Consider the following 72089-nt stretch of genomic DNA (forward strand, 5'->3'; position numbering starts at 1 on the left):
CCGCACCCACCACACATGCTATCAATATTGGGCTTGCGTGATGACCCAGCTTGGGAGTGTGCTACATAAAAGACAATGTAATAATACTCAATATTAAGTTATGAACATTCAAAGAGATGAATGTTCCACAGAATATTACCAATTCCATCAACAGGAGATCCAAAGATGCCTTCCAGTGGATCTTTCTCTACAATTACATGGAGAAAAGAAACAAAATGGTCAAGAAATGAATCTACAATCAGCTTCACATCATAAGGTATAAAAACATCGATTACCTGTACCAACATGCTCATCCATGTTTCCCTCTCCAAGTGCCAGTAGCTTCGAAGCATCTTTTAAAGGTTCCTCACATCCATGAAATAGACACTAGCCGGCAGACTTACAGGCAGTTACAAAACAAAGTAGGTGATACGGATATTGACACCGGAGCATGTAGACACGGATAACAATAGTCTGCATGATAGACATCCCACAAGAAACACAATCACCTAACTGCACACAGCTATTGTCCGATCCTAAATGAACAGGCGGCCTGACAGGAAGGATAGGCATTCTTGACTTGAACAAATTAATAATCGTTTCCACAAATCGAAGATGCCCTGTTGCCACTTCTACTTCCCATAACAAAGTGTCATGCTGACCCTGTAAAAAAATAGCACTGCGTACTTTATAAAACAGTATAAGTGTTTGTGCATTACTTTCAAGAGTCTTCATCACTTTATGTGGTACCACTTAAGAGTGTTATATAAACACATTTAAGTGGTCTTTTACCATATAAAATGGTCTCTAACCATTTTTTTCTAATTAGAGTTTAACCACTTTTAAGTAATATCAACTACTACTAGGTGAATCAATCAAGCTTACATACCTGTAATTGTGCTGCCTCTTCACCTAGGTTATCGAGATTGTGCACTTCAAGATCAAGTCCCATGTCTTTGAGAGCCTCCTTTCTGATTTGAATCAAGATCTCAAGCTTTGCCATTGCTTCCTCGTTTGGTACAAGCCCAGCCTTATGAAACTTGAGTTCCTCTATATCCTTGTTCAGTCTCTCTACGATCTTGGCGACGCCTCACATCAAACCAACCTGCTCATCTCTCTTTGTCTTTGATTGATCTAAAGCAATTTTTATTGCTTCGAGACATTGCTGCTTCTCTTTTAACTTTTCAGCGGCATTAGCCTTCATGTTAGAAATAGCTGCTACATCAGCTGTTGACGCAGAAAATGTAGTCGAGGAAACATTTGACATTCCAAATGTTCCCATCGAGCCAAAGGCCCACTTCTTTAGAAATTCCTCCTTAGCCGGCCTTAAAATTGATGTCCACCTGAGTATGTCTGCCAGTCTAAGCCTGTGTCAGTACTGTCAGTGTAATTAGGCATATTTTCTGCATTAAATTTCCACTCGCTTCCAAGACATGGACCGTTTGTGGACCTCCATTTCTCCAATTTCCTATTTAAAGTTTTCTATTGGCGTAACATTTTGATAACACCTTCAGCATACACAGCCCATGAAACTAAACCTTCAGAGTCTTCAGCGGCCTTGCACTTCTACCAAGTAAATCCATGTGCAAAATGCACGTCTACCTCGTTGTTTGGGGGAGCTCCCTGATATACTTTGTGGTATAGCAGGAGACATTCTTCATACATTTCAGGACTCAGCCCCTTTAAATGCATCTTCTCCTTTTGGTGGCGCTTGTAAAGCCATACACTAAGCCACTCCTCATCTGAGAAATCATCATCACATAGGAGCTTCGAATCCTAGCCAACCAAGCATAGCCCATATTCGGTATGAAAATCTTCCTTGGTGAAGCAAAATTTTGTTTGAGTGGGTAAGGCCACTCATGGTATTGTCCACCTCCCTATAAAAACATATAAGAATGCATGTTAATATGTAATGAGCCATAATTAAACTTGTTTTATCAACAAGAAGAAGTGGTTGAAATGATTTCTGCACCATTCTCAGTGGTACTGCAAAATTTTTAAAGTGGTGGTGTACCACTAAATGGTTCTCAACCACTTAAAACTAGTTAGGTAACACTAAAAAGTCCTGCTACACCACTATTTTCTGGTGATACATCACCTTTTGGTGTTTCTTCACCACTTTAAAGTGGTGCTCCAGCACATAAAAGTGGGCTAAGAACCACTGTTCAGTTGTGCTACACCGATGTGAATTGTTGTACACAACTTAAAACTGGTGCTACACTCCTAAAAAGTGGTGCTACACCAATAGAATGTGGTATCTCCTTGTAAAGCTTCATCACTTAAAAGCACTTAACCACCACTTTTAGCAAAGATGCAGAACTAACGATTATTGCACTTTTGTAAAGCATCACAAAAAAATGGTTCTACAGCACTGAAAGTGGTTGACCATCACGCACCACCACTTAAATGTGATTTGAACCACAAAAAGTGGTGACCACCACTTTATTGGTGTTTACCACTTTATACCAAATAACGTTCAGGTTAAGAAGCACCACTTTTCAGTGGTCCTACACACTTTTAAGGTACCGAATAACGTTCTAATTAAGAAGCACCACTTTATAGTGATTTTCACCACTTTATAGTGGTCTTCACCACTATAAACACCACTTAATGTGATTTGAACCACAAAAAGTGGTGAGCACCACTTTATTGGTGTTTACCACTTTAAACTAAATAACGTTCAGGTTAAAAAGCACCACTTTTCAGTGGTTTTACACACTTTTAAGGTACCGAATAACATTCTAGTTAAGAAGCACCACTTTATAGTTGTGTTCACTACTTTATACTGATGTTGACCACGTTCTAGTGGTGAAGACCACTAGAAAGTGGTGCTTCTCAACTAGAACGTTATTCTGTACCTTAAAAGTGTGTAGAACCACTGAAAAGTGGTGCACCATCATGATGCTTCGCTTAAAAGTGATGCTTCACCACAAAATAGTTAGGGTTTTCCACTAGAAAGTGATGCACCCATTGTATCGCCAGTTTTTACTAGAACCTTACCTCTTTTTAGTGATGCCCAGCACTTTAAAGTGGTCCAGTATCACTTTTATGAGATGGTGTACCATATCAGCATAACTATGTAGTGAAGCAACCATGGTTTCTGCCCAACTTTAAAGGGTGCTGCAGGTGCACCACTTCAACACAGCCTATCAGTGGTGTTGTACCCATAAAAAGTGGGGTTCACTCACTTGATATTTACTAGTGGTGTGCACACTACTTTTTCCTAATAAAGCAACACTTTAATTGAATCCATGGGGGAAATACTTGCATCTAACCTGTTGAACATTTTGCTTCTTAGGTGTACCCTTGGGGGACTCGGAAGTTCTTCTTATGCATGTGCAAAAAATTCAGAAATTTTACAAGACATAAAACCAATTTTAGAAATGCATGCATGATGCATCTAACCTGTTTTGATAGGCGAATTTTGCGTAGAGCTCTTTCCCTTCTTAGGTGTACCCTTGTCAGAGTCTGAAGGTCCTTTTGTAGCCTGGTTATTCATCCTGAAAAATCACAAATGCCACATAGATACAAGAGCAATAGTTAAATGCATTCATGCTTGAACCTGCATGATGCATTCGTATAAGCATGCACACACAGTTGATAAAATTTTCATTCATGCTTCGAGCTGCATGATGCATTTTTATAAAGCATTCACAAGGGTGATCAATTAGATGTGCACAATGCATATACATTCCAGAAATGAATTCTAAACTTACACATGCATCATTAATAGTTACAATCCATGATTATCTTGCTACACATTTAATTTTTTTTTCTTGCAATACGCTCCCCAAAAGAGGGCATACCATATCGCCAGGGGTTGAACCTAGGTCCTTATGCACCCACCCATTCACTTTAACCACTAGGCCAAGCCCCCTTTGGTTATCTTGCCACACATTCAGAGACAAGCATACAACGCTTCTACATCTGCATGAAGCATGTTAAAACATGGATCAATGCTACCTAGAAATGCTATCTAGGAAAACCAGCCACATTCAAATTCAACCAACATTCGAGATAGAATGCTTCAAGCTACATGATGACACATACTTGTTGCTGTTGTGCAGGGGATTTTTACTGAAGTTGATGGCCAGCCCAGCAAAAAGTACTCCTCCTAAATTTGCTTGCTGTTGTTGTGATGTTGCTGCTTGTTGCTTCGGCTAGCAGAGAAACACAAAGGAGGGAGGAAAGAGGGAATCAAAAACCTGAATGGCGCTGGCGAGACAGAGAGAGTGGGGAGGAACGAGCGAGACAGAGTGGGAGGGACGAGACTCGAGAGAATATTTGCATTAAGTGCTTGAACGTACCTTGAGGTGATCATTAACGAGTAAGCGCTTTCACTTAGTACACGTCAAATTTTAACCCCTTTTTTCCATAAATTTTGAATTTAATCCCACTGTTTCAAACGCCTAAACCACCCATTTTCTCAACCCCAAAAACTATATACTATATAGTGGAAAAAGTTGTCCACCTATACATGCTTTCACCCTTCAACAATTCTATGTCAACCAAATCTCGGGGGGGGGGGGGGGGGGGGGGGGGGCAGCTATTTTGTGACATTCATAGATGACTCTACTCGAAAGGTGTGGGCATATCCTTTGAAACATAAGGATCAAATTCTTCCTGTGTTCCAAAACTTTTTAGCACTCGTTGAGAATCAGTCTGGCAAGAAACTCAAGAGGTTGCGGATTGACAACAGTGGAGAGTATGTCTGCAAGGAGTTTGACAATTTATGTGCTAAAAGGGGGATTAAAAGGCAGCTTACTACATCATACACACCAGGTCAGAATGGAGTTGCTAAGTGCATGAATCGTACGGTTTAGGATTTTGGGTAGAAGCCGTCTTGACCACAATGCACATTATGAATCGTTTGCCTAGTACGTCATTGAATTATGAGATTCCAGAAGAGTTATGGTCTAAACGTAAGCCCCACTATGACCATCTACGTGTTTTGTTTTTTGAAGCTTATGCTCATGTGCCTAAAAAACTTTGACAAAAGTTAGAGCCAAAGTCACACAAATGCATTTTCATTGGATATGGTGCAGATGGAGGGATGGGATATCGTCTCTAGCACCCGAAATCTTGTCGAGGTATCCATAGTTCAGATGTGATCTTCAATGACGCGAAGATGCATAAACAACCTATCAAGGAAATAGAAATTTGGAGAGTCACTTTTGAGGATGTTGCCTCAAGACAGTGAAATCAACTCAGCGGGCTAGTGATGCACCTTCCACTAGCAATGCTCCAGAGGGAGCGGATAGCAATGGTCAAGGAGTGAGACGGTCTACTAGAGTCTCTCGTCCACCTGCACATTTCGAGCCAGGTCTTGATTACATCATGTTGACCGATTGTGGTAAGCCAAGCTGCTACAAGGAAGCCATGATGACAGATGATGTGGTGAAGTGGGAGCAGGCTATGGAATTTGAGTATAACTCGACTCTGGCTAATGACACTTGGGACTTGGTAGAACTGCCAAATGATTCAAAAGCTTTACCTTGCAAATGGGTTTACAAGACGAAATTTACCTCAGGTGATCCAAATACAAAGTACAAGGCTACACTTGTAGCCAAAGGGTTCAAACAGCAAAAGGGAGTCGATTTTGATGAAATCTTCTCGCCTTTGGTCAAGATGACAACGCTTAGAAACATACTTGGTCTTGTAGAGATTGAAAACATGGAACTTGTCCAAATGGATGTGAAGACAACATTTCTTCATGGGGATCTTGATGAGGATGTTTACATGCAGCAGCCTGAAGGGTTTGTTCAGGAGAACGCATCTCGTGAGAAGCTAGTATGTAAGCTCAAAAAGGCACTTTATGGCTTAAAGTAGGGTTCAAGGTAGTGGTATCATAAATTTGATGCATGTATGAGGTCTCAAGGATATAAAAGGAGTGAAGAGGATCACTGCTTGTACACAAGAAAGCTAGATGATGGCTCGATGATCATTCTAGTTTTGTATGTTGATGGCATGCTTATAGTTGAGAAATCCATTGCGGAAATTTCTAGCTTGAAGAAAACACTTAGCAATAATTTTGCAATGAAAGATTTGGGGGATGCTACACACTTGCTTGGCATGCAAATCAGAAGAGATTGCAAACATCATATTCTTGAGTTATCTCATGAAACATACATTGATAAAGTTTTGTAGCGTTTCAATATGCAAGGGGGCGAAACCATTGAGTACCCCAATGCAGGCATTCTTGAAACTCAACAAGGAAGATGCCCCCAAATCTGATGTTGAGCAAGCTGAAATGGCTAAGGTACCATATTCTTTGGCAGTGGGGGCAGTCTCATGTATGCTATGGTGGCCACAAGACCAGACATTGCTTTTGCAGTGGGAGTGGTGAGCCGATATATGGCAAATCCTGGCAGCAAGCATTCGGAAGCAGTGAAGCACATTTTTAGGTACCTCAAAGGTACGGTCGGTAGGTGTTTACACTTCGGGAAAAGTAATGCATCCATCATGTTTATGCGGATGCAGACTATGCCGGTTGTGTCAACAATAGGAGATCGACATCTGACTATGTATTCATATTTGTTGAAGCAGCAGTATCTTGGAGATTATGTCTTCAAGATTGTACGTCGTCTTCCACCGGAAGTAGAGTATGTTGCATTGTCGGATGCAAGTAAAGAGGCTGTATGGTTATCTCGCTTGGTCAAAAATCTTGGCATTGATGCGACTCCAGTGATATATGTGATAGTCAGAGTGTTCTTGCATTGGTAAGGAATCTCGTGTTTCACTCCAAATTGAAACACATTGAAGTCAGGTATCATCTCGTGAGAGATTTCTTGGCCAAAATGCTGATTGATTTGGTCAAGGTACACACTGATGACAACCCAACAGATGCTTTGACAAAAGGCTTAGCTTTGGAGCCGTTTATACATTGCAGTGAGTTGATGGGTATAGGATGAAGCCACTAGATTGCTTCACGGTTGTACATACCAAGTCACTTGGGCTATGTTGGCCTTCAAGTGGGAGTTTGTTGGGATTCAATCCAATTGGCCGGAAATCCCACTTACTACAAACCCATCTACTAACTTAACCCATATATACACTTATTCTTTAATAAAATAGAATAAGGAGTTGCAACAGGATAAGTTGTTGTGCACTCCACCCAAAGTAGATACCTCTCTCTCTCTGCTCTCGCACTTGCACTCGCACACGCTTCGCGTGGCACCTTCATGGACAAGTGGTGAACCTTTGTCCCAAACTATCCATGGTATTAAACATAGTACCTACACTCCATTCACAAATTGACCTTTAAACAATAGAGATAGATTCTTTCAATAGATCTAGCTTCTTGACAGGTGGTGGACCTTCAAACCACCTTGGGCTAAAACCTCGATAACACAATGGATAGTGGGTTGGACAAGTGTTGGACCTCTACCCCAAACCATCCATGCTATCAATTAGAGATATGACTATTCAATAGAGATAGATTGGATAGGTGGTGGACCTTCAAACCACCTTAGGCTAAAACCTCCATAACACAATGGTTAATAGGTTGGACATATGTCCCAAACCATCCAACGGTAGTAAACATAGTAGTTGCACTCCATGCACACATTGATCTTCAAACAATAGAGATAGCTTCTTCAAAAAGAGCTAGCTTGGATAGTTGATGGACGTTCAAACAACCTTGGGATAAAACCTGCATAACACAATGGTTAGTAGGTTGGACAAGTGTTGGACCTCTAATCGAAGCCATCCCTGGTAGTAAACATAGTAGCTACACTCCATTCACACATTGACCTTTAAACAATAGAGATAGCTTCTTTCAATAGAGATAGCTTGAACAGTTGGTGGATCTTTAAATCACCTTGGGCTAAAACCTTTATAACACAAGGGATAGTAGGTTGGAGAAGTTGTGGACCTCTACCCCAGACCATCCATGGTAGTAAACATAGTAGTTACACTCCATTGACACATTGACCTTCAAACAATAGAGATAGGACTATAGAATAGAGCTAGCTTGGACATGTGGTGGACATTCAAACCACCTTGGGCTAAAACCTCCATAACACAATGGATTGTAGATTGGACAAGTATTGGACCTCTACCCAAAACCATCCATGCTATCACAGTAGAGATATGACTATTCATTAGAGCCAGGTTGGATAGGTGGTGGAACTTCAAACCACCTTGGGCTAAAACCTCCATAACACAATTGTTAGTAGGTTGTACAAGTGGTGGAAATCTACCCCAAACCATATATGATAGTATAGTAGCTACACTCCATTCACACATTGACCTTCAAACAATAGAGATAGCTTCTTTCAATAAATCTAGCTTGGTCAAATGGTGGACCTTCAAACAAACTTGGGTTAAAACCTCCGTAACACAGTGGGTAGTAGGTTGGACAAGTGGTGAACCTCTGCCCCAAACCATCCATGGTATTTAGCATAGTAGGTACACTCCAATTACAAATTGACCTTTACACAATTGAGATAGATTCTTTTAATAGATCTAGGTTTGACAGGTGGTGGACCTTCAAACCACCTAGGCCAAAACCTCGATAAGACAATTGATAGTGGGTTGAACAAGTACTGGACCTCTACCCCAAACCATCCATGCTATCAGTTAGAGATAGGACTATTTAATAGAGATAGCTTGGATAGGTGGTAGACCTTCAGCCCACCGTGGGCTAAAACCTCCATAAGGCAATGGTTAGTAGGTTGGATAATTGATGGACCTATGCCGCAAACCATCCATGGTAGTAAACATTGTAGTTACACGCGATGCACACATTGATTTTCCAATAATAGAGATAACTTCTTTAAAAAGATCTTGCTTGGAAAAGTGGTGGAATTTTCAACAACCTTGTGCTAAAAACCACATAACACAATGGTTAGTAGGTTGGACAAGTGGTGGACCTCTGTCCCAAATCATCCCTGGTTGTAAACATAGTAGCTACACTCCATTCACACATTGACCTTCAAACAATAGAGATAGCTTCTTTCAATAGAGCTAGCTTGGACATGTGGTGGACCTTCAAACCACCTTGGGATAAAACCTTTATAACACAAGGGATAGTAGGTTGGAGAATTTGTGGACCTCTCTCCCATACCATCCATGGTAGTAAACATAGTAGCTACACTCCATTCACACATTGACCTTCAAACAATAGAGATGGGACTATTGAATAGAGCTAGCTTGGACATGTGGTGGACCTTCAAACTACCTTCGGTATAACCTATATAATACAATGGATAGTAGATTGGACAAGTATTGGACCTCTACTCAAAACCATCCATGCAATCACAGTAGAGATATCACTTCAAAAAAGTATCTGAGAAGTGCAAGACGTATAGGATCCATCTTAATCCAAAAAAGTGTATTTTTATGGTCAGACAAGGACGAATCAAGGATGAACCTTTGATAAGACTGACCAAGACCATAAACCATGAATGTTTTGGCAAGCTAAGAACTTTCAGTTGATTGGTGGATGTTTATATCACCTATGCTTTGATTGTATCCTACGAGTGTGCATAAGTCCGGAGGAATACGATGCCTACTTGTTTGAAGCACAAAATTGGGACTTATCATTGACAAAACCAAAGGAGGTTCCAAAGATCAAAACACAGAGACGAGAACCTCCGAACAAGGAACCTAACACGAAGTGGATTTGGAAGAAAAAGGAGCACTTATCTTCTCAACCGCAAAAACCAATCAAGCAATGGAGAGTTAAGTCTTAGAAGACTCTACCACACCATTATGCACCAAGCAAACCAAGCTACCAATGGTAAGAAAAATCTCAACAACAACTATTAAAATGCCCTTATAATTCATTAACAAGGGAAAATCAACTAGTAATATCTTCTCAATGAGTGTATATACTATCAGAAAATCATCCAAAAATAGCCCTTTTTGGTTATTCATTATTTTTCTTGATATTGAGACTTAAAAATAGAGAAATCCAATAAAAAACACTCAACTCGCTCCCAACCAAATAAATGCATCAACCAAATCAACTCGCTCCCAACCAAATCAATGCACAATGGCATCAACAATCATTGGCATATTCTTTGATCAAAGTAGAGCTGTTACGAGTAAAAGAAAGACTATATAAAGATATGCAGGAAGAAGGCGTAGAGGATGTCCACCCCAAGTGGAGAAAGAGCTAGTTGAATAAGAATCCCAGATATTTGATTATGTTCACAAGAGCACCTGCAGCCCTTTAGAAAGACCCAACCTTTTGTCATGTACCACGGGTAAGGACATGGCAAGCACATGAAGCACTGACTAAGAAGACGCCTACATGGCTGAACTATCCAAGATTGCCAGCTCCAGAGCAGGGAACAGTGACAGAGGAATACATGGTGAAAACCCTAACGGGCACCATGACATTCTTCAAAAGCCTCCATGATCTCTCATGTGCCATGCTCTACAAAATTTTCCGAATGTGCTCACATGCATTGAAGCTTTTCACGAGCCAGAGCAAGCAAGAGTACCATGGATGTCATTTCTTGAAGGCAATAAGAGTCTTTGCTACGACCTACGTGGCCGGCTTTCTGAAGAAGTTCTTTATGGCTTCTACATCAATGCATGTTTTTTCCTAAAAGCAATATGTTGGCGTTTGAGAAAGCATTTTATACAGGGTTCTTCGCTTGTCAAACGAAGATATTTGGGCCAGTGATAAGCAACCTAACATCCAGATTTGTTGGCTATTCAGCCATTGAGCTTAAAAACAGGGTCACCATGCAGTTCTTGCAGGTTCCAGACAAAGAAAGAAAGATTAGATATGAGAAAGCCTTACATGCACTTCAAGACCACCTCGCTAGTCGTCAATCCAAAGACTAATTCAACCCATGAAGCTGTGTCAAGGGACGACACAGGCGAGGAGGGGAAGAATGTTAGCAGCAAGCTAACTCGAATATATCATTTTTTGGAGCTTTCCTTGTAAAAACAATTATTATTTTGATGAATCGGAAATATTGTAAGTCCTACTTTCTAGATGAACATTGTAATTGATGAGCCGGGGCTACAAGCTTCTAGATTGTATCAACCTGTCTTTAGTTAGAACTCCCAGATTATTAGTTTTGACCGCAAAAAACTTGGCTAAGGTATAAAAGTCAATTTTTGTAAGTTTTGTATCAGTTTTTGGATAATGAAACATAGCGTGAGCTAACGGCGCTCACTTCTCTCCTTCTTGTGCTTCCTACTCCCTCCTCGGTTACCACATTCTAGTCGCGTCTATTGAGTTGCAACCGCAAGTAAGAGCTCTATGCATTGACGTAAGCATTTCACGATATTTTGTAGCTTTTGGCATCGTTGACCCGCGGCCTAATTTCATCATAAGTAGGAATTTAAGCTTCAAAATCAAAAACTAAGTATATGTGGGTATTGGGGCATCATTGCTAAGCATTCAGATGCATTCTGGGTCGAAAATGACTAGGTCAAAAACTCACTGCTATTAATAATTGTGATTTTTGGACTTGACCTAAAGTGATATTTGAGACCATAAGCATGTGTGCTTAGGTCTTATAAACATGTCCTAGAAGTTTTGTAATGTTTGGATGTTATTTGATGCTGTAATGGATGTGATTTGTTTGCTGAGATAAGCAATTAGCTTTTGGTGATTTTAGTCATTTGAGTGTAGCTTGAGTTAGATGCAAGTTGTTTGTTGTTTTCCAAGAGATTGACAATATATTTAGCCTCTATGCACTAATCGAATCTGCTTTGTCCCATGGATTGACAACTATATTTGTGGTTCTCGCTATGTCTGCAATAAGATAAGAGTGAGGTTAGACACCCGTCCCACAGACGTGTGCCTCTTATCCCGGTCGGACATGCCAAAGATGTCTGATTGTCCATTACTTTTACACACCTTATTCTTTACTAGCTAAAAGAATAAGTGGCTCTCTCATAGATTGTGCTGGGTTGCTCCACCCACATCCTGTGTTCTCTCTCTCTCTATTCCCTTCTCACTCTCTGCACATACACCACATTTGCGTGCTTAGAATTGGTATCAGAGCTATGGCTTGGTGATGGAAACAAGCACAACAACTTTGAGAGATTTGAGGTGATAGATCGCTTGCTCTCTATGGTGGAGAGATCAAGAAATCTTGAAAGCTTTGTTAGAATGCAATGAGAGCTTGTGAGATCAGTTGAGAATGATGTTTGCTCTTGTGGAACCTCAGAAAAGTGTGTGGAAGATAGTTTGTAGGTGAAGGTGCTGCCCTAAAAATTGTGTCTCTAGCAGCATTTTTTTCAAATTTATTTTTTTGCTTGTAGACTACATATCTAAATATTTTGCTTGAGACACTCCTCCGTTTTGACATGGTCTACAACATTGCAGAAGAAACTTTATGTAAGTTCCTCACCGTTTTGTTGATACTCAGCTTAGACTGACTGTATACAAAAATTTAACGTTTTGTGTTTTCGTAGTGTATGAGTTTGATGCATTTTTTGGAAACACAGCAAGTGCTAAAATTTGGGTGCGTGAATTCTGACGTGAAGGTGAAATTTTAGCTTGTGCAGAGCTTGTGGTTTGAGGGGTTTTTGGTAGATTTGGGCAACTAAGCATGAAAGCATTTACACACCATTAAAGAGGTCTCTTGAGAGATGCAGTTTTTTTAGCACACAGGTGGAGCTTCTTTCACAGATTTTCACAGAATACTTTGGCAGTGATTTTGTGCCTCGGTTTATGATCTTTGCAAACTAATTTTCATACAATTGTGGTGCATGGTTGATGACCATTATACATCATTTTGGTGAGCACTTTTGAGTGTTGATGAGGTCTCTTGCAAGCATTGTTTTCACACTTCTTCACACTCATGCCATTTGTAGCATCTCTAAGGAGAACGTGCTCTTGTACTTCCTTTTCTACCATCTTTTCTTTTTTTTAATGTGCATGATCTTACTTCTAGTCAGACCCCTTTTCTCCCTGAATTTGTTGCACTATGATATTTGGAGCACATTACCGCTCAGATAGACGCACAAAAACAAAGGAAAAGCTCAAGTCAAAAAATCTCGGAGGCGGTAATCCTAGAGTCAATGCTCGCGGTAATGGTCCTTCAGCAATGCACGTGGTAATCGGCCCGGCTATATTTCCACGCTTATTTCCGCGGGCCTTACAGCAAGTATTACCGCAACCATTACCGCGCATGCGAGTATTTTTTTAAAAAAGCAGATGACCATTTGGATGGTCCTTGGTAGAACCCATCCAAATGGTCATTTGCCTTTTTTTCCTATACATTTAATAAATAAAAAAACAACAATTTCATTGCACAAAAACTTTGGGCCAAAATCAAATGTTTAATTATATTGGAGAAACTGTTCATTACAAAATTGCCCAAATAGGCGATGCATGGCGGCTATACAACTGTGGCCAAAAGAAGACTTTGTGCCAAAATCAAGTGTTTAATTATATTGGATATGACAAAATTGCCCAAATAGGTGATACATGGGGGCTATACAACTATGGCCAAAAGAAGACGGGCCCAAAAACACTTGGAGGATTGAGCTACTCGGATCATGGGACCTCTCGAGGGACTCCCTCACTCTGGAAAATAAAAAAACAACAAAACCTTTAATTAATACAAATGGATACATGATTCTGCATGCACTCATTTTTTTTAAAAAGCTCACACTTACAGGCTGTAGTGTACAACATGCATTTTTAAATTCTTCGCGATTGATTTTGTTGTTTTCATACAGCCAGCACCATGTCTGATATTTGGAGTGGCTCTCTCTGTATCTCTGGATCTCTCGTCTTGGGCGGGTCATAGTAATATTTTGTTGTATATCAATTAAAAAAGATCACAAACCTAACCTTATTACCACAAATTAAATCAATTCAAATGAAAATACGCGCACTCACAAATTTATCTTTCCATGCTGCTTTTTCGCCCAAGCCGTAATGCGTGGGCGTTTTCTGCGCCCTCGCCTCCACATGCCAAGTGTACACCCTAGCACCTGCCTCTCTCTCGTCCTCCAGCTCTCACCCTGGGCTTTCTCCCACTCCTCGTCATGAACATTTCCAGGGCGATAGCATTAGGAAAAATATGAACCCTCTAGGGGCCCTTTGGGATTAAGGTTAATTAGAGGCCAGCCAATAGGAAGAGGGTGGTGGACACACTCTATACCTTCAAAAAAGTAGAGGGACAAGGTAGCCTTACACCTCTTAATGGCCTCTTACCTAGTGACAAGGTAAGGGAGGTGGCTAGGGGAAAGGGAGGGGGCGGGGGGGGGGGGGGGGGGACCACTTTGACCTTTTTTCCCCCACTTTTTGGCCCGGATTTAAAAATACACTAAAAATTTCAAATTTTCAAAAAAATTCAAATTTCAAGTTTTCCCTCCTTAAAAGGTCCCCTAACCTATTTCATGGTCAAAAAAGTATTTTTGACCTCCAAAAGTCAAAAACGTGCACTAAAAAATTCTAAAAAATTAATTTTTTTCAAAAAATTTCAAAACATCGTTTTCCACCCTCCAAAGTCTTTCCAAACCTATTCTATAGCTAAAAGTGATTTTCTGTCTCTACAAACCCTTTTCCAAGCTCTCCATGGCTGCAACAACCACATGCACCCCCTATAGTCCAACATTATCTCTCTACTAGCTTTCTCCCATCTCCATTGTAGCACCAAGCAAGCTTCTTCCCCATCTCTTCCCCTTGCCCACCACATAGTTCCACACCAAGCTAGCTCCTCTCCCTTCTCTCACCTCCATTACAGCATGAAACAAGATTCTCTTCCTTCTACTTTCATTCACTCGCACTACATGGAAACCTCTACTCCCGAAGGTGGAAAAATCATCAACTCACATGACTTACATACCACAAGAACAGGAGGTGTGAATGGTGCATGGGCATTGCAAGGATTCATCTCCAACATAAAGATAGAATGGTGAGAAAACTACCCTTGTAGCTTACATTCAGAGCTTAAGATCATCTCCATCTTTACGTTTATCATGCTGGAGGGAATTAACCTCTTTATGGCTTTCAATGTTTAGGCTTCACACCTCATAACAGTGGGTGGTGCTATTTTGTTGATGGCTTTGGTGCGCCATCTATAGTTTTGTAGCATGTGATTGAGTCTCACAATGTAAGTAAGTTGTGTTATCTATGGAGAGTCATCAAAGATTTTTCTTATAATTTATTCTTTGTATAGTTGTCATTAGATTATTAGAATGATATCATTTTGTACTTTATTAACTTTGTGCTCACATAATCTGTTGTTTACTTACAGAGTCAACTTGTTTTGAGAGGACATGAGCAAGCAACCATGTGCAGAGATGGAAATCACCCTATTTTTGTTCCGTGAGGAACCTTTCACTACCGTGTTAAAAGATTTTGATAAGAATAGTAGGATTTTTGTAGAATCTTGAACCAATAGGTACTCTCTAGGAGCTCTTAGAAAAGCCATCCCTATAGTACTACTATCTTCCCTAGTGTCATAGACACACAAATACTCGTGTATATGAATCTCTAGATGAGAAAGACAAATACTTGTAAGAGAAGCCTAACAGCAACAACATTGTCTCCATTTGTAATTATTTTTATGAGGCTGGATTCCTCTATAAATGCAATATAAATATTTCTTTTTGTTAAATGGTGTCGCACTGAGTGAGAGTATTTTATTTAGATTACTGGAGTTTCATACAGATTTGAGAAATATTGTTGATTTTTTTGGATATTCTGATTTGTCTGTAAGATGTTTGAAGTTTCAAGTCTTAATCATTCCACCATGAAGAAATTCATGCAATATTTTGATTTCAGTTTAATCACTAATGGTTATTCTTATTAAGTGGATCATAACCTTTGTCAAGATGTCCTCATTTGGGGATGTTGAATATATATCAATAGCAACATTTCAAAAGTTGAGAAAGCTAAATTCTTGCTTTCCAAAATGTTATTGTTTCCATACTATTCCTATGCCAAGCTTGACTTAGAGAAATGACAACTTGAGATGGAGGTGTAGATATATAGGGGTGAATTATTATTGATTCTTGTTTCATCATATATATTATAAAGCGTTTGAGTTTCCACCTTTTTGAGTAGTGTTGACAAGTTTTTGGTATCAAACCTTCTTAAATATCCCTATTCATTCGCTATTGGTAGCTATTTATTTGGTATTGTTAAAGATCATACCAATATCTATCACCTTGTGAACTTAATTGTTGAATAGCGGATTTGATTTTTACTATGTAGCTCATTTGGATAGAGAAAGTGTAAACATAAATTATAGATACATGCATTGTTAACATAGAAGATATGTATCACTCGAACCTATATAACTGCTAATCAAGAAACCTTTGGTCGGATACTATAACAATAGGGGTCACACGTGGTTTTAAATACCAAAGAAATGGCTTAACCAAAACATTTCCAAGAACACGAGGTGAACACAAGGAAGTAAAAATTGGCTCCTTGTTTGGTTGATTTCTAGTGCTAAATGTTCTTAGTGCACAAAATTTGTGAGGCCTTTGACCTTGCGAGTTCACTAAAGTATATGTAACATAGCACATGTGTTCAACAAAAGGGAATTTATATTCTTGTAAAGTTACAGAAACATGTGTAGGTAAGGCCTATAAGGGCTACTTTCAATCCATTGTGGTGAACGGACATGATATAGGAAAATTTGACATAGTGAATACTCCGGACATCAAACACTACAACTCTATCTCATGGCCATACATTAAAACAAAGCTCCTATTTGTCATTTTGAAGCCCCAGAGACCCTCAACAAGAGGGACCACAACGGCGCGTAGAATGCCCATCCAGGCACAAATAGGGACCAAGATATTTCCAAGAACAGGGGATAGACACAAGGAAGTAAAAAATGGTTGATAAGCATGATACAAGGTTTAGGTATCTGCCATTTGGGGGGGGGAGGGGTTGCTATGAACACATTAAACTTCCCAGTTCTATCTCATGGACATGCATTAAAAAAAGCTTGTACTTGTCATTTTAGGGGCCCAGGGACCCTCAACAAGAGGGGCCACAAGGGCGCGCAAGCTGGCCATCCAAAAAATTTTGGATGGCCAGCTTGCGCGCCCTTGTGGCCCCTCTTGTTGAGGGTCCCTGGGCCCCTAAAATGACAAGTACAAGCATTTTGGATGGCCAGTTTGCGCGCCCTTGTGGCCCCTCTGGTTGAGGGTCCTTGGGCCCCTAAAATGACAAGTACAAGCTTTTTTTAATGCATGGCATGATACAATGTTTAGCTATTTGCCATTGTGGGGGGGGGGCGGGGGAGTTTTCTATGAATACATCAATTTTCCCAACTCTATCTCATGGCTATGCATCAAAATTTTTGGATGGCTGATTTGCGCGCCCTTGTGGCCAAATTTTGGATGGCTGATTTGTGCGCCCTTGTGGCCCCTCATGTTGAAGGTCCCTGGGGCCCTAAAATGACAAGTACAAGATTTATTTTTATGCATGGCATGATACAATGTTTAGCTATTTGCCATTTGGGGGGGGGGGTTTGCTATGAATACATCAATTTGCCCAATTCTATCTCATGGCTATGCATCAAAAAACATTTGGATGGCTGATTTGCGCGCCCTTGTGGCCCCTCATGTTGAGGGTCCCTGGAGTCCTAAAATGACAAGTACAGGATTTATTTTTATGCATGGTCATAATTCAAGTGGTAAGTTTTAGGCTGTTTTCAAGAGCTTCTAGTGTTCAATTGGCTCTGAATCTGTCTGGGCTTGTCTCACATAAATTTGTTCATCCCGTCGCGCTCTTCGACTATCGTGTGATGCAAAAAAATCATATCCTACTCGGATTTTCCAAAAATCAACGTGCAAGTTGGCAATTTCTTAAAAAATGATGTAAAACAGACATTTCTTACTTTTTCCTTAATCTACGGGCTCGAACGGGCATTAAAACCATGGAATCTGAAAATACTCAGAGAACCAATGTTTTTTATTGTGTTAAGGACTGCATTTCCTACATACAAAACTTTCTCAAAATCTCACCCTAACACCTTCAAAAATGGCTTCCAAGGAGTGCCCTCGATCAAAAATTGAAACTGAAGGAAAACAATCAGAATGAACTCCTAGACTGTGTACAAACTATAAAATAACCAAAATTTCCTTTTAAAAAAAGTTATTGCTAAAAATTTGAAAATAGACCACCCTTAGACTTCCCACAATGATAGAAATCAAAAGGTTCAAGGAGAGGTCTGGTGTCACAAGTGCATGGTAGGAATCTAATCGAGGCTTATTCCGTCAAGATCTCTTATACTTTATTATGTCTTCTCATGTACAATCTTACCAAACAAAAACAAACTTACACTTTAAATGACTACAAATTTTATTTAACTTATCAAACAATCTAAAATATGGTAGACCTAGAGTGCTCTTACACATCAACAAACAAAAAAGTCCAAATTTCTTCTCATTAACTTTGATAAACATACATCTGTGAACACTTTACAAGGAGTAGTGTGGTCATAGTTCTTACATCCATTCCATGACATGGTATGCTCCTGGGGTGACCTATCACATAAAAATATCTTTGGTAGGAGTGCCCTCATGTTAGGAAAGAGTGTGTTGCTGCTGATGAAAAGTTTTTGCATTGTCCTACTAGGGATCTCTTCATGTCAGCATAATGATTTTTGGTGTAGTGGGAGCCACATTGCCGCTGAGGAGAGCTTTGTGCCACCGTGAAAGCTTCATGTTATGCCAGTTCCTTGAGCCGTTCTTGCAAACAACGCCACTCAACTAGCATAGCAAGAGGTCACCTTGTAACAAAAACATGTATGAATTCAACATTTGCAAGCTATATAATGAAGACACTTGTTAAGTATATGTTGTACAAATTTGCAAGTATTTCTATCTAGCTGGGAATAAACAATATAAAAATATACATTAGGATGAGACTACCACCCCTAATAAGCATGGATTTGAAGCACCTACCTGCAAGATGTAACAAAGAAGACTGTTTTAGAGGAAAAGTGGTGACACTTGGCCTCTCTAACCTGCAACCTTTCACTATTTGTGCATAAAAGCAACCTTTGTGCCAAGCACTACAAAACAAGTAGAGGCAACACCTTAGACTTCAAAGTTTATGATAAGAAGAACACAATCAAAAGTGAGAAGTATATTGTTACCTTGCATAAAGGGGTGTTTTATTCAAATATGTGATGGTATTGGCAAGATATTAAAGAATCGTCAACATTCATCTCACCGATGCTACGACGTTCCTGGGATGACCTCTGCTCACCCTCACGTGCGGCCTTCGATGCAAACGTTGCGAACAAGCAAATATGTATGCATACGATTTGTGATGCCCTTGAGCATCATGGTAGTTGTTGCATGAGGAAGCAAACGATGAAAAGAGAGAGGGGGGAGGGAGAGAGAGGAACATGGGAGAAGACAAGGGGGTAGTGGGGGGGAGAGAGAGAGAGAGAGAGAGAGAGAGAGAGAGAGAGAGAAGGAGGAGAGAAGGGGGCAGGGAGGGAGAGGGAGGAACATGGGAGGAGAGAAGGGGACAGTGGGAGAGAGGGAGAGAGGGGAGGAGGAGGAGAGAAGGGGCAGGGAGGGAGAGGAGAGGGAGAAAGGAGGGAGGAGGAAGAGAGAAGAAAGGTTTTTTTTTGGGGGGGAGTTTTTTTTTTGAAAAATTGGACTTTTAGTGCTTGTAAGTTTAAAAAAATGTCAAAAAATACTTTTTTGATATGGATATATGTTGGGGGGAAGTTTTAAGTCAAAAATAAGTAAAAATAACTTTTTTTTTTAAAAGTCAAATTTTGGCTCTTAGTGATCCACGTTTTTGATGATGTGGCCACACCTCTTTACTCCCTTCACTTTCAAAAAGCTAGAGAGAGAAGGTGACCTCTTAGGTCCACATCCTACATGTGTCTTAAAAAAAGGATAGAAAAGCCTACTCAAAACTAGCTTCTTGAATGCCCTTGTCCCCTTAACCCTACACACCATTAGCCTTAATCGCTAAAAATTAGGATTCCTTACAAGGCCCATGCAAGGTTCATATTTCTCCTAATGGTTGTGACCCTCAGATTCAAATGTTCGCTTTGGCGCCCTCCGCACACTAGACTTCTTATTTTTCAAGAAATTCTTTACGTACTCCTCCAGCCACTGCGTAGAGAACTCTTCCACTTTCGGATTAGGGAACCGAATGAGCAATGTTGTGTGAATGTACGTCAAGTTGGCTGGGTCCTGATCTTTGAAAGATTTAAAGAAATCTTGGTATGTCTAGTGGATCAGCTGGTTGAGGTGCCCTCGAAATGTCCTCCCCAAAGAGGAACCTAGATCCACCTCCCCCCCTTGATGTATAAAATAGTAGTAGCCACGAGCGTCCAGGGCGGGCGCATCGCGGTCCTCATCCTCATGTGGAGCTCCAACGAGTGAGCGAGGAGGTCGGGGTGTAAGAGGAGGTGAATCTGTAGCACTGTCCCCTCCACCACCAAAGCAGCACGAGCCACTACCTCGATGAGAGCGTGAGCCACCACTACGGGAAGAGCGTTGTCTACCCGAAGAGCGTTGAACTGTTGGGTGGTGTAGGCGATGGATAACTCGACGGTGCGGGCGTGGATCACTGCGAATGCAAGGTGGAGGGAGCTGCGGGTGACGGGAAAGTCGAGGGTAAGGTGGAGGGAGGCGTTGTGGGAGGCACACTCTGCACTATCGGAGTGCTGGCCCCGGTGTCGCAAGCGGTGAGAGCCCATAGGCAGCCAACTCTGCTGGTGTGTACCGTCCTAGAAGACTATGCTGTGAGGATAGCCACTCTGCGTGGGTGCGGTATGCCCTCTCGAGGTCGGGGTCATGTACTGCATCTCGGAACCATTGAAAGCTGAAGGTGGATTTTGACTGGTGGGAGGAATACTGCAAGTAGTAAGCATCACAAGCGTCCTCGTAAGAGAGACCCTCGGCAAGAAAGTCCTCTATGGATCGATAGCCGGGCGTGAAAGAGGATGCCATATCCTACAATTTCACAAAAAAAAGGGACCCTAATTAACATTGGATTCTAGTCAAAGTGAGATTCTTTATTGCATAGGATTCCTTTTATCTTCTATTTAAGAAATGGTTTGTGTGCTTATTTTTTTTGCATCCATTTATAGTGTGTGTGTGTGTGTGTGTGCTTCTAATTAATCTATTGTGTGTGTGCGTTAGTGTGTGGCAAAGAAATTAATATAGTGTGTGTGTGTTGGACCTTAATCTACCGTTGGGCTTCTCGGTGACCATTGGGGTCTCAATCAACATCATCCCACACCCACATGGAGGTATCTTTTGGTATGCTTGTAACGCATGCACACTATTGCTTGCATTAGTGTGTGCTTGGGCAAGCATTAGTGTGAAAACACACTAAAGCATGCCCAAGCACACACTAATGCAAGCGTTAGTGTGTGCTTGTAATGCATGCACACACTAATGCTTGCATTAGTGTGTGCTTATGCACAAATTAGTGTGTGAAAACACAACTATGCATGCACACACACACACTAATGCAAGCATTAGTGTGTGCTTGTAGCGCATTCACACACTAATGCTCGCATTAGTGTGTGTGTGCATGCATTAGTGTGTTTTCACACACTAATTAATGCACAAGCACACACTAATGCTTGCATTAGTGTGTGCAATTTTTTCACACACCAATGTTCACAATAGTGTGTGCTTGTGCATGCATTAGTGTGTAGACACACTAATTTGTGCACAATCACACACTAATGCAAGCATTAGTGTGTGTATAATGCATGCACACACACATTAATGCTTGCATTAGTGTGTGCTTGGCAACAAATTAGTGTGTAGAAACACACTAATGCATGCACACACTAATGCTTGCATTAGTGTGTGATTGTGCACAAATTACAATCACACACTAATGCAAGCATTAGTGTGTGTGTGTATAATGCATGCGTTACAAGCACATCCTAATGCAAGCATTTGTGTGTGCTTGTGCATGCATTAGTGTGTTTACACACTAATTCATGCACAAGCACATCCTAATGCAAGCATTAGTGTGTGCTTGTAACGCATGCACGCACTAATGCAAGCATTAGTGTGTGTATAATGCTTGCACACACTAATGCTTCCATTAGGGTGTGCTTGTGCATGCATTAGTGTGTTTACACACTAGTAAACACACTAATGCATGCACAAGTACACCCTAATGCAAGCATTAGTCTGTGCTTGTAACGCATGCACGTGTGTATAATGCTTGCACATACTAATACTTCCATTAGGGTGTGCTTGTGCATGCATTAGTATGTTTACACACTAATGCATGCACAAGTACACCCTAATGCAAGCATTAGTTTGTGCTTGTAACGTATGCACGCACTAATGTGGGCATTAGTGTGTGATTGTGCACAAAATAGTGTGTGAAAACACACTAATTTGTGCACAATCACACACTAATGCAAGCATTAGTGTGTGTATAATGCATGCACACACTAATGCTTGCATTAGTGTGCGATTGTGCACAAAATCGTGTGTGTGTGTGTGTGTGTGTGTGTGTACAATGTGTGTGTGCATGTGTGTGTATGCATTGTGTGTGTGTGTGTGTGTGTGTGTATGTGTTTGTGTGTGTGTGTGTATAGAAGAAAGAGAAGAAAGAGAGAGAGAGTTCGAGCACTTACAGTCGTGACCTCGATTGCTTGGATATGGTGGGGATGGAGATGAAGAGAGTAATAGAGGTTGGAGATGTAGAGGGAGAAGGAGAGAAAGCTTGGAGATGGAGAGGGAAACAGGTCCGCGCAGAGAAGGAGCTCGTTTTTTAATTTTTGGCATTCAATTCTGCGGGGGCACGCAGGTGCCCCCTTTATAGAAAAAACTTTGCTGAAAAGCATTTCTACCATTGTCATGCTTATTTGGCATCCCAATGGTCACCCCAGTTACTCAGTGATAAGAAGTCTTGGATCAATTTTATACTCAAGCCTTCCCAAGGTGATCCTCTTTATACTAGTCTCTCACAATATCTTTTTTCCAAAAACACTACAAAAAAAAGAGGACAACCACCTAGTGTGGGAGGACAAGATGTTGTTGTAACCGTCTCATTGGTAATATAAGGAGGTGTCCATCTCTTAGGAAGCCACACTTAAATTGATCAAATTTTTAGGTATATCAAAATACTCTCTCTCTCTCTCTCTCTCTCTCTCTCTCTCTCTCTCTCAATAGAACAAATAAACTCAATACATAAGTACATAGTGGAGACTCTAGCAAGGAGAAGAAAATGAGCAGAGGTTTGTGGTCAAGAAACCCTAGAAAAGGTGGCATGGTGAGTGAGGTGGCACACTAGTGAGTAGGTGGGAGGTGAGTTCAAGTTCTAGTAGGAGGCATTACAAGCGATGTTGGGTGGCTTCCCTAGGGTTTTCAAGTGTCTCTACTAGCAGAGGTCATAGGAGATCTTGCGAAGTGACCTGGCTACCAGCAAGACCTATTGTAGGCAAGCTCGGTTCCAGTATCAATAAGCCTGAGGACCGCGGGCTCGCACTTACACGATATATATTAATTGTTTTTTTCTTAGTGCTTTTCTTTTAGCGATAATGTTAGTAGCAAGCTAGCTCAAATGACATTTTTCGGAGCTTTTATTGTAAAAACACATTATTTTGATGAATCGGGAATGTTGCAAGTCCTCCTTTGATGAATCGGGAATGTTGCAAGTCCTCCTTTCAAGATAAACAGTGTAATTGATAAAGCGGGGCTACAAGCTTCCAAATTGTATCAACCTATCTTTAGCTAGATCTCCCAGATTATTAGTTTTGATGACAAAAACCTTGGCTAAGGTATAAAAGCCAATTTTTGTAAGTATTATATAAGTTTTTGGATAATAGAAACACATTGTGAGCTAACAGTGCTCACTTCTCTCCTTCTTGCGCTTCTTACTCTCTTCTCGATTATCACATTGCAGTGCCGTCTGTTGCGTTACAACCAGAGGTAAAATCTCTACGCCATTGACGTAAGCATTTCATGGTAATCCATAGCTTTTGGTGTCACCGATCTGCGGCCTAATTTCATCATAAGAAGTATAAATTTAAGCTTCAAAATTATAAAATAAGTATAGGCGGTGTATTGGGACATCATTGCTAAGAATTTGGATGCATTCTGGGTCGAAAACGACTAGGTCAAAAACTCACTGCTGTTAATAATCATGATTTTTGCACTTGACCTAAAGTAAGATTTGAGACCATAAACATGTGGGTTTAGGTCTTATAAACATGTCCTAGAAGTTTCGTAACATTTGGATGTCGTTTGATGTTGTAACGGTTATGATTTGTTTGCCGATTATTGACTAGCTTTTGATGATTTCTGTCATTTGAGTGTACCTTGAGTTAGATGCGAGTTGTTTGTTATTTTCCAAGAGATTGACAACCTCTTGTAGCCTCTATGCACTAGTGGAGTCAGCTTCATCCCATGGATTGACAATTATATTCGTCGTTCTCGCTATGTCTGCAATAAGATAAGAGTGAGGTTAGACACCCGTTCCACATTTGGCGCCGCTGTCAGGGATCGAAGAGACCTAAACTAGGAAAAAACACGGGCGTCTTGTGTAGTTGTTCTTTAACTTCCTCTAGGATCACCTAGAGTCAAAACTTTCTTTTTAAAACCGCATAGCTTAAGATTGTCGTCTTTGGTTGTGTAAGGTAGCTTGAAAGTAGGTTGTACTTGCTAAGTACATTTTAGGATTGTTGGATTGTAGGATTAGATTAGGGTTTTGAGAATGATTGATGGACGCGACAAGTCTTAAGATCAAGGTTCAAAAAACCTTAAAAAACAAGAAAACGAGTGTTTGTGGACACTTTCCACAACCCCATTGCAATAGAATCTAGGAGTAGGGTAAGTAGAATCCGAGGCGAGATCTCAGAACATTGCTCACTCCAAAAGAATCAATTGTGGGTTGTTTATGTGAAGTTGCAAAATTTCAGGTCTACGGCTAGAAATAGCACCAAAAGGCTGTCAACCATTGAATGCAGCTGGAGATTATGCTTTAAAAGCTGTATGAACCAATGCGTAAGCGTAAGGACATATTTGAGGTAAAATTTTAAGAGTTTGCAAAAACTCAAATTATTTACTTTTTCTTGACATTTTAGGCCAAATTAAGTTTTGACTTAACTCAGAGGCTTAAAATAGCTCATAAAAAGATTGTCCACTGAAAAAGTTAAAAAAAGTGTTCATTTTAGGCCGAAAGTAAATGATTGTGATTATTTACTTTCAGCTCAAAAGTGACCAAGGTTGATACCAGAGACTTTATACATGTGCACAAACATCTTTTGTAAAGGCCCTTAGAATTTGGATCACCAAACTGACCAAAACCTTGGTAAAAATTGAAATTTGTACTGATTGTCGAGAACTTGAGTGTGAATTGGAAAAAATTTATTCAAACTCAGTGAAACTTGACTCAGAGGCTTATATTGAAGTGTTAAACAAGTGTACATGCTCATTTGACCAAAACAATGCAAAATTTTGTCAGAAGTAAATATTCGTGATTATTTACTTTTGTCCCATTTTTCAACTTTTTTTACCAACCCAGCATACCACTAGTTTTAGCATGTTATATTAAGCCCGCAAATCAAATTTGGTAAGATATGGATCATTGAAGTGAAAATTGTGGCCAAATTTGATAAGTCAGTCTACATATGCAAAATTGTTGACCATTTGAATAGGGATTATTCAAACTTGATAAAATTTGGCTAAGGAGCTTAAGTTGAGCTGCTTAACCATTTTGTGTCAACATTGTGGCAAAAAAATGCACAAAAATACCATGAGTAAATAATCGTGATTATTTACATCTCCTACAAAATTGAACATTTTTTCACAGTTGAGTATACCACAAGGTCAAGCATGTCAAGTAGACCACACAAAACAAATTTGGTGAAATTTGGATCACAAAAGTGAGACTTAAGCCAAATTCTTGAAAACTGAGTCTGCGGATACGAAACAGCCAAATTTTTTTCAAACTTAGTGAAACTTGTCCAGAGACCTTAACAAGTTGAATGCTTGACAAATCAAGCCAGAAAGTGTAAAAATTGAGAAAAGTAAATAATCATGATTATTTACTTCTGATACACAGAAACAGCACTTTGGACTTTTGAGCTTGTATAGTGTTAGAACAACAAAATACAAGGCCACCGGTAAATTTTGGGTTCAATCGGATCCACATTAGTACATGTTCACTCAGTTTCCAGCTTGAAGATTAGTCCTTTGGATTTTTGCAAATGTTGAATCTAAAAGCATCAATTGCTGACTCACTTAGCTCAAATTGAAGTGATATACATAGACCAGTCACAATAGTTAGTAAACATTGTACAGTCCTTGTGAAAGAATAGATAACTTGATTACAACTGATACAGGAACCAAGTTACAGACAAGGAATTGAAAGCTTGAATGGAGTTGCAATCACGTCAAGTGGAAGAAGCTGATAACAAGTCAATCCGATGGTAAGTACTCTATCTAGGGCTTCACAAGTCTATATGAATCTTAAATCTGGTCGTATACTAGCAAACCAAGGTATATTTGGAGAGACGACTAATAGAGTATCCGTCGAAGAGAGTGTGAATCAAGGCGATGACTTGGACACTATCTTTGAAGAAGTCTCACACACTTTTTCAAAATCAACATTTGAAATGTCTTCCTATGCAACTCATTCAGGGACCGGAATGACATTGTGATATAAGCACATACTCACCTTTTATAAGACTAATGGCCATGGAGCTCAGGTTTACCTGGATATTAATGAAGAGTATTCTATTCGCATTGATGACCATGACATAGAGTTTGAAGAGGAAATCAGGGCAAACAAACAAGGAAAAATGTATATGGATAAAAGTGGAACTCAATATTTACAAGTTGAAAACCCTTATGTGATAGACAAATGGGGGCTAGAAGTAAATACCATAATCCCGGATATAGCAACAAAAGAAGGACCACCGACTCAAAATTCGTTGGATATGATCAAGTTGATTTGAAGCCTTTGAAATGGCTTAGCACGGATAATCCTAGGATCGGAGTCTATTGTTGGGAGGATAGAAATGTCAAAGATCTTCTATGGACTTCTCATGCCAAATCAATGCAATTAATGTCCATGAAGATCATCTATATCTTCAAAATCAAAGACAAGGGTTCAGCAGATCTACCAACCTACCTATTTAGGAATTATTATAACAATAATTTTGTTATGATGAGTCCTGAGGAGGTAGAACAAACCAAATACCAAGGGTACTCTATAAGAGATTGGATATTGGGCGAAGGACCAAAATCTATTCCAAGAGAGGAACTCCGCAAGAGATCTTTTGCGAGCAATGTTAAAAAACCCAAAACTACCTCATCACGAAGAAAACCGGGTGGCACTAAAGCCAGTCCAAGGCTACATGAGTCACTATTTCCAACAGACTGGTTTGAAGGACTCGAAACAAGACCAATTGCCAGGAGACCGAGAGTTGAACCAAATAGACGTGTCAAACCAGCTAATTTTCAATAATGGGTCAAAAAATTTGGGGACCCATATGACCACTTAGCCAGCTTTAAGCAAGTGCTTAGAGCAAACGCATGTTTGATTCCCATACTTGATTTGAGGGATTTGGAATGACATTAGAAGAAAAAGCACTGACATGGTTCCAAAACATTCTACCGAGGTCAATCATGGACTTGAATACATTAGCTCAAGGATTTGTAGCTGGATGTTCCAAAACAGGGATCAAACATAATACGGTAGCTCAAATCTATAACTTCAAACAAAAACAAGGTGATTCTGTTAGGGATTGTGCAACTAGAATGAAACGATACATTGCAAGATGCCCGAAACTAGATATACCTACAGAAGAAAGATTAGTATCATTGTCTCTAGAGGGACTGCTAAACAAATAACGTCATGCTATATTGTATAGCAAGAAACATATAACCCTAGAAAAGTGTGTGTCAGATGCTATTGACTTAGCAGACTATTGTGATATTTTCAATGAAGAAGATGTCCATAAGGATAATCAAAGCAAGAAAACAGTATCCACCAAACCAGCACAAGTGGAAACCACTGTTGCAGCACCGCTTACAGCCAAAGAAGACATACTCAAAAGGATGAATGAAATGATGAATAACATGCAAAAAGCACCTATGAGGGGACCAGGGCAAGGGATACCTCAACAAGGGCAACCAATTAGGCCGTAAAAAAGGTATGCAATCAAGGGTAAATAGACCAACCATGAGACCAATGAGTGCTATTACTTCTAAAGTATGATGGGAATGTTCAATATGTGCCTATGAGGCACAAGGACAACCCATGTATAGATATCAACCTAATATGTCCCCAGCTCAAAGGCCACCGATGGGTATGGAAAGACCTCAACGTTTGTTGGGTCAACAACCTCCATATCCTAGACATAATGTAGTGCCTGTAAAGTACATGCATTCAGAGGGAGTCATAGATGAACAAGCACTAGTACCCGTTACACCCTATGTTGAGCCTAGTCCATCTTCAGTGATGGTAGAAGGAGATTGGTATAATTCACATCCAGCACCAATGAAAGAACCTATGACCTATACTACACCAGAGCTCACGCCGATGTACTATGTAGCTAATCAAGGTGTTAGACCTCTAATGGTAAGACCCATGATTAAGCCAAGGACTGGAAACTGTCATAACTGTGTTGTACATGATTACTAGCAAAATGAATGCACAGATCTTGACGAGAACATTAAGCCAGTTGAAGCTTTTTGTATACAATGTTGCAAAAAGGGAGGACACTTCCCTAAAGATTCCCCAAAAAATCCTTTAAACAAGGGTGAAGCAGTAGTGAACATAGTCCAAGTGATACCTAGTAGCTCATCTGAGAGTGAACCTATTGTTCCAATCAAGGTAATTAGCAAAGCCTAGGCTAAGAAAAGAAACATAACTCCTTTAATGATTCGGAGAATACTAAAATTTTCTCTCAAAAGACCAAGAGAAGCTGAAGCAAAAGGTATGAGATGAGAAAGCAAAAACAAAGGGCTGACATCAAGGAGAAAGCTAAGAAACTATTCCAAGAAAAAGTGAAAGAAACTGGAAGTGAAACCAATGAACCACTGTAAAATCTGGAGGATCAATTTTGGTAGACAAAATTTTTAAGCCAATCAATGCAGCCTTGGAAGCTTACAAAGCGGGACTTAAAGCAGGCCAAAACATGGAAAACAAATGGAAAAACTATCCTTCTCCAGATATGGAAGCAGCTAAGCTTGAATCTTATTAAAATTTGGTATGAATTACTCAAGAGATTGCTGTAAAAACAAAAACGCAAGCTCAAAAGTAGAGCAAAACCTGAGGAGCTTGTGGTAGGAACCAGTAAAAGAGAAATCCAAAATGTGGTAAAATCCCACCTTGAAACTACAGAGCCAAAACTCATAGTGCCTGACAGTGAAGATGCCTTAGATGGAATTCCGTTCATAGAAGAAGACTAGCCAGGACACTTGTGGAAAAAAGTTAGAGAGATTAATGATGGGATCCTAACTCTGAAGTCAGCTCCTATAGAGGAAGTTTGGTTAGATAATCTACCTTCTGATATGGACATGGATGTACAATCCTTGTATAGGGATTGTGGCTCTAAAGCTTCAGGAATGTCTAAACCAATGACTCTGAAAATACCACCCTCTTACTTAGGAGATAACAAATATGAATCCATAGTGTGTAAAACCACTCAGATAAAAAGAGTGGAACAGAACCTAGAGGTAGACAACATACATTCAATCATTTCTACATCCATTCAATGCACTCTTACTTTAAGAGAATTGTTAAAAATCAAACCATATCTATGGAGCGATCTACAGAAAACTCTAGAGAAGGTGGAGATAACAGGGCTAATCATAAAAAATGTGGAAAAAATGAAACACCAGGGCTAATCATAAAAAATGTGGAAAAAATGAAACACGAATTACATAACAAGGAGATTAGATCAGTTCCAATGAACAGAGTTGGAGAATACAACAAAGGTGAAGAAGGAAACACAACCCTTCAGTGAGATATAATGATATAGAAACCATGGCAATACTGGATAGTGGGGCAGGCATAGCCATAGCCACAAAAGTAGTATGGGAACCATGGGGAAAACCAGCCATTAGATAAATTCGAATGAAATTGCAATTGACTGATGAACACATCGAAAGACCCTTAGGAGTGCTTGAAAAAGTGATAGTTAATTCCTGTGGGATTGATTATCAACACACTTTTGCAACAGTGGACTTTGGAAAGAAACTCAATTACAAAATCATCTTGGAAAGACCTTTCATGTGACAAGTACAACTTATCCAGGATTGGGAAAACAATTATCTGTACTTGAAGCAAGTTGGATCAATAACAATTGTTAATCTAAAAGATCACACTTTTAGAGATGTCATGAAAACACCCATACAAGAATTTGACTCAGTCTCTTCGACTAAGAAACTAAGCTTCCATCTTGGTTGAACAAAGACACACCTATTTGGATGTGCGGAACCTCAAAAAATGGGAGCTTGAAACGAGAAGAATGTGTCTTAGAAAGGGATTTCACAGATGAAGCTTATGTACGTGAACCCTTCCCGGAGAATTTGTTTGATCCATTTGGATGGACTATTTTGGCAACAATGGATGTATGTGTAAATATGTCTATACCTACTCAATTATGCAATGAGGATGGCTATGACATAATTCCCATACAAATGGCTATGACATAATTCCCATACAAATGATCCCAACCCTTCACATTGAAGACAAAACTTAAAAATCCAAGGACTTAATGAAAGCTCAACAAGTCTTTTCAGACCTCTACTATGATGCAACAGATGAGTTAGAAGAATATTCAGCTACTCAGATGAATCGGGGTTGGAAAAAGAACATGTGAGAGCTAAACTACTCATGAAAGGAGGGGAGGAAAAGTTTTTTGACTTTCCAAACTAAAAACTGAGAAGAAAAAAATGGTATAAAAGAAAAAGAGACACGAGAAACTTGAACTCTAAACCTATGCCATCAGTCTCTAGTAGAACATAGTTTTTGATACAAATAGTTGCACATGATTGTGTCAAAGACAAAATCACTAGTAGATATTCTTTAAATGAAAAGTAGGAAATATCAGAAACATTGAGAAAAACGAGAAAGGAAACTCAAGCTAAATCTAAATACCAAGACAAGGATTCAACCATAACACGAGTTGAACAGAGAAAGAAGCATCAAGAGTTGATGAAAACTCTAAAGCAGATATATACCACTAAAATGGAAACCATCGAGGGGGAAGGTAAAGATGTAATGAGTGTTCCATCCCATTACAAGAAATATACTCTCCAGGACCGAAAGATCATAGTCAAACATCTTGTCAAGGAACTAAGAAAACAGGGCGAGTCCTATGAAGGACCTGAAAAAGCAAAAAGAATAGATTTGGTCGAACCAGGATAAGAGCCTAGACTTGCCTACATTGCAAACGACCTAATAGGAGAAGAAGAAGAGATTTTTAGTTAAGCTTATTGAAAGAATACCAAGATATCTTTGCTTGGTCTTTTAAGGATCTCAAGGGTGTTGATCCCAAAATCTGTTAATATACCATAACTATGAGAGATGATGCGAAACCAAGTAGACAAAGGACATACACTTATAATGAGACATTTTCCAGAAAGATCAAAGTAGATATAGAAAAGCTAAAGGAAACCGAATTCATTTACGAAATTGAACACACAGATTGGGTGTCTCCAATTGTGGTAATACCCAATAAAAATGAAAAATGAAGAGTATGTGTTAATCTCAAGAAAGTAAATGCAGCTACCACTAGAGAAAACTTTCCTCTCCCGATCACTGATCATGTTTTGGAACGAGTTGCAGGAAAAGAAGCTTACATCTTTTTAGATGACTTTTTGGGATACAATTAAATTTTAGTTGACCCCAAAGATCAACATAAAACTGCCTTTGCAACTGAATGAGGTATTTTTTCCTAATGAGTTATGCCTTTTGGGTTAACTAATGCTCGAGCCACATTTCAAAGATCATGCTTTTAAGGAATACCTTTGGAATTTCTTGGAAGTATATATGGATGATTTATATGTACATTCATCAATCCGAGCTGGTCGTTTTGAGAACCTCAAAAAGGTCTTTGAAAATGTAGACTTTATAGGATTTGCTTAAATCCTAAAAAGTGCACATTCATGGGTAGACAAGGAAAACTTCTTGGCATATAGTGTCTAAAAATGGCATAGCTACTGATACAGAGAAATTCATGTTATTGTTGAATTTCCTAGACCGACAACAATAAAAGGGGTTCAAGATTTCATGGGACATTGTGGATATTACAAAAGATTCATTTACATATACACTATAATTGCAAAGCCTATGTACAGCTTGATTACACTCTTTGAATGGACTGATGAGTTTGAATAATCATTCATGAAGTTTAAGCAAACTCTCACTTTATCCCAAATATTAAAAGCACCAGATTGGAATAAGATATTCTATATATATGTAGATACTTCCAACTTTTCCATTGGGTGTATACTGGCTCAACCAGGAGACAGAAAAATTGATTTTCCTATTTCTTATGCTAGTAGACAGTTGAATATGGCAGAGAAAAACTATAGAACCATCGAGAACGAGAAGGATTAGGAATGATCTATGCCATAAAAAAGTATAGACATTACCTATTAGCTAACAAATTTGTGTTCTTTGTAGATCACCAAGCCCTATTGTACTTGGTCAACAAGCCATGCAATACAGGAAGAATAGTGAGATGGTTTATCATTCTTTTGAAATTTGATTTTGTTGTAGTTGTGAAAAAGGGAACCACTCACCAAAGAGCACATCATTTATCAAGGATTATTTCAAAAGAACCACCAAAAGGGGTAGGCGATGATTTACCAAACGCATATATGTTCTCTGTGGAAGTTATACCCGAATGGTTGGAAAATATGATATCATTGATGACCATAGCTCTACTAGATTCACAAATACCGCTTCCTATTACAACCGGATTAATTGAGCAATTGACTATGTATTGATTAGGAGCTGGAAGGCTCTACAAAAGAAATCCATATACAATATTGCTTTTGTGTATTAATTTTGGGAAGAAAACCCAAAACCTAAGTCAAGCACATATTACCATAGTGGGACTTCACTTTGCGAAAGACCAAACTATTGGAATTAGGGTTGTAGAGAAACTGTTAAGTATGGAGCCTAATTTACCCTTGTAATTTTCTGTGGTAAAAGCGCACATTTGTAAGGCCCCCATTATGAGCAGAAGCCATCGTGCGTGAAGGAAAATCACTCACCGGAAACCAAAATTTTCACGAACAAGAATTAGGGGCAACTTTAAAGGCCTCGGGGGCGGAGGCCCCGAGATTTTTTTTTGCCGGAATATTCTTTTTCGCCGGAATATTATGGCCGGACGGCGGCCGGAAAGTGGTCGGAAAACAACCGGTCGGTTGGCCGGTGGCCGGTAGTCAATGGCCGATGGCCGGTGGTCGGAAGTCAATGGCCGGTGGCCGGTGGTCGGATGTCAATGGCCGGTGGCCGGTGGCCGAATTCAATGGCCGGTGGCCAAATTTAAAAGCTGACTTGTCTTCCCAAGGGCGGCCACACATGGGCGGATTGGAGGGTCCGATTTGGACTTATTCCCACAAGGGCGGCTACACATGGCTGTCTCTCATAAGAGAGGGCAGCCCTTTTGGCCTATAAAAGGAGGCCATTTCTACACACATTTCATAGTGTGAAGTTGATGCAACAAGGTGAGTGTGAGGTGGTGAGAGTGAAGCAAGGCGGGAGCTCCATTAAGGGTATAATCCCTTTGTAAACTACTTCTTGTTTTGAAGTACTAAAGCCATTGAGTGGCTGCTTTCCCGTGGACGTAGCCCACATTGGGTGAACCACGTATATCATGTGTACTCTCTCTCTCTCTCTCTCTCTCTCTCTCTCTCTCTCTCTCTCTCTCTCTACTCTATAATCTCGTGTATATAAATCTGTCTCTCTCCATTAAGTAATCTACTCAATTATCTATTTAGCTACGTCTTATTTCCTAACAGAAACGCACACATCTTGGAGAAGATGAAGGAAGCTCAAGGCACACAATAAAGAGTGTATTACTTAGTGTGCAGTGGAAAGATAGATAGCCCTAGAGTAATGGGGGTATATACAATGCACGGGGGGAAAAACCTCCTAAAGAGGGAAAAAATGCCCCGGCAGTCCTAGTGTGTTCACACACATCATTACCACATGTATATGGTAACAAATCCCCCCTAGAGTGATGCGGTGAATGAGAGCTGGCACATGAGTAAAGGGAAGTGCCATGCCCTGAGGACATGATCAGTCCAGAAAGGGGAGTAAGCCCAAAGCTTTGCGGAAAGCTTCGAGCTTCTCACGAGACAATGCCTTTGTAAAAAGATATGCAAGGTTGCCCTGTGTTGGTACATAATCCAAGCTGATTCTCCCCTGAGAGCCTCTCCCTGACATAGTGGTAATGCACCTCAATGTGCTTTGTGCGAGCATGAAAAACTGGGTTCCTTGCAATTGCCAATTCCAACCTACTAACCATTGTGTTATGCAGGTTTTAGCCCAAGGTTGTTTGAAGGTCCACCACCTGTCCAAGCTAGCTCTTTTTAAAAAAGCTATTTGTATTGTTTGAAGATCAATGTGTGCATGGAGTGTAACTAGTATGTTTACTACCATCGATGGTTTGGGGCATAGGTCCATCACTTGTCCAACCTACTAGGTTTTAGCCCAAGCTGATTTGAAGGTCCACCACCTATCCAATCTATCTCTATTGAATAGTCCTATCTCTAATTGATAGCGTAGATGATTTGGGTAGAGTTCCAACACTTGTCCAACGCACTATCCATTGTCTTATCGAGATTTTAGCCCAAGGTGGTTTGAAGGTCCACCACCTGTCGAAGCTACATCTATTGAAACAATCTATCTCTATTGTTTAAAGCTCAATTTTTCAATGGAGTGTAGCTACTATGTTTAATACCATGGATGGCTTGGGACAGAGGTTCACCACTTTTTCAACCTACTAACCATTGTGTTATGGAGGTTTTAGCCCAAGGTTGTTTGAAGGTCCACCGTCTGGCCAAGCTAGCTCTCTTGAAATAAGCTATCTCTATTTTTTGAAGGTCAATGTGTAAATGGAGTGTAGCTACTATGTTTACTACCATGTATGGTTTGGGGTAAAGGTCCACCACTTGTACAACCTACTAACCATTGTGTTATGGAGGTTTTAGCTCAAGGTGGTTTGAAGGTCCACCACCTATCCAACCTAGCTCTATTGAATAGTCCTATCTCTATTGTGATAGCATGGAAGGTTTCGGGTAGAGGTCAAACACTGGTCCAACCTACTATCCATTGTGTTATGGAGGTCTTAGCCCAAGGTGGTTTGAAGGTCCACAACCTGTCCAAGCTATCTCTATTCGATAGTCCTATCTCTATTGTTTAAAGGTCAATGTGTGAATGGAACCGAGCTTCTATGTTTACTACCATGGATGGTAGGGGGTAGAGGTCCACCACTTGCCCAACCTACTAATCATTGTGTTATGGAGGTTTTAGCCCATGATGGTTGGAAGGTCTACCACCTATCCAATTAGCTCTATATAATAGTCCTATTTCCATTGTGATAGCATGGATGGTTTCGGGTAGAGGTCCAACACTTGTCCAACCTACTATCCATTGTGTTATGGAGGTCTTAGGCCAAGGTGGTTTAAAGTTCCACCACCTGTCCAAGCTAGCTCTATTCAATAGTCCTATCTCTATTGTTTAAAGGGCAATGTGTGAATGGAGCCGAGCTACTTTGTTTACTACCATGGATGGTTTGGGGTAGAGGTCCACCACTTGTCCAACCTACTAACCATTGTGGTATGGAGGGTTTAGCTCAAGGTGGTTTGAAGGTGCACCACTTGTCCAACCTGGATCTATTGAATAGTCATGACTCTACTGTGATAGCATGGATGGTTTCGGGTAGAGGTCCAACACTTCTCCAATCTAGTATACATTGTGTTATGGAGGTTTTAGCCCAAGGTGGTTTGAAGGTCCACCACCTGTCCAAGCTAGCTCTATTCAATAGTCCCATCTCTATTGTTTGAAGGTCAATGTGTGAATGGAGTGTAGCTACTATGTTTACTACCATGGATGGTCTGGGAGAGAGGTCCACATCTTCTCCAACCTACTATCCCTTGTGTTATAAAGGTTTTAGCCCAAGGTGGTTTGAAGGTCCACCACTTGTCCAAGCTAGCTCCATTGAAATAAGCTATCTCTATTGTTTGAAGGTCAATGTGTGAATGGAGTGTAACTACCATATTTACCCCCATGGACGGTTTGGGACACAGGTCCACCACTAAACCCAAATTTAAATAATCCCGCCTAAATTCAAATCAAGCCGCTCAAATTTAAATAATCCTACCTAAATCAATTTCATCATCTCGCTTAAATTCAAATTCTCCCATCCAGATTCAAATTTGAAAGCAGGTTTAGTAAAAAGGATGCCTTTGTCCCGCCTAAATTCAAATCCGCCCTTGTTGAATTACATTTTTTGCATCTATAGCCAAACAAGGTCCACCACCCCAACCAGTAACACCAAGAATGGCCCCAACATTATACATCCACCAAAATTCTAGCTCACATATTTCATATTTCAGCCATTTCAGAAACAACAGACAAAGAAATTATCCATCAGCAACTCAACAAAGACTAGCCATTTGGCCAAACCAAGATTTAATCAATTGACACAAGTAAGTTGATTTGTCATTCACGTTTATTGTTAACACAGTATGTATTTAATATTACACAAACAATATATTTGCGTATCTGCGTATGTGTGAAATATGTGTATTTGCACAATAACAATACTTAACCCTAAAACCTAAAAACATAAATTATGTCTTTGTGAAAAAAAGAGTGACACAGGATTGATGAGAGAGAGTGCGAGAGAGGGGGAGAGAGAGAGAGAGAGAGAGAGAGAGAGAGAGAAAGATGTACCAGGCACAAGTGATTGGATTCCCATGAGGGACAGACTCGAGAGAGGTGAACAATTCACAATGTGAGGTAATGTGCTTTGTAGCGCATTGTCGAAATACCACACATGTGAATCTGCAGTAACTGACAAGCATGCATCATGAATAGCAGGATTGTAAGTGCACTCTGCGTTAAAAGCCCATTCTACATCAACGTCAGCATCACAGTCTCCTTTCACAGAAGACTCAACAATGGCTGCATTTGTAGTGGAACCAGCATTTGCAGTGGAACCACCCTCTTTCTTCTTAGCATCTTTGGCCTTCAACTTACGACACTGCTTGATCAAGTAATCGTTAGCTTTACAATAATGGCAACACATCTTCTTTTTTCCCTTATCACCAAAATTTCTAGACAAATTACTACCAGCAGAAGCATTCGGAACAGAATTGTTTCCGCTCATAGAAGAACCATAAGAAGTGGCTGCATTGTTGTTATCGCCCTTTCTTTGAGAAGCAATAAAAGCCTATTAAACTACACGCTGCCTAGTCCTGTTTTTTTGGGAAAGTGACTCTTGCAACAGCAATGTGCATAATGCATCAAACTGGACAACTTCAAAATTTCCTTGGGTCATAAATCTCCAAGTACTAGCAAAAGCCTCATCGAATTTGGTAAGGCATCAAGAACAGTCTGCACAAGGGAACTGTCTGAAATGACTTCACCTGCAAAAATGAGTTGCTCATTGATATCCTTGACACCAACAAGGAAAGTGTCCAGATCATCTTCCTCATGCATAATCTTCGACTCCAGCTCTTTACGCAGCAAAGCAATTTTAGCCTCATTGTGACTTGCATAAAGACCAACCAAAATATCCCAAGTCTGTTTTGCAGATTTTGTTGAATGAATGAGGAACAATGGTGCGCTTCACAAAAAACGCAATCAATGCATGAGCCTGCGCATCCTTTACATCCCAACAAGATTTTTCTGTCGTAGGCAAAACAACTCTCATAGCAGAAATTCTTGCAGCAAGGCCTGCAACATCCTCAACATCGCCTACATACTCAGAACCAGGACGTACATCAATGCCCTGTACAATATTCTCAATGCCCTTTGACACAAGAACATGTTTCATCATGTAAGCCCATATAGGGTAATTGTCCCCATTCAATCTATTCTCAGCAGCAACAAACATCTTGAATACATCTATATTGTTGTCAGCCATGGTAAATGATGCACCTTATTTGAAAACTGTTTGAAAAGAGGAGAAACGGAGCGGGTACAACACATGCTATATAGCACAAACCATAGAAGACTATAAGACACCTGTTATACAGAAAACGGCACTGAGAAAAATTCTGCACAAAATGACGAAATAGCCTATGCAGTATTGCCTATAGTGGAAATAGAGGTCGAAATGAGCCCGAATCAAAAATCTAAGCAGACTAAGCTCTACAACCACTCCAAAAACATTCGTCGACCTACGGACGCTCACCCAAAGCTCACTAAAATTAGTAAAAATGAGCAGGCGTGTGCTGAAGCTGCTGGCGACTAAGCCCGGGAGGATGCACCTACTCTAATACCAATTGTTGGAATTAGGGTTGCAGAGAAACGCACACAGCTTGAAGAAGATGAAGGAAGCTCAAGGCACACAATAGAGAGTGTATTACTTAGTGTGCAATGGAAAGATAGATAGCCCTAGAGTGATGGGCATATATACAATTCACAGGGGAAAAAAACCTTCTAAGGAGGGAAAAAGTGCCCCGACGGTCCTAGTGTGTTCACACACATCACTACCACATGTATATGGTAACACAAACTATGCAATGGATCTTGAGACTTGGAGTATTTTGGCCAACCATACGGAGTGATGTTCACTCATTTGTAAAAAAAAAATCCTCAATGCCAAAAACAAGCACCCATACCTCATGTGACATTGTTCCAAATATCACTCGTTCCTAAGTGGAGTAACTATCTAGTTGCTTACTTATCAAGCCAAACATTTCCTAACGATATGAGTAAATGCCAACAAAGAGTAATTGAAACTGAAGCAAGAGACTATGCTCTAATTGGGAACCAATTGTATCAAACAGAAAAGGATCAGTATCTATGTCTTTGTGCAAATGAAGACAGATATATTCCCATTATAGAACAAGCACATGCTGGATTAGCTGGAGGTCGCTTTTCTAGTGAAACCAGCACAAGAGCAATCTTAATGGCAGCCATATGGTGGCCAACACTTTTTGCAGATTCCAAAGAATGTGTTCAAAGGTGTGACACATGTCAACGAGCTAAAATTCCAACCCCTGTAGATAGCCAACCCCTGTAGATTCCTTTAAGACCAATGATGGAGGCTAGGGCTTTTGCAAAATGGGGTATAGACTTTGTTGGGCCAATACAACCACCTGCTTATAGAACCCAAGCTCAATATATCATTGTAGCTATGGACTATTTGACCAAGTGGGTAGAGGCTAAAGCAACCCAAAAGAATAATTCAAGAACCACAGCCGCATTCTTGTATGAGAACGTGTTCACAAGATATGGACTGCCAATAGAAATTCTCAGTGATAGGGGAACTCATTTTCTCAATGAGGTAATTGAGTATCTGCTTAATAATTTATGGTCATCCATAACAAATCAGCTCCCTATCACCCACAAGCAAATGGACAAGCCAAGCATACAAATAAAATTCTTAGCTCGGTATTGCTAAAGTGGTTAGTTCATGACGGAGAGATTGGGAAATGAATCTCCATGCCGCTCTATGGGCTTATAGAGTTTCATTCAAGACATCTTTAAATGCTACACCCTTTAACCTTGTTAGGTCTTGATGCGATCCTACCAATAGAATTTCTATTGCCGACTCTAAGGGTAGCTAAGGATCTTCAGTGGACTGGACATGAATTGTCAGAGAGGCTTGAAGATTTAGAAAATCTTGATGAGCAAAGGCTAGCAGTTGTAGCTCACCTCTATGCCTAAAAGCGGAAACAAAAACAGTTTTTTGATTCCCATCTAGTTACAAAAATCTTCAGAAAAGAGGACTTAGTTCTAGCCTACTCCCTTAAGCAACACATTCTCAAATTTAAGAAAAAGGAAAACATACCGTTTATCATTGAAGACGTATCTCCAAGTGGAGCAGTTAAGTTGTCCACCCTAGATGATGAACTAATGGCTAATTGGATTAGTGGATGCCATTTAAAGAAGTACAATTTGCCACTAACCAATGAATTGCTAGAAAAGATGCATGCAGCAAAGCAAAGAAAGATAAAACAACAGCAGGTCATTGATGAAGCCCAAGAGGAAGCTTGGCTTTGAGTACTCAAAAGGAAAGCTGTTGTCCACAATCAACAAATTTCTATTCCCATTAACACTCTAGAACTAGATGAACGACTATGAAGGATGCAGTGTCAACAGATGATGAATGGTGAGATGGAATTGACTTTCACATCAAAGTCATCTGAACAAGCATAGCACAAATGCATTGGTCCATACAGGAGCTCGAGTAAATGCAATCAATTATTCCACATACAAGAAAGCAACGAATCAGTCTTTGACTTTAGGAATTTCGACTATTAAAAGATGCAACAAGAACTCAACATCGACATTGGGAGTAGTCAACTTAAATGTGATACTACATAAATGTTCATGCCCTTATCAATTTGTATGCTTACCAGATGAACACATGAATGAAACAATGATTCTTGGAATCTCATGGATGCGGACGTACAAGGCAGTACGAGATTGGGATACCAATCAACTCAAGCTATCACCAAAAGGTGGACATCTCATTGTTCCAATTGCACCAAGCAAAAAAGAATAGAAAAGAGATTACCAGCAGAACAAATCGTGAAGAAATCAATCTTCTCCATCCTATTGACAAGAAAATGCTACAAGTAGCATGCAAGGAGTCAGGCATACCTGGGTACCAAAGGCACAACGTCTTAAGGACAAGCCGTTTCAAATTTGAGTGCCCGAAACCTCCTCTACTGTACCAAAGACTTTTCCAAGGTTCCAAACACAAAGAAGAGCATCTTTGAGTAGGGAACCTAAAACAAGATGGATTTGGAAGAAAAAGGAGCACTTATCTTGTCCGCAAACTGTAAAATTGATGAAGCAGTGGAGGGTTAAGTCTCAAAACACTCAACCACAAACCAAGATACAAATGGCAAGTTAAAGCTCAACAACCACCATTATTGATACCCATAGCTCAAGAAATTAGCGTGCCAAAGCATCCTAACGGTACAATAAAGCAAAGAGCACACAATCTACAAGAATTGCTCTTTGGGCGACAGCAAAAGAAAACCTCAACCTCAGAAACCCTTGAGTTGCTTACTCAATACCCAACTCTTGCACAGCATAGTGGCTTGAATTGCATTGATCTTCAAAGCATAATAGAGCCAACCAAGACTATGCATAGACACAATTGTTCAACCCATACACACAATCATCTCGGAGTATGCCATGTAGGAGGGGTGGAAGGGAACTAAGTAATAAAGGCAATGTTTGAAGAGGGAGGAAAAAGTTGGATGTTAACGTGTGATTTTTTGTAAAATTACCTAATAATGCCCTTAACAAATCACTGATAACTTGGAAATAGTGTATATACTATCAGAAAATCATCAAAAAATGATCTTTTTTTGTTATTTTCATCATTTTTCTTGATATTGGGACTTAAAAATAGAGGAATCCACCAAAAAACAGTAAAGCAGTGCTTCTCAATGGATTTTCTTAATTACTGTGAAATGCAAGTGCAAAGGGTTCTTTGTTACTAATTGTTGTTGTTGATGTGTGCACGGGTGTGCATGCACCCTTAATTAATGAGTTGGTCAACTTTATGGTCTCTAGACACCCACAATATGAAAAAAAAGTATGGTAGTGGCGGGATCTAGCAAAGCGTCCAAGTGAGCAAGAGAGACAGTTGCATCTATGGGGCGATTCAACCCTCTGTCCAGTGAAGAGAAAGGACCAACATGGCAGTGAGAGTCCACCAAGACCATTTGTGAGTTTGGTGCAGGTAATTTTACCACCTTGTGTCTGCAAGGACGACTCACAATGACTCAGTTCTTCCCCCAATTCTCTCTACGCGGCCACCTTGCATACGACTCTTGTTCCATTTTCCCTCCACGGTTTGCATGGACATGTAAATCATGTAGCTTAAGAGACCACGCCCTTTTGTCCCCCTCAAAAGCCTTGCTCCGATACCACTAAAAGACCCACCCTACTACCCTTTGTATAATTGTTGGGCTCCTAGCCCCAGCTTGCTTTAGGATTCCCTATCGATGTGCAGTCCAGGCCCTTGGCCTAGGTCCGTGACCCTTTGGGTTTCCCTTGGCCTTACACCACAAGTCCAACAAAGCCCGTCTCTCATATAGGCTTAACCGTTTAGTTTTTTTACCGTGTCAATAGACTTGAGAAGCCTATAGGCTATTTTTTTCCTTTCTCTTTCTTACAATATTGAAGTCTCCAACCATTATCCATTCCCCCTCAATAGGGGTGTCTCTTAGCTACATCCATAACTTGGATCTTTTCTTAGTGGTAAAGAGGCCATAAATGTTGACATTAGTAATTTGCTCATCTGCCCACTTGACCCTCACTCCTAGGGCTCGCCCAGAGGGATGATTCAATACCGCCTTTGGACCAAGGTCCCTATCAACAATAGTGATGAGGCCATTGTAACCATCTACTCCCTCTCTGTATAATTTTATCTTCTTTCCCATCCGTTGCTTTCTTTTGTTGAAGGCGTGTAGGTGGTGTTCTTAGATATCCCAGAAGCCAGTGTCCTTACCTTTTTTGACTTCTTCCCAGAAGAGGGTGTTCTTCTTCCGGGTTCTCTTCATGTTTCATGATTGGATAACCAATTCTTCCATCATTGATTCATTGGGAAAGGGGTACATACTCTTCCGCCTCAAGGAACTCTGTAGTCTCTTTCCTTACGTGTTCCTCCATTGGCACCTTCCTAGCCTCTTGCTAAGAACTCGCCAATTTTGTTAACAACAAATTCTTAGAGTCGATATCCCGACTTCTTCTTTGTTATCTTCAATCAATGGTTTCCTTGCATGTGATCTAGGAGGAGTGGGAAAATACTTTAGTCCATGTTTTCATCTTTGTATGATGATTCATCTACAATCTGTTCTACTGTATTATGCAGATCCAAATTCCGACAGGCAAGTCGATCAATAAGCAAGCAAGGGTCATGGATGTGAGAGATCCGTGTATGAGGGGGGAAGAGGTAGTGGACCACCAGCTCCTAATAGATCAAGAGGGACGAAAGATATAGAGAGAGAGAGAGAGAGAGAGAGTAATTGGCTGGCTAGGACTCGCTAAAGTGACACAAGGAATTTTGGTTGGTGTTGCAAGGTTACGGGTCTTTGATTAATTTGAATAGGTGATTGTCGTCATCGAGTAAGCACTGACCTTTGAAGAAAAAACCACTACCAGTAACATGGTAGTGGTACGACTAATTTAGTCATGAGTTATTGATTGAAGAGTGTTGGCCATGGAAAGAATAGTGTGTGCCAGTGCATCCTGTTGTCAGGAGTTTTTTGGAGCAAGGGATTGCGCATATGTTCATACCCATGCATGGTGCATCGAATAAAGGATTTCCAATTTGCCAGAGCCAGGTGGTTACGTGGGGCCCACATGTGTACAGGTAGGACAAGGTGTACATAGTCCATCCATTTTCATCGTTACCAGTAGCAGTGTGTTTTTTCTACAATAATGAGGAGTTGGTAGCGCGTTAAAATTCTCGAGGAAGCTATCCGCGGGCCGAAGACATGAGGTAAGCAGGTGCGTCAGATGGCATCTAGTGGCGCCAGGAGGTCGAACGGGGTCAATACTTGCACGCGGAGAAGTACAGACACGACGTGGGTGTTTCCTTGTGATAATTATGCAGAAAGGTCATCATGAGGACCACTTTTTGGGGCCACTTCATGTGGTTGCGAGATGCATTATTGAAAAATGTTGAGTGCCAGGTGTGCGGATGATGCAAAAAGGTGACAACTATGCACTACAAGGTCAGTTTTTGGCCTGTTCGGGGTCCGTTTGAGGTCATCTAAAAGGCCAAGGGTGCCCAACTAATAAATCTAAGTGTGGGAACTGAAAAAACTGAGAGAAGACCAGAAAAAACGTGGAGAAGAGAGGAGGAACAGCCGTAGGTGTGTTTTTGGGGTTTTTGGAGCCTGTTTTGACCGTAAACTGCTCATCCGAGGTCGGATTTGAGCACTTTGACATTGTAGACTAGGGTTTTGGGCTGTTCCGGACGTGATGGCACTGTCCATTTTGCCAAAATCCTCACTGTTTTTCTGTTGTTTTGGCTGTGTAAGTTTCTTCTATGAGCTAAGCTTCTGCTCCAGTTTGTGATTGTATCTGGCTTATTTTACCCATACTGTGTGAGCTATTTGCCCCCTTGGTGTTGGCCCAAGCTCATTTGTATCTAAATATCAGAAGTTCTCCTCTTTTGAGCTGAATTTTTTGGGTGTGTGTGTGTGTGTCTCTCTCTGTGTGGAGTGGGCAAACGGATAGTCTCTCTCCTCTCACTCCATAGGTGTGTTCCCTGTCTCGGCCAGGTGTGTTGTGTAAGCCGAGTGGTGCCCCATAGTGTGTGTGTGTGTATCTTCCCAAGAGTGTGTGTCGGGTCGTTATAGAGGCGTTCTGTGTGTTTTCATCCCGCTCACACTGTGAACTCCCCATCTCTCTATCTCTCTCAGCTCTCATGGCCATAGCTCTCTCTCTCTCTCTCTCTCTCTCTCTCTCTCTCTCTCTCTCTCTCTCTCTCTCTCTCTCTCTCTCTCTCTCTCTCTCTCTCTCTCTCTCTCTCTCTCTTCTCTCTCTCTCTCTCTCTCTCTCTCTCTCTCTCTAGCCTCAGCTTATAAACTCTCAAACTTTGCAATTCAAAGTATGGTGAACCCTATTTTAAATACTTTAGTGCTTAACAATTCTCTTACAATGCAAAGCCCAGAAGTTAAAGACGTAGTTGATAAGCGCATGGTCATGTGAGGCTTAGTTATTAGTAAGCCTTGCCAGATGACTACAACAGGTACAGAGGCTCATAGCATCATGGGCAGTAGCAAGTCGTGAGAGGGAGAGCAAGGCCCAGACTAACAGGAGAGAGAAAAAGAGAGTTGACTAACAAGGTACCAACATAGTTTGAAAATTGTGTCTTTCTATGCATAGTAACACAACTGTGCCTTTTTAAGCATAATAACACAATTGTATCGATGGAAAGTTATTTGTTGTCAAAGTTGGAAAGTTATTTGTAGGAACTAAGCCTCGTCTGACCATAGCCTTAACTCTTAGAAAGAAAGACATCTACAATTCTGAAATACCTTAACACAATCTTCTGACCATGATAAGGTTCATAGATATCATTCTGATACCCACTACTCTTCATACATACAACAACTATAGTTTACAATAGACACAATGGTGGATCTAGTGTTCACTGCAAAGATTGAAAAAGGTCCACATACAGAAATTTTTGGGTTTCACTTTGTTTTGGTCTCACCTTGTCAAGGGTTGTTTTGGGTTTTGTTTTGTCAAGGTTTGTTTTTACCGTGTTAACTCACTCAGTATCGGCTCATTTGAAGCTTTCAAAAAACCTCTCATGCGGACCTCTACCGCATGCACGAATCATTGGGCACGATAAACTTTAACCAACCACCCATTAACCAACCCCACATTGAATTCGTTGTGATGTGAACGATTTTTTTAGTTCAGCTTGGTAGATGGGCTCAAAAAAATACGTAGGTTTAGTTTACTCTCTACTTCAAAATTTGATATGTATCTTCAAAATATACATTTTACTTGTGGAAAAATTTCTATATTTTTGCATAAAGTTCTTATATCACTCTTAAAGGTTTACAAAGTTTTCAAGAAAATATTTATTTTGAGCCTTATTGGCAAAACAATGGTGGGTTACAGATATTACCAGTAGCAATGTACGCCGACGTCGTGTGGCGATGTGGAGGCAAGTGCAACAGGGGAGGAGGAAATTGCAGTGGAGGAGGAGGAGGAGGCAACTGTGGCACAGTGAGGGCTAGGGTAGAAAAACGCAGAGAGTGGCCTTTGACTCCAAAGAGGAGCACACGCTGGCATGCGCTTATAGGTGGCTCGTCCTAGATGTCGGACTCTCTGCCGACGTGGCAGGGAGTCGCGTCCACCGGAAACCGGTTCATTTGAAAAAGGTTTAAACAACAACACCCCCCCCCCCCCCTTGGGGTTTGAACATAATAGTTGTTTGAGCACGTGATGAGAATGAGCAACGTGGTTATGCTAGTGGTAAAGCTGTGGTCTCTCACAGCGGGCGCCCGTGTTCAAACCCTGCGGGTGAAGTTGAAATGATTAAACACTTTTTTTTATTGAGCATTTCGCTTTGTGCAAACTAAGAGGCTTGCGAAAAAAACTAAGGGTTGAAATATGACCTGCTAGACCGGCCATGCAGGTCAAAACATTTGCCACTTGGACGACTCTCAAAGGTGCCACCTCCTTGAGAGTCCGGTATTTAGAGATAGGTGGCTCGTCTTAGATGTCGGATTCTCTGCCGACGTGGCAGGGAGTCGCGTCCACCGGAAACCGGTTCATTTGAAAAAGGTTTAAACAACCTCATAGGTATTGTGCCTAATGCTTCATTAGGCGCGTGAGAGAGAGAGAGAGAGAGAGAGAGAGAGAGAGAGAGAGAGAGAGAGAGAGAGAGAGAGAGAGAGTGTGTCAAATCTAGCCACTTTTCTCCCATCTATGGTTTGCTCGGGTACCGATCACCCTCCACAATGACGAAAAGGAAAAGATAGTGCATCAGACTCTATGTGCGGGGCCTTATCTTGGGATACAAAAGGGGAAAATCTAGTACTTCTCTTTTACAAATTGAGGGTGTAAATACAACAGAAGACGTGAATTATTACATTGGAAAGAGGATTGCATATGTCTGCAAGGCCAAGACAAAGAAGAATGGGACATTGTACCAGTTAATTTTGGGTAGAGTGATGAAGCCTCATGGAAATAGTGGTGTTCTACGAGCAAAATTCTAAAAACATCTACCACCCAACTCATCAAGTGTAAGGGTTCACGTCTTTATGTATCCAAGCCAAATCTGCTGAGGGGCTCAAGGAAGCTTGACTATAAAGAATGGCTCTCCAATAGGCTTCATGAAAACTCTTCTATTATGCTTGCAGCCTATTTTCTCATAGCTACTATTCTAGAAGTGTTATAGTTATTCTACCTTGGGGTATGATATCCAGTGAAAGATGATTGATTTTTGTTGATGTTGTGGGATCTTAATCAATTTTGATTGGATTACTCCTCCAATTACGTTGATGTTCTTTTTTGTGAAACTAGAAAATGTTGGAACTCTTCTGGGAAACTTTTAAATTGTGTTTGGTTATCCATTGAGAGAGAGAGAGAGAGAGAGAGAGAGAGAGAGAGAGAGAGAGAGAGAGAGAGAGAGAGAGAGAGAGAGAGAGAGAGAGAGAGAGAGAGAGAGAGAGAGAGAGAGAGAGAGAGAGAGAGAGAGAGAGAGAAGGTAGAACGATTGCATTTGGGTCCAAGAGAAGGATTGAGAGAGAGGGAGGAGAGGGGAGAAGATGGATCCGAAGCAGATAGGAAGGGCGTTTGTGGATCACTATTACTCCATCTTTGACACCAACAGAGTGGGCCTGGTGTCGCTCTATCAGGATGGCTCCATGCTTATGTTCGAGGACGAGAAGCTTTTGGGCACACAGGTCATCATGAGCAAGCTCATAAGCCTTGTGTTCTAATAGTGTAAGCACAATGTTTAAACAATAGTCTGCTAACTTTCTTGCCCAGGTTGCGATAAGCTCATCTTTGTCAATGACAACATGCAACTTCTTGGCAAGGAGCACACTCTCAATTTCAATCTGATGTTTCATTCGCTACCTAATGGAGCAGGAAGCTTTTATGTTCACGATGATATCTTTCGATTGAACTATTCCTAGAATAGGGTTTCACATTGAGCCTTAGTTCTAGACCTGGATGGCTTATGGTGGTGGTTTTGATTATGACAGCCTCTTTTTTTGGGGCATCCGGCATTCATTGCATTGTTAAAAAAAATCCCATTTGACGCATTTTTTGTGCCTCAGCTGTGCTCTATTGTGAACACTAGCAAGATGTGATTTTGCAAATGCCATAGGTCTCCAAGGATACATTCTTTGACCCTCTTTCATTTGCTAGTGAACTGAAGAATGACAAGTACATTCTTGACTACTCTAAGTTGAAGAGGTTTCTCCCCTGGAGAGGTTGTGCTCAGTTGTGAACACTAGCAAGATGTGCTTCAGTTGTGCTCTATTGTGAACACTAGAAAGATGTGATTTTGCAAATGCCATAGGTCTCCAAGGATACATTCTTTGACCCTCTTTCATTTGCTAGTGAACTGAAGAATGACAAGTACATTCTTGACTACTCTAAGTTCGAGAGGTTTCTCCCCTGGAGAGGTTACAGCTCGCAGAGATCAAGCATGCTTGCCTTGCCATGGTCACTATGCTCACCTTACCACATAGCAAAACATGGGTCCACTCCATTTAGATCTTTGTTCGAGTTTTAGTTTGCTTGGAAAATCTCTCTTGGGCTATGGCAAGACTCCAAGGCAACATCTTTCTTATTATGAAAGGCTGATGAGAGTCTCCAGGAAGTTGTTTGGTAATCAAGACCGAAGATTCTACCCTATCAAGAGCTTGTAAGGCATGGGAGTCAATCACAGGATGTTATATAAATGGGAAGAGAGAGAGAGAGAGATAGGTAGATTAAATTATCGTCCACGGAGGTCAGATATGACCCATGGGACCAGAAACAAAACATTACAACCACTTCTTCTAAGTGAGGGCAATCGATACATATTAGTTAGGGATTGAGGGTCCATCAAAAGAAAAAAAACAAAGCCTAAGGGGGGTCCTATGGGGTAGTGGGAGAGTCCGGTTTAGGAGTTCGAAACTCCTGGATGATGGCCTTTCCTCCACAGTATACTGCCCACTTGCCTTGGGCTCGTGCTTCACACACTTTTTTTAGCTCTTCACCTTTGTGCTTGATTTGTGTCGGGGTGAGTTCTTCAACGATCCAAAACCCGGTACTCTAAGGAGACACAATTGCTGGAGTAGTCGGAGCCGCTCCTCCTTGTCTTTGAACTCAAGAATGGCATGTCCACTAGGTGTGCGCTTGGTGTTGAACTTGTTGACGATGCGTTCTACCGCATTGTAGTCGACATGGACCAGTTTTAAGAGTCTCGTTGAGAAGGTTGATTAATTTGCAGAAGTCTTGTTTGCACTCGTCCCATGCTTGGGGCAGCCCTCCGATGTGAAGCTTGAGGGCATTCTCTTCTTGAAGTTGACGTTCCCGCAGTTATGTCTTCACACAAGTTTCCTCTTGCGACTACGATCGTGTGAACTTGAGTGACTTTTTCTTCGACTTCCTTCACCTTGTCTGTTGTGAGGCCGACCATGGAGTCAAATCGTGCCTCGAGCGTGCTAAGGCGCACTTTGAGGTCGTGTTTTTCTTCCATGACTGTGTCGAGGGTAGCTTGCAATTGTCCAATGCAGTCTATCTTGCTTGGGGCTGCTAGGATAGCCGCAAAACTAGCCCGTGCTCTCCCCGGTGTTTTTGGGTTGTTGGTTTCCATCTTCTCACTTGCTAGAGGTGGCTTTGGTGAGAACATTATCTCCAAATTCTCTAATGCTCACTGTGCCAGGGAACCAGAGAAAAATCAACTGCTCAAATGCTCACTGTCACAGGGAAGCAAAGAAATCAAATGCTCAAATTCTCACTGTCGCAGGAACCAGAGCAAAATCAAATAAATGCTCACTATCGCATGCTCAAATGCTCACTGTCGAAGGAACCAGAGCCAGAGAAAAATCAAATAAATGCTCACTGTCGCATGCTCAAATGTGATGCTCAAATACTTGCTGTCTTAGGGAACCAGAGCAGGTTGTACTTCTTGAGGTCAGCAGGTCGGCTTCGACAGGCCGAACCAGAACCAAACTGATGACTTGAAGCAGGTCATTCTTGACTATTGCAGCGTGCTTCAACAAGCCGAACCAGCACCAAAGTGAATCGACTTGGAGAAACCACAATTGAGACATGTAGAACAATTGAGATGTGTTTACAAGTGATCTATGGTGAGATGCAGTTGTACTACAAGTGTGACATCAAGCTACAACCAGAGTTACTAGCATCGGACAAGTATCGGACACGTTGCGGCCGCCTCATTGCCAAGCCTTGCTCGTGCATGGATTACATGAACAAACCATGACACAAAGGATGAATAGAGGAGGGATTGTAGCCATAGGGATGGTGATCAAGGGACTTATAGAGAGCATGATGATCACACAAATAGATACAATAGATATGTTGTCAATGATAACAATATTTTGTCTAAATACTTAGTGTCGTAGGTTGGTGGCTGGAGCTAGACATAACCCACTATGACATCTCCAACGGGTCACTACAATAAAAAATATCTATCACATGGGTTCAATAGTAGACATTATTTTATTCTATATTATCTCACATTTTCACATACATAAGGGTATTGAAAAATGATCTTGAAAAAAAATTACAGAGTGAATAGAAAAAGGGTCCCTTTTATTGGTGAAAAACTCACAGCCAAGGGGTTTAATAAATATTCCTTGAATGCACGTGACATATAGTGACCCCCATGAGTATGACATGAGTTTTATAAATATTCCTTGAACGCACGTGATATATAGGTTTTACATATAGTGACCCCCATGAGTATGACATGCACACCTTTTCTTCTTGCAAGCTCGCATAGTCATTTGGGTGTGTCATCTTGTTTTGTAGTGATGACGGTGGCCGCATTTCTTTGAGTATCCCCCACCTAGTGAGTCACCTTTCGGATCCATGACTTTTCTCTCTCTCTCTCTCTCTCTCTCTCTCTCTCTCTCTCTCTCTCTCTCTCTCTCTCTCTCTCTCTCTCTCTCTCTCTCTCTCTCTCTCTCTCTCTCTCTCTCCAAAAAAAGTGCACACACATGCTATAGCGTACTACAGTTGAGAGAGAGATACCTTAGCTTGCATGAGCAGCTCGAGCAGTTGCAACAAACACACACACACACCATATAAGCTAAGGTTTTGAAGCTATAAATGAGTGAGAGGGACCTTACGTGAGTAGACCAAGCAGTTGCAAACAACGATGTTGACCAGCTATTCTCAAGGTCATCTCCGCTAGCTTGAACCCCTCTCTCTATTGTAGGCAGGTAATCCCCAACATAGCTACAACAATTGGCTCGCCTCAACCCGCTCCCACAGTCTGCGAGATCAAACACATGCACTTCTGATTAGTAAATGGGTTCATGATTGCGTCTTCAAGATGGGCATCGTTAGCAGCAACAATAGTAGCTCTATTGCTACCTAAGTTCACATTTGGTGCATTGATGGAGAAACATATGGGCAAGCCACTTGAGGTGATGAAAGACGAAATGTTTGTGATTGAAGTTGGGTCAGACAGAGTGGCACATTTTTCTAAGGATGGTATATAGCGTATTGAGAGCTACAATCTTTTTTAGTCATGAGTGCCTCTTCCAAACTATGGTGTGTTGCATTGGAGCTAATAAAGAATTTTTTTGCATCAATACAAAAGTAGTGGATAGTGTGCTTTCATCTCCTTTTCAAAGAAGCCAGTTGAAGCAGGCAAGGTAGAAGAGATTTTGAAAATGAAAACTTTCCATCGATTGTTTGTTGCATGCTTTGACCCTCTATAGTTGTTATTATTTGATATTGTTGCATTACCACACGTTGTGCAAAAATTGATGTTTATACCAATGAAAATAAAAGAGTTTTAAAATTTATAGAAGTCAAATTAATCATCGAAATTATATGGTCAGTATAGGAGTTGGTATGTTTAGCGTCGTTAGAGGCATCGAGATACATGTTTTAATACACGTCTAAATAATCGCTAAAAATTATGGGTGCTCTTATCAACGCCTATACTAACGCCAAAACCTGCAAATTTTTTTGATCAAAGAGGATTGGCAATTGATGTTGCATGTACTGCATGTTAGGAAATAGGACGTAGCTAAGTAGATAATTGAGAAGTTTACTTAATGGAGAGATAATTTTTACACATGAAAGATTATAGAGTAGATAGAGAGAGAGAGAGAGAGCACTCACGATATACATGGTTCACCGAATGTGGGCTACGTCCACAGGAAAGAATCCACTCAATGGCTTTAGTAATTCAAAACAAGAAGTAGATTACAAAGGGATTATACCCTGTTGGAGCTCCCGCTTTGCTTCACTCTCACCACCTCACATCAACTTCATAATGCACCACAATGCTTCACAATCCGTTTTTGTGTGTAGAAGAGGACTCCTTTTGTAGGCCAAAAGGGTTGCCCTCTCTCATGAGAGGCAGCTATGTGTAGCCACCCTTGTGTTGATAAGTCCATCTTGAAATCGGCCACTGGCCATTGAATTCGGCCCTGCCCACTAGCCATTGACTTCCAACTAACGGCCATCGGCCAACCAACCGATTGTTTTTCAACCACTTTTCGGCCGTCGTCTGGCCATAATATTCCAATATTCTGACGAAGTCAAAAGGAAGAGTGCAAAACCACTATGTGTTACGTTGCAATAGATCGACATTGTAATCATAACCATTACTGTAAGAAGATTTTAGAACCATAACCATAAGTACAATCATGATACATAACCATAACCATAACAAGATTTACAAACCATAACCATAACCATAACCATAACAAGATTCCAAAACCATAATCATAACCATATTAAGATTCTTAAACCATAACCATAACTATATCAAGATTCTCAAATCATAACCATAATCATAACAAGATTCCAAAATCGTAACCATAACCATCACAAGATTTCAAAACCATAACTATATCCATAACCATGATCATAACAAGATTCCTAAACCATAACCTTAACCATAACAAGATTCTTAAACCATCACCATAACAAGATTTTCAAATCATAACTATAACAAAATTCTAAAATCATAACTATAACCATGATTGTAACCATAGACATAACCATAACAAGATTCTCAAACCATAACCATAATAAGATTCCATAATCATAACCATTAAAAAAATTCAAACCATAACCAAGGAGAATTCCATAACCATGACCACGATTAAAATCATAACCATAATCATAACAATGATCCGAATCATAACCATAACCATGAGCTTCCTCTCTGTCATAACCATAGTCATAACCAAAACCAAAACTGAGTGTACATGAACCATACTCAATGAAATCATATTCACATACGAGAACCATGACCATAACCATAACTAAGCATACATGAATCAAAAGTATAACCATAACTAAATATGCATGAACCATACTCAATGATAACATATAGATAAATCATACTCGTCAAGGTAATGCATCCCAATCAAAGACCTCTCTCTCATCCTAAAGCTGACAGTGAAGAGTTGACAATCCATGTTTATATCCATATGTTTTTTTTTGACATATCGGAGGATGCTTCATGGCAAGTTCTTGTAAGATAAACACTTAATCATAAGATGAATATTAAAAAACATAACAAATATAGTATTTAAATAGTGGATGACACTTACAAGCTTGTGCAAAAGAATATTGCAGCCTCCACTTCCAAGATGTGATGATCCATGCATGATTTCCCGAGTAGCTCAAACCTTAAAATTATAAAGAAGAAAATAAAAAGCATCAAGCACCAAGTATATAAAGTATATAGGTTGGATTTCAAAGTACTTACCTGAACACTCACCAAAGTTTGGCCAATGGTCCACATGAGAATGCCTTGCACATGAGCATATCGTCGGCCAATTGATTGATACATGTCAACCACATCAATCCCTGCCCATAAGATTTTAATCTCTTCTACAAGTGGTGCCACATAGATGTCCACGTTATTTTCCTTGTACTTCCTTGGAACAATCAGTGACAATAGCAGATGGCCATTCTTGATAGCCAACTATGGTGGAAGATTATAGTTCCCCAAGCAAATAGGCCATATACTCCATGAAGGACATTGTAATCCAAAAGGGTTTACTCCATTCATTGTTAAACCAAAATGGACACAACGAGGCTCTTCTCTAAATACAGACCATCTTTCTTCTACGTGTTTCTATGCAAGAAAATTAGCAAACACCCGTATCACATCATCTATGGATCTAATGTTTTGATGCCATGTCATCAAAGTTGATATAGACTTACACCTGAACATGCTTTTTATTAGTAAATGATTGGAAATTTCAAAGAATCTTTGTATGTACAAATTTTCATCGTGTGTCCTCTCTATACCTATTTGATCCACATTTGAGATATTGTTCCAAATTCTCATACTCATTTCAAAAGAGTACACAATCATTAGAACATGCATGGATTTTATTATAATCCATCCCCAAGTTTGTAAGAAGTTGTTTGGCGGTAGATCGGGTAAGGGATATGTTATTGCCTTCTGACAAAATTTGCTCATTGAGCAATCTATCAATACCATTTAAACAATGTAAACAAGAAATTTGTGTTGAAGCTAACTTAGTATATCGTAAATTTACCTGAAAAGCTTTGTGACACACATGTCAGACCATCCATAAATAGACTGCATGTCAAGCATTACCAAAGTTATACGAGAAGAGAAATTTTTACACCATCGTAAAGTGGTATGTGAGCAAGAGTTTGCATCATTTCTCCTTTCTCTTCATCATTCTCATGTCGTCGATGTGGACGGAATAATTGAGATTCATAGGTAGTATTACCTTGATTGCTTTCCCTACATTGGCTTTCAAGTATTGGGCCCATGTCAAAGAAGACATCCAACATTTGTTCTATCTCAACTTCTTGGAATGTGACATTACATGTTGGTGGGATAGACTTCACCAGTGGTCGTTCATTTGATACTCTCCTCCTCTATTGCGTCACTAATGAGATTGAAGCAACATCTAAGAGTGGCGATTGACGTATTGTCTCTTGACTATGAGATTGATAACGTAGATCTTATAGTTGCTCTACCAAAAAAAGTTTGTTCTTGCATATATGTTGATCACAAATCTTTCAACTTCAAAAGATTTGATACTTACATAGCACAATTATATGACATTCTATCGTCTGTAATTACTTTAGAGATTACACAACAAATTAACAAGTAATAGTGAGTGCGGTGTGTGATTTCAATATATAACATTTAACACATTCCAAACCAATACGGCTAAAGACCGATTTAGAGTGGACAACCTTAAGCAGATTTCCATAGCAAACTCCTAGTGGTCAAACTATAAGCCTAAAAGGGTGGTGGTAATGCGTGTGCTAGTCTCTACCCAACCGTGCTATCTTATAGCCTCCCCCTAGACTACACATTGTCCTACCGTGGCGGTGGCCTTGCTCGTAGGACCCATGTCCTTACATTACACCCCCCCTTCCCCCCCCTTGGAGAATCATTTTTGTCCTTGAAAACAAACGTAGGAAAATGTTTCTTAAGTGCGAAGAAATTCTCCCATGTAGAATCTTCTTCAGGTTTATCTAGCCATTTTACCAACACCTGTCGTCTTACATGATGTTTGGTGTGAAGCTCATGAGAATCCAAAATCTTTTCGGGCTCATAAGGGATGCTTGGCGGTTCGATAAGGTCAACTAACACACCTGTGTCAATGAAATTATCATATTGTCCTAGCTGTTTTTGTAAACAGCTAACATGAAAAATAGGATGAACTCGTGAGTTCTCTTCTAGAAGAGCTACCTTATAGGCCACATGACCTACACGTTTGAGGATGGTAAATGGTCCACAATAACGTGGTCAAAGTTTAGCAACTTTTCTCATCTTCAGACTTTCTGAATGCTCCGGAACCTTGAGGAAAACCTTGTCTCCTTCTTCAAAATTAGCAAGACGACGATGCTCATCTACGTACTTCTTATATCGATTTTGAGCTTGCTTAACATTTTGTCTAGCAACTCGAAGCATGTCAAAATGGTCTTGGAGAAAATCCTTCACTTGTTGTATCTTCTCCTTGGCCAATCGTACCGTAACCGGTGATCTAGGTTGAAATCCATATAAAGCATAAATGGACTAAACCCTATAGTCACATGCTTTGAACTATTATAAGAAAATTCCAATATAGGTAAGTAGTTCCCAATTGGTTTGCTTCTTGCTAACGTACACTCGTAGCATATCCTCTAGCACTTGATTAACTCTTCGATTTGACCATCCGTTTTTGGATGATCAGCCGTACTTAGATTAAGTTTAGTTTCCACCTTTTGAAACACAGCTCTCCAGAGGTGATTATCAAAATTTTGATCTGTGTTACTAATGATACTAGCTGGAAGACTATAGAGTTTATATATATGTTCTACAAATAGCCGTGCTAATTCCTGTGTCTTAATCGTAGTCTTAGTGGGAATAAATCGATCCATCTTTGTTAGACAGTCTACAATTACCCATATGGCATCATGGCCACGATTTGTAGTAGATAGTCCTACTGCAAAATCCATAGAGATACTCTCCCACTTACCTTGTGGAATCCTAAAGGATGTAAAAGGCCACCTACCTTAAGGCGCTCTGTCTTACTAACTTGGCATTGTTGGCAGTTTAGTACGTACTCTTGAACATCATGATGTAAGCTTGGCGAATAAAATTGCCGTTACACTCAGGCATATGTCTTACGAATACCTGGATGACCAGCACTTGGACTATCGTGACACTCAAATAAGATTTTGCGCCTAGTGTCTAAGTCCTTTCGTACACATACTCTACCCTTCTGGAGTAAGTAACCATCATCAATGGAAAAATTCCTCCATCGCTTAAGCTCTTCCTGAGTAGGAGTGGAGCTCTGTGTGTTGGGGTTTTTATCTGCACGTGTAGAGACATGTTGATATGGTTGTACAGAGATATGTGAGTGTGAGGGATCCCTTTTTAAAACTGCACTCCACACTTTAGCATATGATTGATCTTATGCACACTTGCCACGTAATGACTCCAAAAATCCACTCTTTATTTTCGTGAAAGAAAGTGAATTAATCTGAGGCATCCGACTTACTGCATCCGCTACTACATTATATTGCCCCTTGCGATATCGTAGCTTACAATCATAATCTTGAAGGATTTTTTCCCATCTAGCTTTACGGGCCTTCAAGTCCATTTGAGTAGTAAACCATTTGATACTCTCATGGTCAAAAACTAGTTTAAATTCGGCACTATATAAATAGTGTTTCCACTTTCATAAAGCGTGAATTATGGCATAGAGCTCTTTCTCATAGACAGAATAATCCTGTTGAGATCTATCTAACTTTTTAGTTTCAAAGGCTATAGGTCTTCCCTCCTGGAGAAGTACCACACCAATTGCTTTATCACTAGCATCAGTCTCTACCACAAACGGCTTAAGTGGGTCAACAATTTCTAGGACGGGAGCAGTGGCTATAGCTACCTTAAGTTGTTCGAAACTGCATTTTGGGCTTCTTCCCAAGAAAAGGTCTTACCTTTTGCTTTAAGTTGATCCTTCATAGGAACAACGATTTGGCATAATCACGGATATGTTGTCGATAAAATCCAACCATGCCTAAGAATGTTTGAAGCTCCTCAACCGTGTTGGGTTGTGGCCATCGAAGAATGGCACTGACCTTGTCAGTGTCCATCTTGATGCCAGAATAAGAGATCACATGACCGAGGTAATGTATCTCTGTTTTAAAGAAATCACACTTGCTTTGCTTAGCATACAGTGCGTGAGCTCGTAGCTGTTCAAACACTAATTGTAAGTGTTCTATGTGTTCATCTTCAGTCTTACTGTAAATGAGAATGTCATCAAGAAAAACCACAACAAATTTTCCAAGATATGGACGTAAGACACTATCCATGAGTGTCATAAATGTAGTTGGAGCATTGGTTAGACCAAAAGAAAAAATTCAAAATGTTTGAACCGTGTTCTAAAGGCAGTATTGGAGATATCTTGCAAAAGGATACGTACCTGGTGGTATCCTGAACGAAGATCTATCTTTGTATATTATCTTACCCCATGGAGTTGATAAAACAACTCATCCACTCGAGGTAGAGGATACTTGTTCTTGATGGTTATGGTGTTTAATCTGCGATAATCTACGCACATGTGCATAGTACCATCTTTCTTTTTTACCAATAGAATTGGTGATGCCCAAGGCGAAGTGCTAGGTCTAATGAAATCACGAGCGAGCTAGTCAGCCAACTGAATCTCAACCTCCTTGGCTTCCTTAGCACTCATATGATAAGGTGGTTTACTCACCGGTTTAATGTCTGGCAAGACATCTATGCCATGCTACACATCACGTGTAGGGGGTAAACCTAGCGGCGGTAAATCACTTGAGAATACATCACTATACTCATGTTACCATATACATGTGGTAGTGATGTGTGTGAACACACTAGGACCGCCGGGGCATTTTTTCCCTCTTTAGGAGGTTTTTTCCCCCGAGCATTGTATATACGCCCATCACTCTAGGGCTATCTATCTTTCCATTGCACACTAAGTAACACACTCTCTATTGTGTGCCTTGAGCTTCCTTCATCTTCTCCAAGCTGTGTGCGTTTCTCTGCAACCCTAATTCCAACAATTGGTATCAGAGCAAGTTACGTCCTCGTCGCCAGCTGCTCCAGCACGCGCCTGCTCACTTTATCCGATTATAGTGAGGTTTGGCTAGCATTTGCAAGTCGAAAAATATTTTGGGACAGCTCGTAGAGCTTAGTCTGCTCATATTTCTGATTTGGGCTCATTTCAGCCTCCGTTTCCACTACAGGCAGGTCTGCACAGGCAATTTTGTCATTTTGTGCAGAATTTATGTCAGTGTCATTTTTTGCATAACACGTGCCTTACAGTCTTCTACGGTTTATGCTATATAGCACGTGTTGTTACCGCTCCATTTCTCCTATTTTCGGGCAGTTTTTACATCAGGTGCAGCATTTACCATGGCTGACAACAACACAGATGTCTTCAAGATGTTTATTGCTAAGGACAGGTTGGATGGGGACAATTACCCTATGTGGGCTTATATGATGCAACATGTTCTTGTGTCAAAGGGTGTCTGGAATATTATGCAGGGAATTGATGTACGCCCTGGTTCTGAGGATGTAGGCGATGTTGAGGATGTTGCTTGCTCTGCAAGGATTGCTGCTATTAGAGTTGTTTTGCCTACGGAAAAATAAGCTCCTTGGGATGTAAAGGATGCGCAGGCTCATGCATTGATTGTGTTGTCTATGAAGCGCACCATTGTTCCTCACATTCATTTAGCAAAATCTGCAAAACATGCTTGGGATATTCTAGCAGGTATTTATGCAAGCTGCAATGAGGCTAAAATTGCTTTGCTACGTAAAGAGCTGGAGTGGAAGATTATGCATGAGGAAGATGATATGGAAACTTTTCTTGCTGGTGTCAAGGATATCAATGAGCAACTTATCTCTGCAAGTGAAGTCATTTCAGACAGTTCCCTTGTGCAGATTGTTCTTGATGCCTTACCAGACTTTTGCTAGTACTTAGAGACTTATGACCCAAGGATATCCAGAAGTTGTCAAGTTTGATGCATAATGCACATTGTTGTTGCAAGAATCACTTTCCAAAAAAACAAGACTAGACAGCGTGTAGTTGAACAGGCTTTTATTGCTTCTCAAAGAAAGGGTGGTAACAGCAATGCAGCCACTTCTTATGGTTCTGCTGTGAGTGGCAAAACTTCTGTTCCTAATGCTTCTGCTGGCAGCAATTTGTCTGGAAATTCTGGGGATAAAGGCAAAAAGAAGATGTGTGTCCATTATTGTAAAGCTAATGATCACTTCATCAAGTCGTGTCCTAAGTTGAAGGCCAAAGAGGCTAAGAAGAAAGAGGATGGTTCCACTGCAAATGCTAGTTCCACTACAAATGCAGCCATTGTCGAGTCTTCTATGAAAGGAGACTGTGTTGTTGATGTTGATGCAGAATGGGCTTTTAGCGTAGAGTGCACTTATGATCTTGCTGTCCGTGATGCATGCTTGTCAGTTGTGCTGCAGATTCACATGTGTGGTATTTCGATAGTGGTGCTACAAAGTACATTACCTCACACCGTGAATTGTTCATCTCTCTCGAGTCTATCCGTCATGGGAATTCATTCACTTGTGCCAACAATGCCTCTTATCCGGTTCAAGGAGTTGGAAATATTGTGCTTACTGCTGCAAATGGTAGTTCCTTCACACTTGTTGATTCACTTTATGTACCTGGGATCAAGAAGAATCTCTTGTCTGTATCCGCACTTGCTAGATTTGGACTTGTAGTCAAATTTGTGGATGACAGATGTAAAATTCATGATCTCAGTTTTGGTGATGAAATTGTTGCATCTGGCCTTTTGTGCCGTGGGCTATATAAGCTCACTTTGTATGACAAGTCTGGAAAAAAAATTGCAAATACTGTTGCAGATTCAAGGGCTATTTCAGATGCAAAACATTGACATGCACGTTTCGGTCATCTGAATTTTGCCAGTTTGCTGCGTTTGAAGAAATCTGATATGGTTGCTTCTTTGTCACCTCTTGAAGCACATGTCAAACATGTTTGTGAAGGTTGTATTTTGTGTAAGATGCAGAGTTCTAAGTTTCCAAAGGATGGTTCAGTTTGGGCCACATGCAGGTTGCAGCTTGTGCATAGTGATGTTTGTGGGCCCATGCAAACTCTGTCCTTGGGCAATTACCTTTACTTTGTGACTTTCATTGATGATTACTCCAAGCATGCATGGGTGTTTCCGCTTAAAGTGAAGTACGAAGTTTTTATGTGCTTCAAAAAAAATTTGTCTATGGCTGAAAATGTCTCAAAATGTCCTATGGGCACCCTCCGTTCCAATCAGGGGGGGAGTATATGTCTCATGAATTCAATGCATTTCTGGCTAGTCGTGGGATAAAACACCAATGTACAGTGCCTTATACACCTCAACAAAATGGTGTTGATGAGAGGAAAAACAGGTCACTTACGGAAATGGCACGATGTATGGTCAAAATTCAAGCTTTGCCGCATTCTTTTTGGCTTGAGGCCATCATGTGTGCCACTTATGTACTAAACAGGTGTCCTATGAAAGCTTTGCAGTCTCCATATGAAGCATGGCATGATTAAAAGCCTTCTATTGAGCACATGCATGTTTTTGGCTATTTGGCATATGCTTTGGTGCCACAAACACAACGCAAAAAATTGGATGATAAGGCTGTCAAATGTATTTTTGTTGGTTATAGTGCTGAAATCAAAGCTTACAAGTTATATCATCCGCAAAAAAAACATATTCTGGTTTCACAGGATGTAGTGTTTGTGGAAGATTCTGTTCAGCCCTTGCTGACGTGTACTAGAGACAGTAATGTAAGCTCACAGTACATTTATGACACTTTGTTGCCTCTTTTTGGTGGTGGAAATATGAATGTAAGTTCTAATGAGGCAAATGTACTGTCTATGGGGGTTTCTGAAAATGTTACAGATCAGTCTAGTACTGATGCAGATGGACATGATGTACTTGATGAGGAAAGGGCTGAAAATGAGCAAGCTAGAGGTATGCCAAAATGGATGGTGCACACTTTGCATGACTGTAAACTGGATGCACCTTTGTCTAGTCTTACTCGTTCAGGCTCTCGCCATGCATCAGATTGTTATGCTTTGGCTGTGTCTAGCTTACATGATGTTGAGGAGCCTCTGTCTTTTGATGAAGCACAGAATTCAGAAAATTGGATGGCTGCCATGCAATCAAATATGATGAACTTATAGAAAATGACACATGGAATTTATGTGATTTTCCTCCTAGCAGAAAGGCCATTGGTACGAAGTGGGTTTACAAGTTGAAACACAAGCCGGATTGTGAGATCGATCGCCATAAGGCTCGACTTGTTGCAAAGGGTTATGCACAGCAAAAAGGCATAGATTATGAAGAGACTTTTTCTCCACTTTTCGTATGACTACTGTGCATTTTCTATGTGCATTGGCATCTCATTTTGGTTGGGATGTACATCAATCAGAAATTGTTACTGCTTTCTTGAATAGTGACATATTTGAGGAAGTTTATGTAACGGAGCCTCGCGGTTTTGTCATAAAAGGACAAGAGGACAAAGTGTCCAGATGTAAGAAGGCTTTGTATGGGTTGAAGCAATCTCCTCGTGCTTGGTATGAGAAAGCTGACACTCATTTGGTCAAACGAGGCTTTCGTAACAGTCCAACAGAAAGCACATTGTATGTAAAGCATGAGGGTGATGGCTTCTCATTGTGGTTGTTTGTGTCGATGATTTGCTGATCACTGGACCATATGAGAGACATATTGCTGAATTTAAGGCTGATTTGAATGCTACTTTCCAGATGAAAGATTTGGGGTTGTTGCATCATTACTTGGGTATACAGTTTAAGCAGTGTGATGGTGGTATTTCCTTGTGTCAGAAAAGTTACATAGAGACATTGCTATGTAAGTTTGGACTTGACGATTGCAAACCTATTGCCACTCCAATGGAAACAGGTTTGAAGTTGAGTCTACATGATGCTGGAAACATTTGCATTGAGTGCAGAGAGGTTGCATTCAAGTACGCTTTAGCAATTTTTCAAATTCTTGAAAGCAGCCATATCTACGAGGCCATGATCTCCTAGATCATCATCATCATGCATATTAGTATCAGGAGCACCCGTGGTGCCCTGATTTTGATCTACGTGCTCAAAATCAAAAGGGTGTGTAGATGAGATATCCTCACTGGCCATGGTAAACACACACTAATGTAAAGAGAGAAAAAAAAAATGTCAACTTGTACCTTGGGAAATTGAAGTCTTTGTGTTTTTTATGCTCCACGATTTGCGTTGCATGCGAACCTCGCCTTGCGATAATTGTAGCACTTCACGTATCATTTGTCGTAAGAACACCTTTGTTGATTCTTCACAAAAACTCGTCATTTTTGTGAAGGCTTTTGTTCACTTTGAAGCTACCTTTTTGGAGGAAAACTTGTCTTTCTCCGAGAAGTGAAAAGGAAGGGTGAAACTACTTCCTTGAAGTTTGAAGCTTTCCCTTTCCTTCTAGCTTTCTTTTCAACATAAAGTATGTTATCTTTCCTTGTTATACAAAACAAGGGTCAATAGCTTGATGGTAAAGTGTTGGCCTCTTACCCTCATGGGGTGGGTTCAACCCTCCTTCATGCAAGGGTTAAGTGGGCCTTCCTACACGCACAGCCAACGATGCCAACGGAAGCCTCCGAAGCCTCGGTGCCGTACAGTTGTCAATCGAGTTTGCCTTGGGCGGCCGCGGTCGGCTATCGTTGTCTATCTACACGACTGTACACAGGGAATTGTGCTTGCCTTCTTTTTGCTACACAGTAGAGACGTCGCTATCTACAGATCGTGGGAGAGAAGCAACGCGCTGCATGCACATGCAACCCGCTTTTCCCCTTTTCCAAAAAATAGCTCTGATACCAATGAAAGGATGGTGGTAATGCGTGTGCTAGTCTCCACCCAACCGTGCTATCTTATAGCCTCCCCTAGCGTACACAGTGTCCGACCGTGCCGGTGGCCTTGCCCGTAAGACCCATGTCCTTACAAAGCCGATAACCCTAAGCGCGTGGCTAGCTCTAAGACGACTAGAACATCCAAACCAATGCGACCCTAAGCTACCCAACCTTAAGCGGCTTTACATGGCAAGCCATGAGCGGCTTTACATAGTCAACTCATAGGACTAAAACTATAAGTTTTTGACCCTCAGCAGCTAACCCTAAGAGATTAAAATGGCCAAACCAATGTGAGCAAAAATGCCCCTTTAGAGCTTCTACATTGACACATTGTAAACTACATCACACTCTTTAGCCATGCCCGATCCCAGAGGTGCACGAAGATCAAGACCACTGGGTTATAATCTTATCTTTATTGGTCAATGTTTATATTCATGTATGCGACATATGTGCACACCCCTAGCCTTAAGCGACTAAGCGGATTGGAATGGCCAAACCAATGCCACCCTAACTAGATTTAGAGCGGTAAAACCTAGGTGGCTTTAGACAGCCAACTCCTAGTGGCCAAACTATAGGCCGCTAACCCCAAGCGGCTAACTCTAAGCTGATCGAAACGGCCAAACTAGAGTTAGCCGCTAACCACAAGCGGCTAACTCTAAAGGCTGATCGAAATGGCCAAACTAATGTGGCTCTAAGTTGGTCCACCTTAAGTAGCTTTACATGGCCAACCATAAGTGGCCTACTCCTAGTAGCTTAATCAAACCATAAGTTACTAATCCTAAGAGGCTAACCCTAAGTGCACTAAAATGGCCAAACCAATGGACCCTAAGTTAGTTTAAAATGGATTTACATGGACAACCCTAAGCATCTTACCAGACCAACTTCTAGCGGCCAAACCAAAAGTCTCTAGCCCTAAGCGACTAGCCCTAAGTGAATTGAAATAGAAAATCAACACCACCCTAACCCGATTTAGAGCGGACAAATCTACGTGGCTTTACACGGCAATCCTAAGAGGCCAAACACGGACAAGGGTTAGCGGCCAAACCAGAAGCCACTAACTCTAAGCGGCAAGCCCGAAACAGACAAACAACTATACCAATGCAACCAAAAGCCAATTTAAAGCGGCCAACTTTAAGCATCTTTACACGGTCAACTCCTACCAACCAAACTATAGACCGCTAACCTTTTGCGGCTAGCTCCAAGCAAACTAAAATAGCAAAATTAACACGGACCTAAACCAATTTAGAGCAACCATACCTAAGCAGCTTTACTCAACCAACCTCTAGCGAGATCAACCATAAGCCGCTAACCCTAAGTGACTAGCCCAGAGTGGACTGAATGACAATTTTTCTTTGTTTAACTAAATATTTATGTTAAACAAATATAAAGTACTTTATTTAAGTAAGAATTTATATCAAAATTAGCAAATGAAAAAATTAATTTAAAAATTTATTATTCATTACAATGTTTTATGCCAGGCCTAAGGTAGGTATGGGTAGTAGGCCAAGGGACGGGTCGCTCATGTAGTTCAGGAGGTTGACATTTTATGTGTAAATATGTGTGCATGTAGTGTGCATATTTATGTGTATATTTATTTGTGTGTTTATGTGCATGTGTGCAATTTTGTGTATGTGTGTGTAGCTGTTTAATCTTAGATAATAAGACATAATTGAACTTTTACATTCAAAAGACAGCTAGCAATGGATCAAAGAACAAATAAGTACAAAAACAACTCAGTATTAGAATCATTTATGTACAATTTTTGTAGGAATGAGGTCCCATTCTAGTATACAGAAAGTACAAAAACTTCCTAAGCAATATACTGTAGGTCAGCTTGCCAAAGTCAATAAAAAACCTCCAAGATAAGATAGAGTCCTTACCTGCATCCATCCAAACAAGACAACAGATATGTTAGCCTTGGATGTGTTTTACAGGTATCAATAGACTATACCAGTTGTTATCCATGTCCATCTCTTAACTTTTTTTAAACTTACAAGCTTAGTCCAAAGTACTTATGTTGTTTTTCTAAAAGGTTTTATTGTCCCAAAGTTTATTTAGTACTTTATTCTTTACTAGAGGGCCATACCCCCTTCTACTCCAAGTGGTATACTCCCCCAAAAAAACCAAACTTCTTGAGTTTTTATCTGCCAAATTAATGAGACTCCATCTGTAATGAGTTCAATCTTGATGTTTATGTAAAATGGAACCTAGTCCTTCCTAATTTTATAAGTCACAATCTCATAGCAAGCCAAGTGGTAGAGACCTTTTGTGGTATCCTAGCCCATCCAACTGTCAAACCAAAAAACAAGGGCAAGTTGTGAATGCAAATAGTGTATTGCATTATCTCGAGCAATCAAACTAGTATGGAACAGGTCTATACATAGAATGCAACCAGGCCATATTCCCCCCAAAGTCACCATTATTTTATAAAAACATGCAACATCAGCGTGTTCGTGGGCAAAAGACGGCCCAAAATTTCACTAAGCCAACCCAAATGAAGGGTTTTGCCATATTTTAAAAGCGACAGTCATCATGATACCAACTTATAGCAGCGACAGTACCAAGAGTAAGAACTAATAATCATCCGGGGTATACCCCCCATCCCAAAGCTCCATTATATACTAACAAGATACTTACTATTCCAATGTCAGACCAAGCGACAGTTACCATATACTTACCTTCAACATAAGTGCGTAGAAAAACCCTTTTTTTGTACTTAGTCAACCCAAAACGGTGGGCTTTACCATGCTTAAAGCCACATCGGTCATGATGCCAAGCTTAAGTGATACTTCACACTTAAAAATTCGGTACACACAGTATCAAATAGTCCCCAAGGCTTCCGGTGCTAAAGAACCAAAAAATAATCCCCATTTTCTATACAAAAAAACTGCAATTTGACAAGATGTTTTTGCCAGTAATCCAATGTGAGGTCCCTGCCCCTTTTTGAGAGGAGCGGAGTACCTTTGATAGGTCTCCAATCCTGAAAAATAATAACCAACGGACATTGCCTTAGCTATTACGTAGCCACGGGCATGAACCGTTAGTGAAGGATTGGTCCTATCTCGCTATGGCGGAGCGTGACCCATAACCCTATCTAAAAACTATCTATAATCAATTATACCTAATAGTATAAATCTTAGAGTGACCAACCTGTGCGCTTTTTTCCCCATGTTTCAAAAGCACAGCCGCCAAGGTTTGTCTTTTTTAAGATTTATGACTAATAAAAAAAAATTCTAGCATTGGAAAGTTACCCGACTCATCGGGTCCACCCGTCTATAGAATGATACCGTCGGGGTTTCATTCTCCCACTTTCCACACCACACTCACCCTTCTTCTGTTATCTAATTACTACCACACTGTTTAAACATACATGTTCCTTTACTTTATTTATGATACTGGTTTGTTAAAACAGCCCTTCAAACAGTATTACAAATAATTGTCAAACAAGAAGTCGTCCAATTTTAAACCAACAACCCTTGGATTAGGTTCACTCAAGAATCTCTATTGGCGCTATTATGTCAGATCGGTATATACATTATTTATAAAAACCCTTGTCCTCATGAGCGTCCCATACCGCTCGACAAGTACTCGTTGTGCTAATCTGGACGTACTCCCGTCACAGCCACAACGGTGCCAATTTGGGCGTCCTCTCACGCCTCGGCAACTGCCACATAATACCAGCACTAATAAGTAGATATACTTGAGAAAAACCATACCGAAGGTTTTGGACAAACATTTTTTCCTATAGCAACCAGTTTCACCAGACAATCTTTCCTACTTGTCAAACATATGACGAGTTTCTTGGGGTTAAGCCCCGTGGATTCGGTCCGTGTTTTCTTTTCATAAAGTAAATAATATATTCCTATGGTCTCGCATATGCAATGATGCATAACTTGAAACTGCAATACTAACCTATACCATAGCTCCGATTGGTCCGATTGGTGGAGACATAGCATTTTCCGTAGGGATTCCACCGTTACTTGTACCAGCTTCATGATCATTAGCGCCTTGGGTTCGAGCACGCTTTGGAGCCATTTTTTGTACTACACTTATGTTATACACTTAGAACTTTAAATTGGTCAATTTTCCTAGTAATCTCCTTGTTTTCAAAGAGAGTCTGTAATTTGAACCCTCGCCAACTCGGATTCACACTTAGTGTTGTTGTTCTACATCTAATTTATATACATCAAATATTTGCTAATTTTAATTAATCAAAAATTAAGTGTGTAAATTACGAGTGAAAGTTTAGGAATACATTACTTTTATGCATGACATTTCTAATCCAATTCTATACTTCAACTAAATCAATTTTTAGTATTATTCAAAATTCTATTGAACCTAATTGACAATAACATTGGTGAATGAGAATTTCATCATGTATAATAATAATATGATGAGTTCTCTTATGTATTAACTTTCAATTAACAATGTATAAGTTAATAGTGAAGATGTACTAACTAGAGAGAGTAGGTATACTTAGAGAGATTAAAGTAAGAGAAAACATACACACACATCTTTTCTAAAGTTAATTGAATCTTACTATCCATTAGAAAGATTAGAGTAAAAGATAGCACACACACACACACATATCCTTCTTAAAGCTAATTGAATCTTACTAATCTATTAGAAGATTAGAGTAAAAGATAGCACACACACACACACATCCTTCTTAAAGCTAATTGAATCTTACTAATCTATTAGAAGATTAGAGTAAAAGATAGCACACACACACACACATAGTTAATTGAATCTTACTAATCTATTAGAGAGATTAGAGTAAGAAATAGCACACACACACACATAGCTAATTGAATCTTACTAATCCATTAGAGATTAGAGTAATAGATAGCGCACACACACATATCTAATTGAATCTTACTAATCTATTAGAGAGATTAGAGTAGGAGATAGCACACATACACACATATCCTTCTTAAAACTAATTGAATGCTCAATTAATACACACCTTATTAGTCCACTAGAGTTTTTGCTCTCTTAGTGGTTTGTGGACACTTTCTCTCTAAGAGAAGTGGCAGCACTTCGTGAGCGCTATAGAGGCAATCTCTATGTCTAAAGTGTGAGCATGGATGCTCTATTTATAGCAAAAAAGAAAACGTCCAACTTTTTTTTCAAAAAAACAATATTTTTTTAAATTTAAAAAAAATATTTTTTTATTTTTTTTCCAAAAATCATACTCGCATTTTTGGTACCCTTATGGTACCCATGAGCTTGACCACTTTGTCATTATCATCAAAAGATAAGGCCACACAAGCCCCCCCTCATTAAGATTAGTCAAGAGTAGCCTCTCCTTTTTCATGTGACAGTGTGTCCCGCTTTGTCCCCTCCTATGTGATTCCATGTGCCTTCATTTGTCATCCCTGTGTATTCTTTTGTCTTTATAATATTTCCTTAATGATAATTTACTTTACATTTTTAAGTTAAACTTTATAGTCTTATATTAACTTTACAGTAGTAAAAAAAAATTCTACAAGCAGTAAATAAGTCTTCCAATAAGTTAGTTAGTGATTCATATAGCTAAACATGTCAACCTACGATTCATAATTTGAACTCGAATATCTTAAATAAGGAGTGATGGTTCAAACAAAATACAAATGCGTAATAGAACTTGTGTGCAATTTGAAAGTAGAGACCTTACAATCTCCCCAACTTAGAATTTGAGATGCCCTCATCTCAAGAACAGTGAAGGGTAATCCTTAAGAAGGGATGTCTCATCTTCCCAAGTAGCATCTTCTATAGGGAAATCCTTCCATAAGATAAGATGTTCTTTGATGGATATATTCCTAAGCTTTCTCTCTCGAGTTTCTAGGATAGTATCAGGTTGGAGTTGTAGAACATCTTGAGCAAGTAAAATGATTTGCTCATTATCAAGGACATGGTCAGGGTTATATACATAAGGTTTTAACAGACTTACATGAAATACATCATGCACTTTGAGATGAGAAGGGAGTTTTAGTCTATAAGCTTGATCACTTACAACCTTGATTATTTCGTAAGGTCCACAATATCGGTAGCTAAGCTTCTTATACCTTCCGAGAGATAGATTGCTCTTTTTGGGCTTTACTCGTAAGAAAACTTTGTCACCTTCTTTGAAAATCCGATCAGATCTTTGTAAGTCGGCGTACTTCTTTTGTCGATCTTGAGCCGCTTGAATATCCCTTCGAATAGCTTTGGTTTGAGCTTCCATTTCTTCAAGCATTTTCTTTGAGGCTTCTACCCTTATAGTGGGGTCAGAAAAGTTAAGAGGTGATAAACATTCTTGACCATAAAGAGCATTAAAAGGTGTCATTCCAATACTTCTATGAGTAGAGGAATTGTATGCATACTCTACCAAGGGTAGGTATTGAATCCACTTGCGAGGTTCTCTATTGTAGTAGGCTCTGAGGATGTCTTCAATTACTTGATTCACTCTTTCACTTTGGCCATCAGTTTGAGGATGATAAGCAGTACTAAAACATAATTGTATTCCAATAGCTTGAAACAATGATACCCAAAACTTTGAAGTAAACTTGGCATCACGATCACTGACAATCCTCTTGGGTAAACCATGAATTCTGACCTCCTTCACAAACAAACCAGCAATATTTGAAGTTGTAAAGGTTGTCTTGACTGGGATTAAGTGAGCCACTTTAGTAAGCAAGTCGACTATGACCATGATTGAATCATAGCCAGCTTGGACAGAAGGAAACCCGGTGATAAAGTCCATGCTAATACATTCCCATTTCATTTCGGGAATATCTAAAGGATGTAATTTACCTGTCATCTTTAGTCTCTCTGCCTTAATCCTTTGACAAGACAAACACTGCTTGACATAGCGAAGGACATCACCCTTCATACCTTGCCAATAGTAACTTCTGCGAATTGCATTGATGGTTTTGGCATAACCTGGATGTCCTGAAGTTGGGCCATCATGTGCTTCATATAGGATAGCATTCCTTAGGGTAGAATCCTTAGGTATGGATAATCGATTCCTATAGTAAATTTTTCCATCTTCTAAGGAATAATGTAGAGGTTTAGGCTGATTTGATGATACCCTCTCTTCACGTAGGATACTAGCAAGCATCTGGTAATCTGCATCTCTGACAGCAGCATCCGAGACCTTGTCTAAAATAGGGTTGTTAGCCATGGAAATTGCCCCCAGAAAAGCTTTACGGCTTAGGGTATCTGCCACAACATTATCCTTACCTGGTCTAAATTTAATATCAAAATCATATTCGTGCATGAGCTCTATCCATCTCCTCTGATTCATGTTAAGGTTAGGTTGGGTAAAAATCCACTTAAGGCTCTTGTGATCTGTTACTAACTGGAATTTGCGTCCCAATAGATAATGTCTCGATAGCTTGAGAGCATGAATAACTGCTAGCAATTCTAAATCATGTGTAGCATAATTCACTTCATGAATCCTAAGCTTCCGAGAAGTGCTAACCAAGGTCATCCACTTACCCTATAGAAAGCAATATCTTTGAAAGTCTGGACACATGTTTGACATTTTGCAACACAAAAGTAGTGCCAATATGCATCTGAAGCTTCACATCACCAATGCCAATAATGTCAAGCTCACCAAGCTTGACTATGCCCTGCATGGATGCATAAGAGGAAAACCAATCTCTATGTGGTGTGACATGAGAACTTACACCAGAATTGAGAATTCAATTTTTTGCATAACCCTCATCCTGTGCAACTAATGCATCTGGAGTGAGATCCAAAGTGAAAATGAGAACATATAAGGGGTCTGTAGTCACCTCTACATGAATCATTGATGGCATAACATTCATCACTGGAGGAGGAGCTCGGTGGGGTCACTACAATAAAGAAGTGCCTATCACACGTGGATTCAAATGAAGGGATTATTTTATTCTACATTTTATTACATTTTCACAAATAGAAGGGTGTTGAAAAAATGATCTTAAATAAAATCTCACAGATTGAATAGAGAAAGGATGCCTTTTATTTGTGGAAAATTTACAACTAAGGGGTTTTATAAATAGTCATTGAACACACGCGATATATAGGTTTTACATATAGTGACCCCCCCCCCCCCCCCCCCCGCAAGAGGAGCATCCTCTACTATATGGCAGGCATGGGAGACTCAACCCCGTTGATCTCCTCAATTTTTATCGTACTTTTGCCTTTGCCAGAATTATCTTTTTGCTTTTTTTTGTCTCTTAAGAAACTGCGACAATCCTTTTTGTAATGACCCTTTTTATGGCAATAGTAACACTCAACATTTTTGGCACTACGCTCTCGTCTTCTCCAATCTGTGTGTGTTTTCCTACAACCCTAATTCCAACAATTGGTATCAAAGTCATCCTCTCAAGCTTAGTCGCCAGTAGCTCCAACACAAGCCTGCTCACTTTCTTTGATTTTGATGAGCAGCGTTCATAGGTCAACTACTATTTTGGGCGATCTCAAAGAGCTTACTTTGCTCAAATTTTTGATTCAGGCTCATTTTGGCCTCTATTTCCACTACAGACAGTACTATGCAGGCTATTTTCTCACTTTGTGCAAAAATTCTATCAGTGTTTGCAAAACAAGTCCCTTACAACCTTCTATGGTTTGTGCTATATAGCACGTGTTGTTCCCACTTTCAGTAAAATCTTCAAAATAGACTTGGGATATTCTAGCTGGTCTTTATGCAAGTCGCAATGAGGCAAAATTGCATTGCTACGTGAAGAGCCAGAGTTGAAGAATATGCATGAGGAAGATGACATGGACATTTTCCTCGCTGGTGTCAAGGATATCAATGAGAAACTTATTTCTGTAGGAGATCATTTCAGACAGTTCCCTTGTGCAGACTATTCTTGATGCCTTGCCATATTCTTACCAGACTTTTGCTAGTGCTTGGAGACTTATGATCCAAGGAGATCCTGAAGTCCTCAAGTTTGATGCATT

The sequence above is a fragment of the Adiantum capillus-veneris genome, chromosome 7, assembly GCF_014529385.1.
Source record: "Adiantum capillus-veneris isolate H3 chromosome 7, ASM1452938v2, whole genome shotgun sequence".
Taxonomy (NCBI): domain Eukaryota; kingdom Viridiplantae; phylum Streptophyta; class Polypodiopsida; order Polypodiales; family Pteridaceae; genus Adiantum; species Adiantum capillus-veneris.